The sequence below is a fragment of the Lonchura striata genome, chromosome 20, assembly GCF_050655825.1.
Source record: "Lonchura striata isolate lonStrDom1 chromosome 20, ASM5065582v1, whole genome shotgun sequence".
Taxonomy (NCBI): Eukaryota; Metazoa; Chordata; class Aves; order Passeriformes; family Estrildidae; genus Lonchura; species Lonchura striata.
In genome coordinates this window covers 13,906,547-13,978,257 of record NC_140722.1, presented here as the reverse complement: position 1 = coordinate 13,978,257, position 71,711 = coordinate 13,906,547, and the positions used below count along the sequence as shown (strand labels likewise).

The 71,711-nt window shown below is 44.8% G+C and overlaps 2 protein-coding genes across 3 annotated transcripts in view; one reads left to right on the top strand and one right to left on the bottom strand.

Annotated features, from left to right (window-relative positions):
- The window catches only part of TSHZ2 (teashirt zinc finger homeobox 2), a 218,767-nt gene extending 200,103 nt beyond the window's left edge, over nt 1-18,664 (top strand). The window contains exon 3 of the mRNA XM_085558306.1: nt 9,706-18,664. The gene's annotated coding sequence lies outside the window, so the exon portion shown is untranslated. The remainder of the gene's footprint in view (nt 1-9,705) is intronic.
- A 10,317-nt stretch (nt 18,665-28,981) lies between these two features.
- ZNF217 (zinc finger protein 217) lies at nt 28,982-55,138 on the bottom strand. Of its 2 annotated transcripts, none has more exons than XM_021534039.4 (6): nt 55,008-55,138; nt 39,412-41,218; nt 37,250-37,375; nt 34,845-36,425; nt 31,551-31,674; nt 28,982-31,056 (listed from the first exon to the last, which is right to left on the bottom strand). In XM_021534039.4, exons 2-5 carry the CDS (start codon nt 40,808-40,810, stop codon nt 31,565-31,567), a joined length of 3,216 nt encoding a protein of 1,071 aa, XP_021389714.3. In that variant the 5' UTR covers nt 40,811-41,218; nt 55,008-55,138; the 3' UTR covers nt 28,982-31,056; nt 31,551-31,564. The 2 variants fall into 2 exon arrangements, with proteins under 2 accessions (XP_021389714.3, XP_031362391.3); XM_031506531.3 differs by lacking the exon at nt 55,008-55,138 and adding an exon at nt 54,431-54,617.
- Nucleotides 55,139-71,711: the final 16,573 nt, after the last annotated feature.

The window sequence follows — 71,711 nt, the reverse complement described above, 5'->3', positions numbered from 1 at the left end:
AAATAGAGGGTGTGAAAGCTTCTGTTCATGGGAATATTTCTAGGAACAATTTCTGAAAGTATTAATTTGCGCCTGTCTGGCAACTATCTTGAAAGCTGTTTGTAGTTTTGGAAATTATTCAGCCAGGGAGCAGTAGAAATGACACATTATATCGTTGATTAATGTAGTAAAAAGCAAATTACTGAAGGGGGAATAATCAAAGCCATAGTTGCAGCAAATAGTTCCCTTATCTGATTTCTCTCAGGTTAGCCCAAAGTTTTAGGTACTTCCCACAATCAGACCCAAAAGATAAAGAAAGAAATTAAAGGAGAACTATTTGTAAAACAAGGGAAGAAATTGAAGGGGTTTTTTTCTTTTTTGTGAAAAAATTCTGCATATTTGTTATAGTCCCTTAAGTAACTTCCCATTTTTTTCAGTTTTTAGGGTTTTTTTGTACAAAACTCCCTGTTCCCCTAAAACACTACTGACACCATCCATAAACCCATCAGCTTTTCCGCCCTCTCCCTAAACTGCTGAGGAAAAAGTTGTGACTACAGAAAAAATTCCATGCAGTGAAGGTCAGAGAAGGCAGAGAACTGCCTGGACACAGAGCTGAATCCATGGAATCCTGGAATGAGTTTGGTTGGAAAAGCCCCCTCAGAGCTTGGAGTCCAACCATTCCCTGTCCCTGCCAAGGCCTCCATGTCCCCAAGTGCCACAAGCACACAGTTGTTAAATCCCTGCAGGGATGTGGATTGCAGCCCTGCCAGAGCTGAGCAGCCCTTTGGGGAGGAAATTTTTCCTAATATCCAACCTAAACCTCCCCTGGCGCCACCTGAGGCCGTTTCTCCTTGTCCCTTCCCCAATTCCTGACCCATCCAAGCTCAGGATTTGCCATCCCTGAGCTCGCTGGGGGCACAGGGGCTGTAGGAATGTTGTCCCAGCTCCCAGATATCCTTTTTTTTTGAAGTGAATCCCTGTTTCCCACAGATTTGATGGACCCCTGGCTGCAGGGAACATCCCAGTCTCATCCCATTGGAGCCACTCAGCCTCTGAGGTCACCAGGTTTCCACTCCCCCTGGTCCAAGGAGGGCCAGCAGGACCAGGATCAGCCTCTTTTTCCCCTGTAGGAGCCATCCTAAGGGCAAACAGGCTCTGGATGTGTTTGCTAGAACCTTCTTCTCCAGAAAATAAATGTATTGGCATTTAGGTTTTTTTATAGACACACACTCACGTATATATATTTAAAACCCCAGCTTTGCAAACTTATGTTGGTGCAGCGGCCCATGACACTGAATACAAGCTGCTGTGCAAAGCAATTGCCAAGTGTTTACATAAACACATAAATAAGACAAATAAATTCATTTTCATTATTCATATTTTCTGTTCTTTCTTCTCCTTTTTATTTATGCCTCAGACAATGGCTCCTGTAAATATTCTGATTAAAAAAACACCTGCAGTGGACGGAAAGATGATCAAAAAGCCCTGATAGAGAGCAATTCATGTTTCTTCTTTACAATCACTAACGAATCTTAACTTGAACCATGTTATGTTCCCATGTGAGTGATAAGCAATGATTTATTATGAAGTGTCAGGAAATCAGAATGCCATACAGTGAGACATGAGCTAGTGGAAAATGTGTTCCCTGTTTCCCAGCCTCATTACTCAAAGATGCAGTGTCCCTTTCTCCAAGTCTAATTTACCTGGCTTTCCAAGGCAGGAAATTTCCTTTCTGAGAGCAAAGGAAATGGCTCCAGGAGGGAAATACCTGATCCAGGCGGTGCCTGCACCTTCCAGCACGGCCAAACACCACCGAGTGACCCCGGGAGAGGGAACTGGTCATGCAGGGCTCTCGCTGTATCAAACACTTCCAGCCCTAATGATGCTTTCCAGCCCAAAAGCAATCGCTCAGGATTACAGCATCCTTCGCCTCATCAGCGCTGTCAGCGCCCGAAGAGGAAATAAAACAGGCGGCGCTGAGGAGACAAACGGATAAGTTTTCTTTATGTCTTAGAGTTTCGTCTACTCTCTAATGATTCCCTTCTCCCCATGATCCTAATTCAAGTAACTGGCATGTGATATATTCTGTAGACAAATCAGCAGCAGAAGAGCATGTGCAGCTCTGGCACCGCCGAGCCCGTGATTTACTCGCGGCTCGCGCCCGTTGGCGGTTCAAGGTGGGAATTTGTGCTTGAGGAGCTTCCTCACAAAGAAAGGAGAAAGCAGCAGATCCCACACTCACTCACAGCAGCAGCCTCCCCTCCGACACACTGATGCTCTCTTCAAAAAGGAACCCAAACAGGCAGAGTGGTAAAAATTAAATATATTTCTGGATGTCTCTTTAAAGGCCCCAGCCCTGGAAGCATTTGGGCTCAGTCAGGTGTGGATGGAGGAAGGTGCATTTATTTCCCCAGGGAAAAGCAGGGGTGAGTGGGGTTCTGTTCTGCAGCAGCAGATGTGGAAGTGGGAGCCTTCCCAAGGAGGTTTAGCTTGGACGGTCTGGGCACAACGCAGATCCATCAGAGGCACTGACACCTGAAATAATGAGCAATATTTTGTTGGAAAGACAAAGCCTTTATTTTAAAAATATTTTCAAATAATATTTAAATAATATTTCTTAAATATTTAAAATATTTTTTAAATAATCTTATTACCCAAAAGCACGGATTTACAGCAGATTGGTCAGAAAAGCTACCAATGGTAGCATTTTCTATTTCAAAACATGATCCCCTCTACTGTGATAAAATGGGAGAGAATACCAACAAGTTAAACTGAACAGGATAAACTTAAGAACAAGGAATTTATGTCCTGCAAATTCTTTCACATGAAAAAAAAAAAGAATCTCTTATCTAGGCATGTTACAACTAGTTCAGTCTGTCTTAAGGCAATGGTAGCTGTTGTTTTTCCTTGCAGAAAACGTGGAAATCATCAGAAAAAAATTAACCAGAACTCATCCTTGTCTGAAAGGCTGAGAGACTCACGAATCTCAAAAATCTTTTTTTTTTCCCTCTATAGAAATGCTTTATAGAGAATCTTTGTGAAGTACAAACCAGAGAGTGGCTGTCTCCCAGCACTGACAATGTCTGCTGTTCCAGACGAGACGGTGTGTGATGTACCATCCTGAAATATTGTCAGCAAGCCTGCAAATATGAAGGCATTTTCATGGCAAGGCAGGGATGAAAGGGAAGAGCTTTGGGTTTGCTTTTTTGTTTTGCTTTGTTTCTTAGTCCTAATAAAATCTACCAGTGTGCTCTTAACTTCTCCCCTCCCGTTTTGTTCCGAGGAGAAAGGGAACATCACTCTCCTCTGAGTGTTCTGGAGAGAGGAGGAGGTAAAAAATTCCCTGCTGGAGGGGTTTGCTGCAGCCAGGACGAGGTTTGTGTGATATTTAAGTAACTCAGAGTGCAGAGACAAATCAGCATCTCCCCACTGTCAAGTGGCCTTTGCTGCCTGACAGTGAATTGAGATATTTCAGTGTTGTAGCTCAGAGGTGGGGTCGAGGAAAAACCCACCCACAGCAGCCTCTGGTTTGGTGATCTAGAAATTCTCTTTGGGGTTTAAAAAACGTGGGGTTTAATCTCAGGAGGAATTACACTCCAAGGAGAACAGGGAGGCAATTGTGGATTACGCAACAGTTGAGTGAACTCTTACAGATAATTCAGCCTTTTTAAGCACCCAAATGAATTGAGGGATGCACCTTTGGGAGACCCACGAGTTCCTCCTGACCTCCATCCCTGTGCACCGGGGTCTGGAACACCCTGCCCTTGTCCAGATGGTTGGTCCATAATTGCTTTGTTTTCTGTGCTGTAAATTCACGTTTTGCAAGGTGTGTTCCAAAAGCTGTTTCTCGGCTGGGATCCTTACAGGTGGCACTTTAAAATGTAGCAAGCACCCAATCCTACAGAACCTGCTTGTCACAGAAAATGGCACAGTTTGCATGTGACCTGTAATGACAGTTGCTAGTTGAAAAGAAACCAGAAATTCAGCTTTATCTTCCACACTTTGGTTGCAGCTGCCATCAACTAAATCTCTCTCCAAGGGCAGATGGTGCCCTGTACAATGAACAATTTAATCTTTAGGAAACTTTGCCAAAAAATCCACTTTTTTTTTCCCCCCTCCAAGAATAGGCTGTCAATAACAAGTGCTCCCAAATACATTGTGATTTGATGGCTATACTTTATTTATAGGAAGAAATAGAATTTAAACGTTCCCTGTAATTTTTTTTCTCTTTCCAAGTCTGTGATTCTTCCAGACACCCCTGTACTGGGGTGCAGGAGCAAGTGGGGGGCCCAGGTGGATGTCAGCCCTCTGTGTCACCTCGAGGCTCGTACTGGGGTGAGATCCTGGCCTCTCTCCACACAAGTGGCACAAATCCTGCTGTTTCCAGCAGCCCAGCATCCCATCGGGTCTCTCTGGAGCCACGGTTTTGTGTCTGACACCCCCAGCTTCTCTGGGCCACCTGTGGCAGCACCTCCCCACCCTCACAGGGAAGAATATTTTCCCAATATCCAATGTAAACCTCCTCTCTGTCAGTTGGAAGCCGTTTCCCCTTGTCCTGCCACTCCAGGCCTTTGGAAATTGTCTCTTCCCATCTTTCTGCTTGGCTCCCATCAGTGCTGAGCTCCTTGTCCCTCCTGCACCATTGCTGCCTCAGCTCCCTGCAAAGCTCCAAACAAAAGCATCATCCCAGGCAAGGTCTGTAAATTCTTCCAGCTGGTGTTGGAGCACTTAACCCTGAGTTCAGGCAGACACAGCCCAGAAACAGCGGAGTCAGAGCCCACCTTTCCTTCCTCTTGCCCCCCACTCTCCCAAGCTCAGATCAGAAACGTTTTCCACACTTCCCTCTCCGTGTGGCTGAGGGTGAATATACAAAGATTGGTGGCTTCTGCAGGGACATGAGTGGCTCAGGGACCTGCTGGTGACATTGGTGGGCTGTGGGGCCCTTCGGTGTGCAGGACATGAGGGATTGTCCCTGCTGGCATCACCTGGAGCCTCTGCCTGCCTTTGGGTGGGTGCTGCACCCCCAGCAAGGTGAGAACTGAAAGATTTGGTTTTCTTGAGGGTTATCCCTACCTCTCCCAAAATGTTTTCCCATCCCATTAGAGTGTGTTTGCTGAAGCAAATATGTTCTGTTTATTTATTTAATGTGCTGTTAAATGACCTTCTGGAAAGCTATTCCTGCCACGAGGCTTTAAAATGGATGGGCAGGCAGAACTCCAGGGAGCATGCTCCTCCCAATCAGGATGAATCATTCCAGTAGTTAGTGTTTAGATTGATATAATTTTAGTTATAATTATGGGTAACGAGAAGGCGTTTAGAGCCCGTAACATTGTAATTCATGGTGAGAGGAGTCCTAAATGAAATAAAATATATCCAGATTTGCTGTTTCCCCCTTTCTAGGTACTGTGCACGTGGCATGGTTCTTTAAGGAACAGATTTTGTGCTGCTGCAAAAATCTAGCAAAAGTAGGTCAAAAATGACATCTAGAGATAACATGTTTGGTAACCACAAAGGGCCTGTCTGTGTCTTTCTATGTGGCCTTTAAAGAGTCCTGCAATTTCTTGTGATAGGTACAGCTGCAGCCTGGAAAAGTTCTGATCCATAGGCTCCCATGGACTGTGGTGGGGGGAATCACAGAGGAGTATTGTCATTTTTGTTATCCCATTGCATAAATAGGAGCTGGTAAAATGATATTAGCAAAGATCTGGAAGTACAAGAGACAACATTAAAAATGCATGAAGCTGCTGTCATCTGCCTGGCTCTGGAGTCTCATCCCACCTCAGCCTGGGCCACTGAAGAGGTGGCAGAACCCAAAAATGAAATGGTGATAGCAATCCCCAAGAAAAGGACTTCAGATTCTGGTAGGACCTCACAGCACCTTCCAGGATCTGAGGGGCCCTGCAGGGAAGGGCTCTTCAAAAGGAACTGGAGTGACAGGACAAGGCAGAATGGCTTCAAACTGAAAGGGGGGACATTTAGGTGAGATGTCAGGAAGAAATCCCTCCCTGTGAGGGAGGTGAGGCCCTGGCACAGGTGCCCAGAGCAGCTGTGGCTGTTCTGGACCCCTGGCAGTGCCCAAGGCCAGGCTGGATGGGGTTTGCACACCCTGAGTCCGTAAAAGGGTGGAACAAGGTGAGATTTAAGGTCCCTCCGACCCAAACTGTTGCTGTCGAGGCAGGATGGGAATGAATAGACTTGACTCAGAAGGCTGTGAGAGTAAAACTCCGATTTATTCAAAATACACTGCTCTTTTATACAGAGCTTTGTGAGGACCAACTCCATTGGTCCTGAAGTGAAAACAACCCACAGCATTGGTGCAAAGTGCTTGATGCACAGTGATAGAACTTACCTATAAACAATGTGAACAACAAGAGAGATAAAGAATTATTTACATCCTTCTCCAGCTCTTTCCCAGACTTTTTTGCCTGGCTAGAAACTGTTTTTTTCTTTGACTAAATCTGAGATCCACACCAAACCATTCTGGGATTCCATGACTTGAGAGCCACCCCATGACGGGCACGCCAGAGGCTGTGTCACCCCGTTGGTGTGGGGAGAAGGGGACACTGGGGACAGCAGAGGAGCGCTGGGTGCGGGGGGCGAGGTGGGTGCTGCTGTGTGAGCCCAGCCCAGGTGAGCCCAGCTGAGCCCAGCCCGGCTGAGCCCAGCCCGGCTGAGCCCAGCCCGGGTGAGCCCAGCCCAGCGCCGCTGTCACCGCCGGGGCCTGGCGTGCCACGAGCTGCTGGCACACTCTTGGCACTGTCTGGGGTGCAGACGTGTGTGAGAGCTCCCCTTTCCGAGCTTTCACAGCTGTGTTTTCCTGGCAGCGCTGGGACGAGGAGAGGGAAGCTGTGCCATGGACAAGGAGAGGGAAGGAGGCTGCTAGGAGGGATGCTGAGGCCTGACACATCCACGTTAAAATAGATACGGCTTTTTACATCTGTTGATGGCTCGATAATTAGTGTTAAATAAAAGCAAAGCTTCAGTATCTGCAACTGATATTTCACATATGCTGTACAAGACACCAGTATAATGAACACCCTCAGCCATGTTTTCAGAACATGATTTAAATGATGGAGTTTTCTTTATGGCACAGGGTGAGCTACATTTCAGCAAATGCCCGGGAAGCACCAGACTCTGCCCATCACGTGTTGTTGGAATGTGCAGGCTGCTCTGCCCTGACTGCAGGTGACAAGCTCTCCACAAACTCCCTGAATCTCTTACAGACTTGATAATGAAATACATAAACTCTGACCCTTATTGATCAGGGCTCACACTAATTAATTTCCCAAAGTCCTGTCCCAGCCTGCAGTGGTATCAATTAAAAAAAAAAAAACCTCAACAAAACCCACAAGGATGGAGACTTCAGTTGGCCAAAGGACCTTAGGGGTGAACTACTTATCCCATGGAAATCAATGCCAAGTCCCAATTGATTTGACTTGTGCACAGATGTTACCATTAGTCAAGTACATGGACACTGAGCCTCAAAAGTTTTTTTGTTGCCAGAAGAGTTTCTCATGGACCTTCCCTGTCACCAATTGCCTCTGAAGTGTCTGCCCAGGGCTGACAGTGATCTCCGTGCTGTTCTGTCATGGGGAAGTGACCAGGGATATTGCTATGCTGGTTCAGAAGTCTCAGGGCCTTCCTCACAATGGCACAAAAAGAAAAAGAGGAAGGAGTCTGGATTTTCGTTTTTCCAATCCAAGCTTTTATAAATATTTCCCACTGGCAGGGAACCAGTGCTCTGCAGTAACTCCAAGATTCCTTCCCACATTTAGCACTTTCAGTGACGCTAATTTGGCTTAATTATCCTAATGATGTTCTGCAGGCAGGGTTGACCTAGTGAAGAGTCACCACTCCTGCTCTCAGCCGGGTCACCACAGCCCCTCACCACATCCATGGTGGTTGTGTCCCACCTCGGTGAGGGAGGCAAGAGCTGCAGGGCCTGGTATGATCCAAGGCAGGACTCAGCTGGGATGTCACAGGAGTTTTCCATCCTGGAAACCTCTTGGAAGGGTAAAGCCCAGTGCCTCTTCCAAGCCCAGTCTCCCCTGGATCGTTTGCAGAGGTGATCCCACAGTGAGAGTTTGGCTGCAGCATTTGCTGTGTGTCAGCTCCAGGCCCTGCAATAGCAAAGCTTCTGGATTTCTTCAAGATTTGAGCAGGGTGCAAACTGGCACAGCTCTGCCCTTTTGCAGTGAAAAATAATAGCTTTGCAAAGTGAGAATTGCTCTGGAGCGTTACCTCTGAAATCTAAAGGCAACATCTTAAAGTGTCAACATGGATTGCTTTTAATATCTTCTAAGTGGGAATAATGATCCAAGGTATTCACCACAATTTCAAACTGACTTCCATGCATCCTCACTTGCCAAAAGTCTCTACATTCAGCTGCCAAGACCTCCTGTTCCCTTCCAACAGTTTCTCCACAGCAGGTCTGGGTTTCCAATGCAAAACTCAGCATCGCTGTGAAAACTGAAAAGGTGAAGATATTGTAAACCAAACCAAATTATAAACTAACTAGCATGAAGTCAATGGACTTTTTTGTTTTCATATGGAATTTTTTGAAAAGCTGAGTTTATTTTACTTTAAATAAAGCTGCTACTGAATTTCCAGTTGATTTAGCCAGAACACAGAGAACACACTGCAGGATTTGAGTTGTGTTTGCTGAAATATCCATAGCCTTGAACAGATAATATATTTTTCAGTAACATATTTCTCTGCCCACTGCAGCTCTTTTTTTCCTCTGTGTTCTCTCCAGATTGACTTTCACTCTACTTATTGCCTGCCTCATTTCTCACCCTATTTTTCCAGTTGGTTTTTTTCCTACTGCTTTCCTCAGTATATTTCTCCCAGGTTATAAGCAAAGCAGAACCCAACTTTGGGCTGAACTTTTAAACCCACATCTTGAAATTAAATAAAACAAGCCCCTTCTCTCTCAGTGTAGCAGTAGCTTCACAACTTGAGTCACTTAGCACTTTTAGCAGCTGCAGGATGGAAGAGGTCCATTGGAAGATGGCTTTTAATGCTGGGGAGGTGCTACAAGAAATAGGAATAACACAGGAATGTGGAGTAACAGACACTCTGTGGGTACCGAGATGTCCAGCTCTCCATGAGGATTTTAGAGCATGTCCTTGCCTGGCTGCAGGAAGGAACTCCAAGTTTAAGGAATGTGGGGGATGATGCGCCTCCCCTCTCATCCCCCCAAATTACTAGGCTAGCCCAGATCTACAAAGCCTTGAGGGAAAGCCAATCGGGAGATGGGCAAAGATACAAAAGAGGCTCCAACTCCCCAGTGTGGTTGTCCAAGTTTGTTTAATCCATGAGATGAGGGGGAAAAGAGAGCGAACAGGAAGGGACATGGCCTTATCCAGGCTCTGGACAGGCAGGGCTTTCTCCACCAACCCCACCAGAGCAGGAAGGAGGGGACCACACTTATCTGATGCCAGTCACAGGGGTCTCTGGGAATGGGGAAGCATAGCCCGAGCACGCTGTAACACGGGGAGAAGCAGAGGAAGGGGCTCAGTGACCAGGCAGAGCCTCAGCACCCGCTGGAGCTCACCCACCGGTCCCACATGGCTGTGGAGCCGCGCTCCAGCCCTGGCTCGTCGAGAGCCTGTGGGTGCCCAGATGAAGCAGAGCTCAGCTGCAGGCGTGCCGTGGCTGGCAGTGCCTGTGCTGCTGTGGGCACACCGTGTAACCGTGGCTGTGTTGTTGTTGTTGTGCTTGCAGGACCTTTGCCTTAGCCCAGCTCGCCCGCCCAGCTCCGCGCCCGGCCCCGCTCGCCACCGCGGCCCTGACATTGAACTCACAGCAACCCGGACCGAGGAGGCTGCCAAAAAACTCCTGCTATCCTTCTTCATCCTCACTAACAATTTGGTAATGAAGTATTGATTTCCACTCCCCTGCTTATGGACGATATTAGATTTTCATTGATAAACTGCACTGGGGCTGTCTGGTCTCCACTGTCCCTTTTTGCTGTCACTAAAACAAAGTGCCACTGAAGTAAGATAATGACTGAGAACATTGATGTACTTATTTCGTCAATTTGTAACACTTGACAGGAAAAAAAAATTCTTCATAGTTTAATGTCCAAGTGTGCTACACAAGATGCAGTCACATTGGAAGCTTTACTTTTCATGGTAATGTCCATTTCCTATTTATAACCCCTTTGGGATAGTTTGTCTAAAGGAAATGTTTCTATTCTGTGCAGCTATTACTGTTGCACCTGGGTTGCCCAATCCAGTCATTGCACTAGGGATCAATACATCACAGTAAGTACAAGAATTATTAAGTTAAAACAGATTCTGAGCCAAAAAACCTCTGAACAATGTTAATCTTCTGTGCAAGTTGTTCAAATAGTTATGCTTAACCATGTTGCTGCCAAAGATTTGTTTGAAATGGATTATTTTCAGTTTGTTTTATTCCTCAGATATATATATATATTTAAATCTCCATTACGGTTTATGACGAGACATATGGGATGGAGGGATTTTTAAACAAAAATACTATTGTTAGATTATTGAACATTATATAAATATAGATATATCTATATATAAATATCACTATATAAATATCTATATATAGATATAAAAGAATAAAAGTAGAATTCCTTTCTCAGTTAGGCGAGTGTAAAGCTGAAACTCTGGTGTAGTCAACAGAGTGGCTTTGCATTTGTGCCACCAAAACTGGGATCAGAATCTGGTGTCTGAGCATTGTCTGGCCCGACCAGCACCGCTGGCCGAGCCTTCAAACCCACCCCGACCTGGGAGAAGGGGGCTACAAAAATGGCAATTTCAAATTTGCGCTTGTAACTTTTTTCATTAAAACTTCGAGGGCCCAATTTTAATTTGTGGAATATTCACGTTAATAATGAGATCTAATTAAGACATCCATTAAAAGCCCGTTAAAGTTAATTTAACGTAAAAATTCCAATAGAACTGTATTAGATTTTCTCCATTAAATTAACGTTATGGATTTTTAACGGATGTCTTAATTATACATTATTATTAACGGGAATACTGTATTACACAGATTAAAATCGGGTCCCAAGTCAACTCCCAGAATCTTCCAGGATATGCCAATGTCACGAGTCCCACTGTTCCTAGTGCACTGCTTGGAAATCCAGGCGCAGCCCTGCCTGCTCTCGCTCAGAGAAAACAACCTCCAGCAGACAAATCCATCTCTGCATTTAACGATGAACTTCCCCTAGTCTCCAAGGAAAAATAAGTCTGGATCAAGTTGTAAATCGCTATTCCGTGGCAAATGAAATATTCAAAGTATGCGAGGCACAAGTGGAGAAGAGGCTCTTTCTCAAATCAGAAAGGGCTTTGGAGTGTCTTTTCCTGTTGTTTTGTTCGCGGTGTTCAAGGATATAATTGAAGTGCAGCAGTCACAAAATCAGACTAAATACATTCCCTGCATTCCCTGTGGCCTGTGCAGAAGGGCCTGTTTTGGCACTGCTTGGGAAATTTTGACATGATCCCTAAACTCAACATGGAGGAGAAAAAAAGGCCCTTCTTATTTACCTCCTAGGGAAAGTGTTGCCCTTATGCCACATATAATCGCAAATTGCTTTTTTTATGGCATGCATAACCTAGATGGGAAAAAATATGGCGCTTGAGGGAAGGAGGGAAAAAGTAAATGAAGTTCCAGGAATGTCATTCTGAAGTAATGAGGCATGGACAGAAAATATACCCCTCACATCATCGGATTGAGATGGCAGTCGAAATAGCTTCATTGAAGTGTCAGCACTCATCCATCAATCAATCATCCACAAGGAAAAATAGCGACAGTACAACGGGGCGGCTTTTATGGGATTTACTCATGGGCATAGGGAATAGCAGCTCAAATGTAGTTCTGACATGAAAAGCAAGGTGCTGATATTATTTTTTATGATGGGAGGATCATAAAGTGAATTGAGAACAGTGAGGTCTGTCTTTGCTTAACCTATTCAACTGGAAATGAACGGAGCTCAACTGGAAACGAGCAGAGCCTTCAGATGGGTTAAGATTGAAGCCTGCACCGTGCTGAGCACTGGCCATCGACAACAAAATTCTATTAAAGCAAAATCAATGCATTAGCATCGAGCTCCTCAGAAGCTGTTAAATTGCACAGCCTAGGCTGGAGTTATGAAGTTGCTCAAGGTGGGATCTGTGGTGCTGACCCAAAGGCCACGAGCACCACAGAAAATCACCTGGGGGAGGAGCTGCACGTGTGGCTCCTTTCCCTGAGCTTTTGGGCGCAGGGAGAAAATCCTGGGCTGCTCGCAGCATCTGGCAGGTGAAGCTCCCAGTCCTGATGCTCTCAGGGCCGGGAGTTTGGCTGGTTTTTTAATGGGATTCTCCATGCAGCAAGGCCAAGCTGTAGGAATTCCTGCACGGGGAGCTCTCGGGAGCTTCTTCCCACAAAAAGGAGGACTGGGGTCCCCAGCCAGCCCGCAGCACCCAGAGCTGGGGCTCTTTGGAGCAGCAGCTACTCAATTTTGGCAGGAAACCTTTATGGTGCCCCCAGGGTGACCATAGGGCTCACGGCCCCACCCAGGACCCCGGAGCTGCAAAAGTTTGGGGAGATTTTGGAAAGGCCAAACCCCCTGAGGGAGGTCAGGTTTTGCTCAGGAGTCTTCACTGTGTGGGAGCAGCTACTCTGTTTAAAAATCTGGCCACAAACCTTTATCACACGGTGCTAAAGCTTGATCATTTTGCCTGCATCGCTGTCCTCGGGGGACGTTTTAGGTACACTTTTGAATCAAGTGATTTTGGTTGTTTTTTTTTTACAATACGATATAAAAAAATGTACATCTCTCCTCTCTTTTCTCTCTATGAAACTGGATGAGTTGATAGTTTTTCTGTCATATAAATCAGGTAGCACAAAAAATCATTGCATCTTTTCTCTGTCATTGCTACTCAATATCTATCGTTCTGACTTTTATTCTTATTGGAGATCATCAAAACATTAATTAAAAGCCTGGTGATCAAAAAGCAGAATATTTATGATTCACGCCCTTGCTTATTAACAAGTGGCATATTGATACACCACATATCCAAGCTGTTTATGCTCTTGCACTGAAATAAAGCAGGAAGAGTTGTTACCCTTACACACTACTTTGAAAGATTTATTCAGAAACCACAGCTCCCTTCCTGCCACCATCCATGTCAAAATAAGCCATATCACCTGAAAAAAAATGTTCTATTTTAAAACAGGGAGATGTAATTAGCATCCCTTTGGGGGCTAACATATAAGAATTTCAGTGGATCAGACTCAGGTGTTTTATCCAGGTTTTTGTTACTTAAGCTGAGAGGGAGAAGGACACTTAACTTTAAAAATGGCTGTCATATGTACAATAATAATTGTTGGGTTTAAAGAATATCTTTGAGAATCTGCTAACAAACCTGCCCAGTAATTACTTGTCAATGCAAGTTATTATGGGTTTTATTACCTACTTATAAAAGTATTTACAAGACTGACCTCCCTAGCTTTTTTAGAGATCAGGGAGGATATAAAAAGTCATTTTAAAAATCAATAATTATATATTAGCACGATAGGGGGTGAAGCCTTCCAAGCCAGTTTTACAGGCTGTTGAGTCAACTCTCATGCATTCAAATAGCAGGATTGTTTCCCTAATTTTTGCCTTCTTTTTCTTTCCTTAATCATGTTTTGATAAAGTGCCATATTTATCGATTTCTTCAAACCCACAGTTCAGCTCCTAAACCAGAAGGGGACATTCCCACTGGGAAGCACCCGTGCAGGATTTGCATGGAAAACTAGCTGCCCTGGTGACCAGGAAAAAGGAATATTGGGGGTTTGGGTGGGAGCTGCTGAGGGGACACTGCCTCTCTGCTGGTTCCCCACGGCTCACCCCAGACACTCCGGGTCTTGCTGGGGGTGCTCTTTTGGGATCAAACCTGTTAAGGACACAAGGGAATGAGGAAGGCAGCCTGATTTTTGGCAGAGATTGAAGAGGTGGCTCTGTCCCCTCTCCCTCTCCATATTCCACCGTCACTCCGGGGCTGGCAGAGGGGGATCTCCATCACACAGGGCTTTTGTCCTCACCAACAGATATACGATGCAATTTATATTTAAAATTCTCTCTATAAAGACAGTATTGATCACAGATTCCAGATCAATATGTTGCAATTACAGCAGGCTTTAAGGGCCATCTGTCCCCAGGCAGGAGCACAAATAGAGCCACTTCCATAGGCTGTCAGCAGGTGCTACTGGTGTGTGCCCATCTTCTCCCAGCACAGCCTGACGTGTCATTTCTGCTCCTAGGAAGTTGGGTTAGGAATTATGGAGCTGTAACTCCTGGGTATTGACCACCCCAGAGCCCCCCAGACCAGCAGGGCCAGCGACACTGGGGTTTTCCTCACCTGGGTTTTCTGCTGCCCATCACAATTTGTCCCACAGGTCACAACTTTTCTTGTCCTCAGCTGGAAATGGTCAGCAAGAAGTTCCTGAATTTCACTAGAACTAAGAACATTTCCCTGATGGTGCTGAAAAGTTTCAGTAGGACACTGTGGGTGCAAACAGAGCCTTTTTTATGTCACAGAATCATTTAGGTTGGGAAAGATCTCCAAGATCATTGAGCCTTTGACCATTTGGGTCAGTTTGGACCACAGCAAGTGTAATATTTTTAAACATAACAAAAGAATAAAGGGCATGCATCTAAAGGCAGATTTCAATGGTATTTCATCAATAATGTCTTCATTTGTCAGCAGCTGAACTCAGGATCAGCCTGTTGGTTGATGGCCCTGGGTGAGCCACTGGGTGGTTATTCCAGAAATGCTTCCTGGGATTTCTTTTTTCCTTCATTATTTCCTGCAGTGGAAAACACACAAAATTTAGAATTCTTATCCTTCAGTTGTCTTTTGAAGGAAAGGGAAAGAATAAAATAATAGAAATAATGGGTTTGCAGTGCTACTGGAAGATGACTCACCTTTGCAGCCCACACGTCCCTGTAACCACCTCCCTCCTGTTTCAGTCCAATGGCTGAAAAGCAGAGGCCAGATTCTGAATGCATTTATTCCTGTGTAAATCCAGAGAGCCCCTTTCAAATCCAGCAGGTTTACCCTCTGTCTACCCAGCTCCAAATGCCATCCTTGTGGTCCCAACATCAGGTTCTGAATGTATTTAGGTATTTTTGAAAACAAGTCCAGGAAACTTCAGTCCCTAGCTCCAGGCAAATTAAATCTCCTGCACTTGAGAAGTTTTTAGTTTTGTCAGGGAGGTGATTGCAAAACTTTGGTATCGATGTGACTATGCTTGTAAAAATAACACCAGTTGTATCAATATAAAGCACTTTATACTGGTACAGCTCCTTTTGCTCTGCTGGACCACTTTTATACCAGTGCAAGCACTTGCATCCCATTATCCTTCAGTCTAGTGGTGGATTTTTTGCTCTTATTCTGCCAGAAGAGATGTGAGGAGTAGATGAAGTTTCAGACAACACTTATTTCTTGTACCAAAATGTTTGCACAGTATTTTCTTGGAGAGTAATTTTAAAAGTGAACTCGTTGTACCACTGGACTTAACTGCAGAGTAATAAACTTCCAGTTCATCATCCCTCTCAGCTCATGAAATGTCTTTAGTTCTTTGTAAAAAGCCCTGCTTGAGACAACAGATTAAACACTAATCCTGGCGGATCGCACAGCTCCACTTCAGTTCACACCATCGAGCTGAGCAAACTTTTTTTTTTTTGCTTTCCTTTTTTGATCTAAGTAAAGGCAACAAATTCTTTCATTAGATTCCTTAGATGAGATAGCAGGGGGGAAAACGATCAGTATTTCGTGAAGAAAATGAAAACAACATCTTGCAAAAGTGCAGCCACATTAAAGGCAGGGAATGCTGTCCCCATCCCCACACATCCTCCTGCCCAGAAACGTGGGCAGTATTTTCACTGAGAAGCGGGTCCAGGGAACATTTAGGAACGGCATGCCTGTGTGTAGCCAGGAGGATGTGCAGGTGCACACAGCCTGCAGCGCCCAGCAGCCGGGGCACGGCCGGGTGGGTTTGTGCATCCCTCCAGGAGAGGCGGCGCTCCGGGGCCGGGCAGCAGCTGGGCACTGCTGGCAGCAGCAACCTGCAGGACGAGCAGGGCACGAGCTCGGCTCTGCTGCTGGCATGTGCAATACAGGTGGCAAAAGCTGACGAGCTCGACACTTCTCATTTGGCTCAGGGTTCTTCTCTGTCCCACGTCTCTGGTACAACGCGCCCTTTTGTCCTGTGCTCAGGCACCTCTTCTTAATCCTTTGTTGGTCTTTTACTCTGCGTGTTTGTTTTGGGTTTTGTTGCCTGGAACAGGAGGGACCCAGCCCCATTTCAGTCCCGGAGCACAGCTGGCCACACTGGTGAATTTGGATGGGTTTGCTCTGCCCCAGCGCTGCTGCTTCGTCTGTTTGTTGCTGGCAGCATCCTCAGGTTACACCTGTGACCCGTGCTGCTAGGATCCTGTTTTGAAAACAAGAAGGAAAATAAAGAATCAAAAGCTCATTTTGTTTAAAAAAAAAAAATTAAAAAATGTATATATTCCAAATGACAAAAAAAAAAGGCAAGATTAAACCCCTTTTTTATATGAACAACGCAGACTCCCTGGCGAGAGGCCTCGTGGTGACTTTCCCTGGCGAATGTCTCGGTGCTCCTGCACTCATTTTGGAACCAGTGCATGCTGTATAGAACATATTGCCTGTAACTTAGAGAGGAGGGGGCCAAGCTGCTCCTCCTCGGACACTGCAGCTTGTTTGGATGAAAAGTTGCGCCTTTGATGCATTTTTATACTGTACATATTTGTATATATTAACTATATTGCCATGGTATGAACACAGATTTTGTTATATTTGCTTGTTTCGGTTTCCTACAAAAAAAAGAAAAAAAAAAGGTCCATAATGGGGGATATTTTTTTTTTTCCCATAGAAAATACGCTTGTAATTTTTGTTTGTTTGTTTTCTTGGTCATCATCTTTGAATGGCTCAAAAAGGAATTAGAGAGGAGTTTTTGGAGGAACTCGGAGAAGCAAGTCTGTGTTTGCATGAGACCTGCCCAATTGCTGGCTAGAAAGGGGGGCGGGGGGAAGAGGGGAAATCTAAGTCAAGTTTTGCTTTTAAAGCATGCTTAGTCCCATGGGAAACTCATACATGTACAATTATTCTCTTTGTATTTTATCTAATAGTGCCTGAATTATTTTTTTTTAATGTCTTCTTGGAGGAACAATTCATAATTGTCAAAATTTGAAACATTAGCTTAATTTTGTTTTCATGACCTCTCATTTCTTCTCCTTATTTATTTTGTTGCTGTTTATAATGGGCCCCAAGGCCATCTCTGACATTGCAGTGTTCTTCTTCCACATTAAGGATGTTTTTAAAATTACCGAGATTATTGAGCCAACAGGCTGCTTTAATCAAAACCATGTTTCACTTGGTCTGGATGATTATGGATGGTCCTGGCATGGAAAAAGCCCTTTCTGCTGGGAGGACCATACCATCTAGTGGCCCCAGAGCTTCATCACACACACAGGCAGCTCCCAATATTCGCTTTCTCCAAGCCTGCCTGGCAATTTGGCTTCCAATTATTTGCTTATTATAACTAACTTCAACTAAACAAATTGATAATGTTAATGGTTTCCCCCCCCCCGCCCTCGGCTGATTGCTAAATAAATTCGTATAATTTATACTAGAGGAGATTATTGCTTTTATTGTTTTGGGTTCCCCCACACCAATTATTAACAATCAGGACTATGTATCTCATTAAATTTAAATCAGGTCAAACCTATTTATCTAAGGCCTTTTCTGATTTACAGGAAGATGACTGCATTCCAGAGCATTTAAGATGTATTTCTGTGTATGATTTTGTAGCATTGAAATCTATTAACGGTGATTTTTTTGTTCTGTATTTTCACCATTGTATAAAAAAAATCCCTCAACTTTCCCCACCAAAAACATTACTTTTTACACCCAGGGATTTTTTTTTTTTTAAATAAAATCACTGCAGTTTTAGAACTGTAATTAAAGCCCTGAATAATAGATCACACATCTTTATCTGTTGTGTTTAAAAGGGGGAAAAAAAAATAGCCCAAACTGTTCACATAATCCTGAATGCCTCATTTCCATAAAAAAGCTTTCTATACATATATTATTTACATTTTTAAACATGGTAATTCTTCCCTTTGTGGCATAAAATGTCTTTTTTCCACTGCAGCTACTGGGAAGCGACTGCTCACATCTGAAATGTTATCGTAATTTGCATCAGGAAACCCAACTGCAGACATTAAGGACTTGGGTGTGTTCAATTCTGATTTTGCTGGAGGCTGTCCCTCATTTTAATGCTGCGCTCATTGAGCCACCTTTCTGAAATCTGCCTGATACGGCTCACCACAGACACGCTCCACAACGTCATTAGCTTTGCAAATGGCTTCATTTCACTCCATGCAGACTTCGGGGTTTTTTTGGTTGTTTTTTTTTTTTTTTTTGGCCAATTGTAAAATGGAAATTTGAAAAGGGGGAGAAAAAGAAAAAAAAGAAAAAAAAGAAAAAAAAAACCAGATGCACTTAAAACATGAAAATAATTATTTATATGATAAAAATATATTTAGATTTTCAAAGCACAAGACTGAACAGAAGTGCTCTTTTTATGCTTTCTGAAGATGTTACTGTTAAAAGTCTTTCTACATCAGGCTTAATAAATCTGTAATGACATTTGATGGATTGATTTTTGTGTGGGTTTTTCTTTTCTTTCGTTCCTTTTTTTTTTTTTTTTTTTTTTTGCCTTGCTTTCTGTGCAGAGAGAGAAAAAGACTGACCCGGAGAGGCTGTGGGAGTGAAAAAAACCACAGGAATGTGCCTGTTTCAGTAAAACTCACGCAGGATTTCTACATTTTCCCTTTAATAATAATAATTTAAAGTAAGAAAAAGAAGGGGGGAAAAGCAACATGATCAACCTGTGCTGGTTTCTCCCAGTTTTTCCCTCTCCCTTCTCTGGCTGTGGGGTTATTTATGGGGTGGGGGACACACCCATCCCATAAATGCTGAATAAATCCCGTGGTGCTCCGATCCTGCAACACCTACCTCTTCCCTTCTTTTGTTTTTTAAGTGATTAAAAAAAAAGAAAGAAAAAAAAAAAAGGAATATATTGCACACATTTCAAGAAACCCCTCTAGGGTAAAATAAAAAATATATATAGATGGCTAAAATAACAAATGAATCATAAAACTTGGAGGTGGAAAAGGACTATTAGATCATCCCATTTATCTTGCTGACTGCCAGTCCAGGTTGGCTCCGTCCCCTGGGCTTTGTCTCGCCTCCCTGGCCGAGCTCCAGCCCTGGGACCTCTGCCCCGGCCCCGGAGAGCCCAGGGGCTCGGGAATGTGGGATGGGGAATGTGGGAATGTGGGATGGGGAATGTGGGAATGTGGGATGGGGAATGTGGGATGGGGAATGTGGGATGGGGAATGTTGGATAGGGAATGTGGGATGGGGAATGTGGGAATGTGGGATGGGGAATGTGGGATAGGGAATGTTGGATCGGGAGGGGTCGGATCCTGCCGGGAGGGAGGCTCAGCTCCGACCCCAAAGATTTCAGTGCCCCACAGAGCCGGAATTTGCTGGGCCTATGGCCCCCTGGGATGTGGGGCTGGGATTGGGATCCTCAGGGATCAGTAGGGATTCACTGGGATCAGGAGAGATCCACAGGGATCCACTGAAATCCACAGGGGTCAGCACAGATCCCCAGGGATCCACTGAGATCCACATGGATCATATATCCCCTGGGATCCACTGGGATCCACATGGATCCACTGCATTCCCCAGGGATCCACTGAGATCCCCAAGGATCCCCAGGGATCAGCAGAAATCCCCAGGGATCCCCAGGGATCCCCGTCCCCCCCGTGCTGCCCCCAGCACAGCATTCCCAAATCCTGGAGAGCCCAAAGCAGCTGGAGGCAGCTCCCAGCAGCCTGAAGGGACGGCTCTGATTTATTCCAAGGGTTTGAACTCGCTCCTCTCACTTTTTTGTTGTTGTTTTTTAATTATTGGTGATTCACTCCAGCAGAAGAACAAACAAACAAACAAACAATCAAACAAATAAAAGCAACCCTTCAGCTCCTCAGATGGATGTTTTGGCTACAGGGCAGTTTTGAAAGCTGGTTCAGTTGGGTTTTTTTTGCTTTCTTTTTTTTTTTTTTCGCTGCTCCTCAAAACTGTCTCGATTTAATAAAAGTTAAATGTTTTCATAGGAAAATCAGGCTGGGTGGTTTGTGATTCTTTTATGTACAACACGAATATTACATTATTCAACAATTGAGGAATACATTTAATTCTGCCTACCTTTGCTGAGTGTTTTACAGCTGCAGTGGTCTGGCAGAGGGGGCTGAGGAGGGCAGCAGGGCTCGGGGGACAGCGGCGGGCACGGGGCTGGCACGGGGCAGAGCCTGGCACCAGGGAGGGGACACAGCTCAGGGACATGAGGTGACACCGTCCTGAGACCAGGAACGGGAGGGAGAGACAGCAGAGAGGGCATCCCACCAATCCAATCTCCAAGCAGTGCCAGGAGGGGTGCCAGGCTCTTCCCAGTGGTGCCCGGGGCATGAGGAACGGGGATGGGGGATGAGGGATGGAACAGAGTGGGATGAGGAACAAGGAACATCAACCAAACCAAACAGGTTCCACCTCAACATCAGGACAAACTCTCTGTGGAGGGGAGCAGAGCTGGGAGCAGCTCCAGGGAGGGCTGGATCTCCCCCTGTGGAGACACCCCAAAGCCACCTGGATGAGTTCCTGTGTCACCTGCTGCAGGTGGGTGATGATCCCACCCCAATTCCATCCCAGTCCCACCCTGATCCCATCCTGATCCCATCCTATCCCCATCCCATCCCGTGGCTGTGTGACCACGGTTTGCTCTGCAGTCTGCAAGCACAGAAGAGCCCCTGGCGCTGGTGGCCCTGCACACACAGCCCCTGTCCCTGTCCTGTCCCTGTTGGAATCTGTGATATTTAAATGATCCCAAATTGTAGAAAGTCTCTGTCTGTCAGCCCCGCTGCCAAAGCAGAAGCCATAATTGGTCTGTGCTGGTTTCCAGGTTGTTTATTCTGTTGATCTCTCACATGTTCTGCTGCCCTGCCCAGCTCTGTCCTGCAGGGCAGCGTGTGGGGCTCTGCCCTCAGTGGGATGTGACAAACATTAAATACCAGAAACTCCCTGGGCTGCATTTACAAGAACGTGCCAATATCTGTCACCTACGTTGGACAGTGTGTCCCCAGCCTGAACCAACAGAAAAATGCCAACACCACAGTGAGACATGGAGGGCATGAAGAAGGAGAAAAAGGACAAGGCACACCCAATTTCCTCCAGCTTGTCCCCTTTGGACCCCTCATCTAGAATCCTAAAATTTGACTTTTGCACCTGTGCCACACTTAATTATTACTGATATCAAACACTCAGAGCTGGTAATTGATCCTGTGAGATTGAAAACTCTTTTCCATGGACAGAGATCACAGCCAGTGTCTCTGGGGGCTCTGTCCAGGGGGGTTCTGACCCCTGCCAGGGTCCCAGGGCAGCAGAGGGATGCTCTGGGTTCCCACATGTCCCCTCTGCAGTGGGGCTGCCCCTGGCCCAGCACATCTCCAGGTGAGCCTGGCTGAGCTTTCCTGGGAGCTGCAGCCCCACTCTCCACACCAGCACAGGGGCTCTGCCACCCGGGGAGGTCCTGAGGAATCTTCATTAGGAATATTTCTAGGAATTTCTGCCTGGGAAGGTGAATGTTTAGAGGAACAAACCCCTCAGCATCTGCTCCCAGCTCACAGGGACTGCCCAGCCCCGCTCAGAGGCAGCTCTGGAGCAATCCAAGCTGTTCCCTGGGCTCCAGACCTCAGGCTGCCCTCAGGGAAAGAGCAGCAACAAACATCACACGGAAAAAAAAAAAAAAATCCAAAATTCAGCATCAACATCAGGCTGCATCCAGTTTCTCCCTAGCACTGGGAAGATCTTTGTTCAGGGAAGGAGTCGAGCCCTGAGGATGATGATGGTGATGATGAAGGGGATTCTCCTGGGGTGCAGCACACACAGAGCACTGGGCTGGGACTCATCCCCCTCCATCCACAGATGCAGGGCTCTGTCCCAGCAGGGACAAACAGCCAGACAGAAACATCCCAAATTCACCTGCAGGGCCCTGCCTGCTCGTGTCCCCTGGCTCTGGTGATCTGCAGCACACCTGGCACCACAAATGAGTATAAAAAGGGATGTGCTGCTATAGGATTCCATCCTTTTGGGGATAAAAAGCTCTCGGGGTGTCCCCACCTCCCCATGGCCCATCACCCTTAACCCCTGTGCCCCTGAGCAGTTTTCACCAAGCTGTGCTGGAGCAAACACCTTCAAATCCTGCCTTTATTTTCTCTCAGTGCTCCAGACCACGCCAGGCCCATGGAGCCAAGTGCAGACCTTCCAATTTTGTAAAATTTGGGACTTTGGCAGAGTCTTCTGCAGCCTGAGTGGTAACCTGGGCTAACCAGCCACCTCCTACAAAATACCCCTGAAATGTGAATTCTCACTGGGTGCTCTGCAGTGAGCAGGCAGAGCAGGGTGCACCACTGGGGGTGGGCATTTCAGGTGGCACTGCACCAAGGAAGAATTAAATTTCATGAAAGACACATTTCCCAGAGAAATCCACCTTAAATTCATTTCTGTGCTTAGAAATGGGTGCCAGCTTTCCATTAATACTCAAATTTATAATGATGCAAGTACAGCTCCAGCTCCTTGCTTACCAGGCCACTTTCTGGCCTTCCACCAAAAAAGTGCTTTTTGCTGTCCAACTATCACTTATTTCTACTTTTAAAGCATTCACAACCAAATCCACTGAATCTGGATTTCTGAGTGTGCAGGCCAGGGGTGTGGGGCAGCTAAGGAGAGATTAAGGTGTCCTGAGACTGGGCTCTATAAACCCAGTGCCAAAAATCATTAACAAATCTTTAAAGAAAAAATAAAAATCCAAAGCATTTCGTGCACCAGTATATTCAATATTCCCCTTTAACTGACAAAAGCTGGACAGTGTAACAAGCGTTAAAGAATTTTGTTTGCTTGTTTTTTCCAAGCTAATAAAACACCAATAGCTCTGGCTAAACTCATCCAGAACATATTGAGGTTAAATTAACAAAAGGAGAAGCCCCTGAGCCCAGGCAAACAGCAATAATGCCTGGTTGGAGAAGGGGGAAATCACATTTTATATGAAAAGTCCATCTGTAAGCAATTGTGCTAATGCTTTAAAGATGATCAGCTCAGGCTTTTGGAGTCAAACAGGAAAACAACCCAAAATCTTATCAGGAAAGAGATTTTTCAACCTGAAAACAGATTCTGTCAAAATGTCAAAGGCCCAGATTTAGGTTCTGCCAAAAGAGACTTTAACAAGACCCACTCTGAGAGAAATGCTGAGTTCAAAATTACCTTTGAACCTGACGGAGCAGCTGGAGGGGGAGCAGAAATCCAGCCCCAAACCCAGCGCTGCAGGGAGCCTAAAGAATCTGAAATTAAAGAATGCCAAGTGTCATCCTCAGCCCCTCTGTGGACACACGGGGTGAAGCCAACGCCAGCACGGGGCAGGTGCTCCACAAAGGTGGAAAAACCCCAAAAACTGAGCCTGGAAATGTTCCCTGGCCAATCCTGAGCTGTCAGTGGGAGCAGGAGCCATCCCAGAGTAGGGAACATCCTGGGCTGCTGCTGGAAACCTGGGAGGTTTCAGGAGCTTCTGGTGGGAGAGAGCTGTAAAGAAACAGAAGGAAAAAAATATCAAGCTTGGTGAAGATGTATTTCAGCATTAATTATCATTTCACTCAGTTCTGATCTTCTCTTTTCCCAAACTATGCTCAACTTTGACATTAAAATTTCATTGGGTTTGCTCAGATCTACTTTATTTAGCAATGTTTAATTAGACTTTTGAGAACATACATATATGTATTAAAAATTCAGAACTACCCTAAACTGAAATAATATTTCATTACAAAATGTGATGTTTTAATTTTTTTTTTTTTTTTTGCTTTAAGTGCAAGCTCTTTCCAGATTTTCCAGAATTATCAGTAAACCAAGGAGCCTGTGGTTTCCTTGGCTTACGTGGGTAACTCAGGTCTGCCCGTTCACTCTTTCCCACTTGTGCCACTGAAGGGATGAAATCACAGCAAAATTCTTTGTAATTATTCAACAAGACAAAAAAAAAATCAGTAATTAGGTCATGACTTTCAGAGAGGATTATTGAAAACATTTCACATGAGCAAAGTGAGTTTTAAATGCCAGCGTGCCCCACAATTATTTATCCAGCTGAATTTCCTCATGCAGAAGGTTCTGTCCTGGTGAAGTGTCCTGTTACTCCATGGCACGTGAAAGCACGACATGAATTGTTATTGTAAAGGTAAAAAAGAGGAAGTTTTATTTCTGATTCTAACATTTATCTTTTTTTAAAGGTGATAGTGAATTGCAGGGTGCATGTGTTACCTCTCCAACAACACTGGTATATTATATACCATGTATATATATAATATATACAAATTATTAGTATATTACATTTCTTTGTCTCTATGAAGGAATGCAAAACAATAGGTTGTTTGTAGAAAGTTGCTGAAAAAGTTCTCTACAAGAATGTAAACTCAGAAGGTTTTAGAAAATCTCAACAATCAGGGCGACAGTGCCCCACGTTACAGCCACTTCATTCACTGGAGGCACAAATAATGTTTGCCAGCAGCTAAATGCGCTCGGTGGCAATGCACTTCAGGAAATTCCGCTGGGAAAGGAGGGAAAATGGGGGATAACCTCTCGGCTTTCAGCACGGACGGGTTTGCTGCTGCTCATCTCCGTGTCCCGGGAGCTGCCGGGGATGCCGCGATTCCCGTTACGGGGCGGCTCGGCGCCTGCTTCCTGCGGGGCTCGCTGCGTTCCTGGGCTGCTTTTCCGTTATTTCGGATTAACCGGGGAATTTACAGGGAGCGGGGCTTGGGACGCGCCGCGGCTCCGGCTGCGCTGCTTGGCCGACACCGCCACCTAATGCTGGGCACGGCTCCGGGAGTGCGGGGCCCGGCACGGGAGCGATGCTCCGGAGACCGGGAACGATGCTCCGGAGACCGGGAACGGGAACGATGCTCCGGAGACCGGGAACGATGCTCCGGAGACGGGGAACGGGAACGATGCTCCGGAGACCGGGAACGGGAGCGATGCTCCGGGACCTGGGAACGGGAATGATGCTCCGGAGACGGGGAACGGGAACGATGCTCCGGAGACCGGGAACGGGAGCGATGCTCCGGAGACCAGGAACGGGAGCGATGCTCCGGAGACCGGGAACGGGAACGATGCTCCGGAGACCGGGAACGGGAACGATGCTCCGGAGCCGGGAACGGGAACGATGCTCCAGGACCCGGGAACAGGAGCGATGCTCCAGAGACCGGGAATGGGAACGATGCTCCGGAGCCCGGGAACAGGAGCGATGCCCCAGAGACCGGGAACGGGAACGATGCTCCGGAGCCGGGAACGGGAACGATGCTCTGGAGACCAGGAACGGGAGCGATGCTCCGGAGCCCGGGAACGGGAACGATGCTCTGGAGACCGGGAACAGGAGCGATGCTCCGGAGCCGGGAACGGGAACGATGCTCTGGAGACCAGGAACGGGAACGATGCTCCGGGACCCGGCACGGGAATGATGCTCCAGAGACCGGGAACGGGAGCGATGCTCCGGGACCCGGCACGGGAATGATGCTCTGGAGACCGGGAACGGGAACGGGAACGATGCTCCGGGACCCGGGAACGGGAACGATGCTCCGGAGCCAGGAACAATGCTCCAGAGACCGGGAACGATGTTCCCAGAGCCCTGGCACGGTGTTCCCAGAGCCCTGGCACGGGAATGATGCTCCAGAGCCCGGGAACGGTGTTCCAGAGCCCTGGCACGGGAATGATGCTCCAGAGCCGTGTCCTGGCATCAGGAATGATGTTCCAGAGCCCTGGCACAGGAATGCTGCTCCGGAGCCCAGGAACAGTGTTCCCAGAGCCCTGGCACAGGAATGATGCTCCAGAGCCCCAGCATGGCATCGGGAATGCTGCTCCAGAGTCCTGGCACGGTGTTCCCAGAGCCTTGGCACAGGGAATGGTGTTCCTGGAGCCCCGGCATGGCACTGGGAACAGTGTTCCCATAGCCCTGGCATCAGAATGCTGCTCCCGAGCCCTGGCACCAGGAAGGGTGTCCCCAAAGCCCTGGTATGGGAATGCTGCTCTAGATCCCTGTCCTGGCATCGGGAATGGTGTTCCCAGAGCCCTGGCACGGGGAATGCTGCCCCAAAGCCCTGCTCTGGCACCGGGAATGGTGATCCCAGAGCCCTGGCATGGGAATGCTGCTCTCGGAGCCCTTCCCGGCCCTGGAGCAGCCGGTGCCCCTGGGATTCCCTCGGGATGCGGCACACACGGAGCGCGGGAGCCTCTCCGCATCCCCCGGAGGCTCAGGGACATTCGGGAGGCGTCAGAACAACCCAGGTGGGCTCCTGGAGGCTGCAGGGTGGAGTTCTGAGTGTGGGGAGAGGAATAAACGGAGGGGAAGCAAAGGGGGAAAACTTCAGGAGAAGGAATCCTATTCCCAAAATGCAGATTTCCTGTCCTGCAGAAAGGGCTGGAGTGGATTGGGGTGCTTTGATTTCACCCACACAGGAGGATAAAAAGCTGCTGGGACAGCCCGGACAGAACTGATCCCACAGCGAGGATGGTCTGGGAGGACACCTCACCTTCCCCTTCGGATCCTTCGGGAAGGAGAGCCTGGGGCAGCAGCTCATTCCTCCTCCGTGGAATTCTGCTCCAGCTGCTCCCCTCACTCCCGATTCTGGCCGCGTTTCACACACCTGACCCAATCCTGGACTCGCAACAAAGAACTCCAAAATAAAACTTATCACACACCTGACCCCCGTTCCAGATCCCACGTGGCAAAATGGGCATTCTTGCAATTAGCACGTGATTACCCAATCTGCATAATTACACGTGGTAATCATGCTGGAGCCCGTTCGGAACTGCCAGGTCTCATTTTCCCCAGTAATCCTGGATCACATGAGTATCTTCAGTAGGAACTACTACTTTAAGATGTTATGAATTAATATTAAAATGAAATTGAATTAAATGTACTGATTTTAATGTCATGAATGCTCTCATAACTATTTTTTTCCCCCGAGAACCATCTGCAATTTAGAGACTTGCTAATCCTAATTAAATGCACTTTTCTCAAGTGTGTGCAAATGAACAGAGAAATCTGCTCGGGAAAGCACTTGCATATTTTCCTCTTTCACAAAGGGGGGAGAAGAAACTGTTTGCTGGTTTAATATTAGCTCTTCCTCCTGAGTGAGAACAAGTTGCTTTCTTGAAATTTCAGGACACAGAGCAGCCAGAGATGGATCTAAAGAGGTAATTTGCTAAAAGCAAAGAGCCCTCAAACAAGTGCTGGTGATGCTGCTCTGAACATTCACGCTGGAGTTCAGCTGTTCATCGTTTTGGACAGTGCTTCAAACCCCAAATTCTGCTTGAGGCAGCAGAGCTTGGCACTCACAGGTACCAAGCACCCAGAAAATTCTGTTCTGGCTCTTACCTTCAGCACTTGCTCCTCAGTCAGCACTGGAGCTGCTCCTTGGTTTGAGTTTTGGTCATGAGCAGAGCTCAGACTTCAGCCCTGGCACGACCAGGACTGTGTGACTGATCTGAAATTCCTGGCATGACCAAATCTGTGTGCCTGATCTGAAAATCCTGGAGCAATCTGAAATTCCTGGCATGACCAGATCCCAGGGGCTGATCTGAAAATCCTGGCATGACCAGATTCCAGGGGCTGATCTGAAAATCCTGGCATGACCAAGTTTGTGTGGCTGATCTGAAAATCCTGGAATGACCAGATCTGTGTGGCTGATCTGAAAGTCCTGGAGCAATCTGAAAGTCCTGGCATGACCAGATCCCAGGGGCTGATATGAAAATCCTGGAATGACCAGGTCTGTGTGGCTGATCTGAAAATCCTGGAATGACCAGATCTGTGTGCCTGATCTGAAAGTCCTGGCATGACCAGATCCCAGGGGCTGATCTGAAATTCCTGGCATGACCAGATCCCAGGGGCTGATCTGAAAATCCTGGAATGACCAGGTCTGTGTGGCTGATCTGAAAATCCTGGAATGACCAGGTCTGTGTGGCTGATCTGAAAATCCTGGAATGACCAGGTCTGTGTGGCTGATCTGAAAGTCCTGGCATGGCCAGGCAGGGCTCACACCCACCCCTGGACACCCCGCTGTCCCCTCCAGCCGGTGCCCCCCAGCCCCTGTGACCACTCCAGTGGCACTGCAGCCCCACTGGTGCCCCACAGGCACAGGCAGGACTCACCACTGCATTTCTGCATCCTTCTGGCCAGCAGCTCCCACGTTTGGAAGGTTTCACCCTCCCCAGCAGTGCTGCTTTTGTGAAATCAAAAACCCAGCCCAGCCTGGACATGCAGGAGGTTGTACCCCCTCATTAGTGCCCCCTCAATTAGTGCCCCCAAATTGGGCTGGCTCACACTGGGGCTCTCCTCAGGTGAAATCCCTTTCTCCCAAGGATGAGTTGGACCAGATCCACCAGATCCCCCAGGTGCCTGCCAAGCTGATAATTTCAGTTTTGAGATGTGGTCAGACTTAGAAAATTTTGCAGAACATACGTGGTTTTAAAAAAACCTAATAATAATTTAATACCAATTACACAGTCTCACAATAAAAAATATAATTAAAATGCTCCTCTCAATGTTATTATCACAAAAAATGCATTTAATAACTCAGCTTCCTTTCTTGAAGGAAAATAACTGCAAGAGAAGAATGCAAAAGTTTCTTCCTTACTGCAAGACAGATTTTCTGGGGAGTGATTCATTATTTTCATGTAACTGAACGTGAATTTGGATTTGGTTATTGGCAGCTTCTCCCTCTCCCCCAGCAACGCGAGGATGGTGAAAGGTCAAGTGAACATGAAATTCCAGGCAACTCCTTTTAAGCCTTAAAAGCAAGACACAGAAACCAGTTTTGCAAAACACCAAGTCTATATTTACATCCACATGTAATAATATACTCAACTAAAGTGAAATACATCATAAATTAAATGAGTAATGTGTGCCTGCTGCTTGCCGACTTCCGGTTCCAACAATTAAAATAGAACAAAATGGAATGAAATAAATACATTTAAAAAAGAAAAAAAGGAAAAAAAAATCAACAATTTGTACCTCTACATATGCACTGTTATTTCCAAAGGAACATATAAAACCAGTAGTATCCCAATAGTTAATACTGATGGGCAAAGTGTGGTGATGCTGCCATGGAATGGAGTCTTCAGGTCCATTTCTCCATTCCAACCCTAAGAAAAAGCTTTGAGGGGAACTGTACCAGCATGAAGGGAGATTAAAAAACAAACAAGCCTTAGGTCTGTTTGCTGCAACACGTTAAAAAGCAGCCCTGCCCCGTGTGGCACAGGCAGAGCAGCTCCAGCCCTGCACCTCCGAGACAGAGAGATCACACACAAAAATAGATTAACCCTTTTCCAAGTGAATTCATCTTCAAAAAATAGGCTATAAAAGTGCAAAACTAGGAAAACAAAAATCTAGATTATGTACATATGGCTCAGCTTATGAACAGGAAAACAGGTCAATAGTGTACAATTTCCTGATACACAGCACTTCATTCCATTGCCAGTTTACAGAGACATAAAAACCAGTCCCATTTACAGGAACTAAGACAACTGGAACATCTCAAGTTGCATAATGAAAAAACAAGAGTTTCTAAGGTTTTCTTTTTGCTATTTTACATTTGCTGTAAGAGGGAAGAGAGAAAAACAAACAGTGCAAAATATTTAATTGTTTTGTTTTACTAAAATATATGGAAGTCAAAGCCAGGTACAGAAGGAATTAACTCTTAACTACAACTTCATGAGAAGAAACAAGGAAGGCAAGTTAAAATATGCAACAGTTCTGCTTTACTGGCTGGTAACTGGCCATCTTCCCTTTACAAAAATTAAACTGCATGTGCATTAGAAAAAACTCTTGTTGTCTTCACAAAAAAATAAAAGGAGATATTCTCCCATTTACAGGTTATTTCTCACTCATTTTAAACTCCCAGTAGATGCTAAAACTTGACATCAAGAAGCTTCCAAGCACAGTCAAGTAGGCTCCATCACAGCCACATCCCTTTTGAAGTCTGCAGAACCCAAATTCATATTTCAAGGCTCTTATTTGAGACTTTACAGCTTTGGACAAAGGTGCAAAGGCGTTTTTTTTTCCTTGAAATGTGACTGTGTGGAGCTTAGCACAGAACCAAACATTTGAAACATGGAGATTATTATTGTTTCTCAAGCAAGTCCCAGGGATTTTCTGTTTGGATGGTGGCAGAGGTGTTTTTAAGAGGCTTCTCTGAAGAACAGCAAAACCAATACCAAGAGAAGAATCCAGCCACATTTCAGGAAATCCAAAATGTCAAGTATTGCCTCATGCTTGGATTTAAAAGCATGCTGGAAAGAACCCCAGAGCAGCAGAGCCCTCCAGCACGTCCTGGTCCTCACCCAGCCAAGGCAGATCAATGTCAGCACCGTTGCTTTAATGTTCACAACATTTATAAACCGGACAGTTTCAGACAGTTTATTTGGAACTTTTAAAAAACTAACATAGTTCAACAGGAAAAAAAACAACAGATGAGAAACTTTCACTTTTATGAAAAAAGAGCATTACGCCAACAGGATTTTCAACTTCAATATTTACAGTTTACCTGAGGTGCAACGATATATATTCTTTCCAAGAGAAACTCTTCAGCAGCGCTCAAGTATGTAAAAATAGAACTCCTACCTAATATTTGGTCAATTAATTCTAATGAAAAATACTCAAAAGTCAAAGTCAAGATATACATTCTCCACACACCTTCATAACCCAACTGTTTCAACTACTTTTGTATGGCTATTTGGTACAAAATGTTAAAAGAACCAATATTATAAAACTGTAGTGTTTCTATATACAGTACAATCACAGCTTAGTTCAGTAGCTTTCACCTTCTTCTCTTCCTCAGGGGATGAACTGCAGGTATAACTCCATGGAATATGCACTTGTGTCCTTAGACCTGGAGGGGGAAAAAAGAGGAATAAATATTAAGTTTGTGGTATACAGCTCCAAAATAGTACAGCACAGTTCTTGTTGTAAGGAGTGTCTTTAGAACAAAGGGAATTCCTTCCACATCCTTCCTAAGAATTTATATTGCCATGGAAGTCGGGATTGCCAGCTTTTATCTGGCAAATAAAGTCTACTTCGGGAGATTTCTGCCCCAAGAAGAATCCCAGGCATGAAATCAAGTTAACAACACAACCAGACACATCTGTGCTTAGCAGGGGGACAGTAAGATTAGAAGAATCCCAAGAAATAAAAGTGTTTTAAAAGCTGTCAACTCGATGTCAGATAGCTCTGCTCCCAACATCTTCCCATAAAACCATGTGTGCTGGCACAGGTACTACAGCATTCCAGAAATATTCCTTAAGAATTTCCCTTACAGAAGAGGGAAATCAACTGAAGCACCCCATGCAAAGTTTAATCAGCAATAAGTTCAGAAGGTTTGTGTACCGTTCTTGGGTGATTCAGTTCTTCTTGTCACTGGGTCTGAAGGGTGTGTTCCCCACAAAGGGCTCGTAACTTCTCTTCTGCAGCAGGTTGCTGGGCAAGTGTTGGTAGGACACTGGTCTCTTTCCTGCAAAGAAAAGTCATTTAAGGGAGTTAGCATTATTTCCTGCTCCTCTCAGGTCCACCTCAGCATCCAGAACCCAAAATACCTTGAAAAATCATCTCACAGGCTTCAAGAATCTAGATATTCCTATTATAGCAAATTCAGCATCCAGAATAAATACAAGGAAAACGAAAAGATAATTTAACAACTTTGTGCTAAGTTTTGTTCAAGAGATGTCTTTGCTTAACTCACCCCACAGCAGATGCCCCACCTAAGAAAGTCTAAGTGCTGCATCCTTAATGCCTAATTCAGTTCCTGTATTTGTTTGAAAATTGAATTTTTCAATGGGTATTTGAGAGGGTAACCGGGGATACTTCATTGCTGCCATCAAGGATTACATAGAACTCGTGACACTTAAAATAAAAGAGTGTTAATACACATTTACTTGCAGACCTTTGTTAAGCAATTTTCAGTCTAGTATACAGGCAGTTTTGTGTTTATCTGAGACCATTAATTCACATTTATAGATGTGAAATCAATGCCTGTTCCATATTAAGCCTTACTAGCTTAGGCAAGCAGTCAAAAACACTTCATAAAATTAAGGCAAAAAGTCCAGAATCATTACTCCCCCAGGATCCAAAAAGCCCAACTGCCATCCATATTCCATGAAAGCTTCCAGTGCAGCATTGAAAAAACCCTCCAGATCTTTAATTAAATTAAAATGGCACAGCCAAATTAATGTTTCAACAGAATCCACGGAGCCATTGGAGTGTGTCACGAGCAATTGTCTTTAATTTGCAGCCTCTGCCAAATCAATCAGCCAACAGGTTATCCCTGATAACATGTTGCCATTGCAAAGGCAACTAATTTGAGAATAACACAAACTGAGTGGTTTCAGAATGTTTCTGTCTCTTCAGGGCAACACGGGATGGCAAAGCTTACAAGCAATAAGGGAAGGCATCATGCTTTAATCAAGTTTGCCAAGTGGAACATATTCTCCTGACAACTTGATCCAGCATTTAACATGCAACAGAACACGTTGGGGGCACCACGAGGATGTTGCCACAAGGCACACGGGCCCTTCCAAAGAGGTTTTGACATGGTGGTTTATAAAATCTGCAGGGCTCAAGAGGAAGAGAGGGCAGAAAGCTGCAGGTCTGCACCTGCACAGCTCTGCAGATGGTGTCACACAGCTGAAGTCTAGAGAAACTGTTGTGTTTCAGATTTTTAACGAAAAATAATAAGAATTTAAAGAAACTTTCATCTCTGCTCTCCAACCACAATAAAATTCTGACTGTTTTGGCTGTTACCCTGAACCCTTCTCAATGACTATCAAGGTGTGGGGCTGGGTACTTCGAAGCAAATTGGTTGAAAAATCAAGAAATTAACCTTACAAACCTACATCTTCTAGCCCAGGGCTTTTATGGAAGTTGCTACGATAACCCAGTAGAGGGGGGCTTGTTTCAGTTCTTTCCAACTGAGGTATAACAGCCATAAAAAGTTGCTTTTCTCGCCCGGAGCCAGCAGCTGGTAATGAACAATGAAATCCTCATTTCCATGACAACAATGCTGTCAAATTAGCTGCAGCCACAGTTGCGAGAGCTCTAAATAACAAAACCAGTGCAAAGTTCTTGACTGCAGGGCAGAGTCTCCAGGCTGGCACCAGGGAACAGGAAGCAAAGCCCAGCCCGGAGACTTCTCTGGCACAGGTGGAGCTTCCAAAGGAAGAAGCAGGTGGATTCCAGTGAAGTCACTGTTCAAAATAGAGCTGCTCCTGCAGCAGGCTGCCCCCTCCCCATCCCTGCACACACCCCCTGATCCCTCTCACAGCCCCAGCACAGCAACTCCTGAGCTCCTGGCACCCTGTGCAGGTGCCCACTGTGAATTTCTGACAGCAGCTCAGGGCACACAGCCAAAGCCCTGCACCAAAGCAGGAATGAACCCCATTTCCTCACCCCTCCAGTGACTCAGCCGTGGTGCTTTTCCTTCTCCACTCCCTGCCCACAACTGTGACACCTTCCCTCTCCTTTCCCTATAACCCACTAGGAAAGCCGGCATATTTATATAGAAATATACATTATTTACATGTGATGTATTTTTGAAGCCCACATCCTTAAAACAAGCAAACAAAAACCAGAACAGAGTGAGCAAATACTTATTTTTTGCCTCATAACTAAATGCGGATTCGGTATTTGCAGTTTGCTCTGACCTGAGGGAACACACCCCTGCTTGTTACCATCCCAGACTGCTTCAGAGGAGCAACGTTACTGCTTCCAGAGAATGGGAGCATTCAGAGTTCAGGAACTTCACAGACTTTCAGACTACACAGCCCACACAGGCTATTCATTTTTATAATGGGATCTTCGTCTCAAAACTCAAAGTCCTGTATTTGTAGCTAAGTCCATGCTGAGCTCAGCTTCAAGTCATAAATACCACCTTCTACAAATAGTCAGACAACTGCTTAAATATCACCCAGCACCTTTTAATCTTGGCCGCCTGCTGACTTTTTGAAAATGTTGACCAAGGACAAAACATAAAAAGCATGTATTTTGTAGAAGTACCACAGTTCTCCCAAAGCATCACAAATCATTTATCTCTGCTAGGCCCAGCAGTTTCCACAGAGCATTGCTACACCATAATTAGAATAGCAGAAATCTGTTGTCTTGATTTAACAAAGTATTCTGTTCCTACTAGAAGTTAAACATTAAAAAAAAAAACTATTGAAGAGCAGAAGCCTAAAATTTGCATCAGTTTTATGATCTGCAATACATCCTTTTCTGCTCTTGAAGGGAACAATTGTCCATGGCAGCTTTTTTTTTTTGGTAAAAAGTTTTATTAGTATTCCAGATGGTCCAAGACTTCTGGCACATTAAGCACAAAGTCTCATTCCATATCCTGGATTAGTCAACATGTCTGGAGTAGTCTGATGAGTAAACAATACATGTTTGCCATCAGAAACCCATGGCAGAGGGGAAGGGGTAACCTGAGGAACTTAGACTTCTCTTTAAAATTCAGCCCTTCCACACCTAACTCCCCAAGCCAGGAATTTGTTGAACCTGGATTTTAAGTTTAAAATCCAAGCACTGACTGAACTTGGTGAAATGCTAAGTACAGGCATGTTTTCAGTGTTTCAAAGTGGGCACACACTCATTTACAGCCCTGTGCAGTGGTGTAGGGGGAAGGAGGGACTGTACCTTCTCCTGTCGAGCTGGTGACTTGGCCATTGCTAGATCCACAGGAACCATAAAGTGATCCAGAGCTGTATGGCTCGTAAGGTTTGATAGTCAATCCATTGGGAGGATCAACATCATCTGCACTGAGGAGCCCTTGTTTGGTTGGCAGAACAGAGGATGTGGGTTTGGTACGAGGGTATTCCTGAGGTAGCAGATTTGCATATCTGTTTGGAACACGAAATCTGCTCATTTCGTATCTCCTGTAATTAGCCAGCGGAGAGTCCAGGTGCTCCACAGCTACCACAGAGGGTTTCATCCGTTTGGAAGAGCTTTCTCCATAGTCTAGACTTGCATTGCTCCCAGATTTACTACAGAGATAGTCTCTCCCTCGCTGGCAAGCCCAGCCAGGTTCATTGAGATGCGACTCCAGAACCCCATTCATGCTGCTGCTGACCAGACCAGACTGAGTCACTGGGGCACCCAGAACTTTGATTTTATATTCAGATTTTTTTACTCTGTCCAGTACTGGAGAGATCCTGAAAGTGGAGTGCACTTCTTCTTGCTGAGGTTGTCTGTAGTTGTTTGCCTGAGCTCCAACGTTACTTTGCTGTTTATGAAACTTGAGGTTACTGGGGGCTGTACTGCTCGACTCGCTCACAGAGAAGAGAGGGGCTTTGTTCTGAGGAGGGGCACACTGCTTGGCTTTCCCTGTCTGCAGTGGTTTTGGTGGTGGATTTGTGGAAGCCTTGTTTTTGTTGGGATGGAGAGGCAGAGGAGGCACGTCCTTGCCCAGCAGGGCCGGGGGGCAGCCGGTGCGCCGGGCCTTGGCCAGCGCCTTGCTCCTGTAGCCGTTCTTGTTCACGGTGTCAGGGTTGTACTTGTGCATCAGCCTCTGGTGCATCATGAGGACCTCGGGGTAAAACGTCCTGTAGGTACAGAAGGGGCAGGTGCTGGGGGCCAGCAGGCCTCTGCTTGCAATCACTGAACATTCCTGGGAACTCTTGCTGGATAAGTCCAAAGGCTGCTCGTGACAGTCCACGATAAGTCTGCGTTTGTAGTTCTCAGTGCATTCTTGCATATTGTTCACATTTTTCCCACCAATAAAAGCACAGATATACTGCACATCGTCTTCCTCTGATGCCACAGAAGCCTTTCTCTCTCTTTTAGGCTGAGCCTCCTTGGTTTCCTTCTCAGCCTTTAGTTTCTCTGGGTAAGGAGCAGGCACGTTCTCAGGTACTTGATTCAAACTGCTACAAACAGAACCTTTGTTCGATTCCCTGGAATTGTTCTTTACTTTTAAAAAGATTGTGCTGCCTATTGCATTGCTCAAGGACAGAACTTCCTTTTGCTGCTTGGCAGGTGGGCAGCTCTCAGCATCTTTGGCACCATCAAAAAGCCTCTTTAGATTTTTGGTTTCTGGAGCAGCATCAGCAGCCAGTGACAGCGCTGTCTCCTGACCCCGCAGGGAACCTTTGCTGTCACCCTTCCCATCAGCTGCACTGTCACCATGCCTGTCCTTGTGGTGTCTCTCTAAATGATACCTCAGGGAAGTTTTCTGGGCTGCTGCATACTCACAGAATTCACATTTGTACGGCTTTTCACCTGCAACACAGATTTATCAGTAAATCAGCCTGAGATTTGAAGTCTTGATCACAAACGCAAGGCAACACTGTGGACTCTAAAACACTGATTTTTCTCTCCCCTTCCACATGCTCCTAAATCCCAAACTCACGTAAAACATTTAAGCAACGGTATCTTAATTCTTTTCCTCACTAGAGTGCCATCTTCTGGCTGTGCTGGGATGATTCCACACGCTGGCTATGGATGGAGATGGGAGCTGACAACGTGTTTGGCAGAGATAAGCAAGGAGTGGAACTCTGGGGCAGGCCCAGCAAGCTGCAGCCCTTGCTCATCCATCCCACAAGTGTCCTGTTCCCAGCAGAAATGGGCAGCTCAGCTGGAAACAGAGCTGCCTCCCAAGAACACACAGGCAGCAGTAGGAAGGGTTTGTCTGACTGTGCAAAACAAGGAGCTGAGCTGAAAAAGAGACTCAGCTTTTCCTCCAGGTAGCAGCAGCTGGCAGACAACCAACTGCACACTTGAGAAACTGACTGGTTTTTAAATTAAAACCAAACCCCAAACTTTTGCTACACCTTTAAAGGTAGAACAAATTAAAACTTGAAAATATATGGTTTTAACAATACTTAATGCATTTAGCATTATTCAAAACCATTCATCCTTATGTAAATAATTCAAATAAATTTTAATGGCAATTATTTAATTTTGTTTAGAATTAGAGGAAATTTTGTTCTTAACATCAGCAGTTTTGAAGGCATTTTCTGTTTTTCTAAAGTAAAATCAAACTTCTATCCAAGTGGATTCAGGTGATTTCCCTCCCCTCCCCAAAAGGTGTAGCCCACATTTACCTGTATGAGTTCTGAGATGAATATTGAGGTAATAATTGGAGCGAAAATACTTTCCACAGTAGCTGCATTCTCTGGAGGTTCCAAGGGTTTTAACTTTTGTTCTTTCCAAACTGTCTTCGTTTTTATCTTCGGAAGAAAATACAGGCATATTATGAAGAGCAAATCCAAGTTTGCAGTCTTGTTCAAAACAGTAACTTTTTCAATTATAAACAAAATTCTGAAATGCTGTTAAATTTTACACTCTGCAAGTAACTTTTGCTGTGTTTTGCTGCACCCTGAGTAACAAGAGCACAAGATGTTAAAGAGATTTCTGTCCCCAACACTGTGGTTGGTGACAGTGACCAAGGAGCCCAGAGAACAAACAAGATTTCAAACAAGATTCAAAGAAGAAAAAAGTGACCTACAGAACTCTGATGGAGAATGGCCCATCTCAAATACTCACGCAGGTTCTAAGTGTATTATTTTATTAATGGGGATGTTTGAGTTAGTGCAAGTGGGATGATTCAAACTAAAAACGTGCTCTGTACACAACAGCCAAACACAGAGAGTTGGGGAAGGAAGGCAAATATACTTTTTCTTTTAAATTAACTCTAACAATGGTATTATTTATGTGCTAATCAATGGAATGTCTGTAGAGGGACACTCCTAAGATTCGATAAGGAGTATTTCACTGTATTAATACAGAGTGAGGAAGTGCCAGGGTGTCCCAGCGAGTGCCCCGGGTATTCCAGGAACGAATCCAGGGATGACCAAGCAGTTCCACTCCAGTGCAGAGGCAGGAGGTGCCACAGGAGGGCGGCAGGGACGGCGGAATGGCAGAGAATTCACCCGAACACCAGCAGCAGCCACAGCGCTGCAGCTCCCATTGAAAATCCACACAACTCCACTCACACCCAGGGCAAGGCTGACTGGAAAGCTCGGGAGGAAGGAGACCTTCAGCATGACTAAGAAGTCGGATATATAATAGACTTGAAAGAGTTCTTTGAGGTTCCTGCCTGCTGGAAGGTTTCTCTCCTGGAAATGCTGCGCATGGCTCAGCCCTGGTGAGTTAAACAAACAGCTCGTGTCTCCAGAGGTGTGACTCAGCAGCTCACACCAAAATCTGCCCTGCTTTAGGATAAAGCGCTGAGAAACAAAATAAGCAACTTCACATTAGGTAATCGTTTCATTCCTTTGTTCCTGCAGGCAAAATAAAGGGCTGCACATTACCAGAAATGGCAAAGTCAGGCCTGTGTGGGTGCCAGGACATTCTGTACGCCGTGTCTTGCCCTGAGATTATGCAAGTGTCTGTTCTTTAAAGCCGGCTGGGAGCATGTCACACACAGAACCACAGATTAGCTGGAGACTTTCTGCCAGGCCTTTTGTCCCCTGACATGCAATCTTTTTCAATTAAGGAATCATTCAGTATCACTTGCTTTTCTAAGACACTGTGACATGCAGAATTAATCCTGGGTAATGTACAGATGGAGTCTATCCACGCTGTCAGCAATCCTTCCAGGCACAGGAGTTAAATATACACCTCTCTTATATGTAGGTCCACATATTAACAGCCTGTGTCCTTACACAAAGTGATTCAAACATGCTGGTTCTGACATTTAGGCTTTCAAATTTACTGTTCAAAATAAACACTGAACTTGCAGTTAGACAGAAAAAAGTTTTAAATTATTCTTTACTTCTCAGAGCCTCAAAAACTGCTGGTGCTGAGCACTGAATATTTTTTGCCCTTACAAGATACAGGGGGGAATAAAGTGAAACTGCAATTATTTCTCATAAAATACTCTTTGTAAAAACCACGTGCTGGATGAGAAGGGATATGGAACACTCCAAAGCATCCAGTAAAGTTAGAGATAAGGGGTGATTAAACAGTGACTTTTTCCAATGGTTACACTCATTGCTATGAAATCTACTTCAAGTACTGCAGTGTTAAGAAACCCCAACACAACTTCAAAGACCTCAAAATGGCAGCATCCAAACCTTCCTTACCTTCTCAATTTTCTGTTCCCTTTCCCCCACCATAACATTCCCTGTCTAGTTTTTTAACATTTCCTATCACGCTCTGAAAAGATAACGGAAGAACACAACGCATTCCTTGGCTCCGAGGAATTCCTGAACAACTCTCAGTGACAGCCACTTCAAACTGAAGTGCTCCCAGTGCTACTCACCTAAATTAATTGTTTCTGGAAGCCCATCTTCAGAGCCATCCTCAGAGCCTCCCTCCATCCTCTCTGCTGCCCCGTTCTCCTCCAGGTTCCCAATGATGTCGGCACAGTAGGTCCTGGCAGCGGTGGAAGTCTCTCCATCACCCCGCCGGTCCCTCTTGTGCACTCTGGAGTGAAGGACCAGCTGGTGGTATGTCCTGAAGGCTTTCCCACACTCAGAGCAGTGGGTTGGCTTCTCTTTGTTCTGGGATGATTTAGAATCCATCTCCATAGAAGGCACTTCACCAGCGGGATGTTTCAGTTTGTCCTGGGTTAGGTTACCATTCCCTGTGAAACTGCTGTTTTTATTTACCTTTGACTTCCCTGTAGTTTCAGCCTGGCTACCTTTATTTGCATTCCAAATTTCACAGAGTTCTTCTTTATCTGAAGATGACTCATCGTTGTCTGTACTTCCTTCTTGCCCTGGCTCTTTAATCTGCCCGTGGCCAACTGCAATTTTACCTTTGGTAGCCAGCTGCCATGCTTGATACGTGGTGAAAGGATCCAGCTCAGCAATCCACTTCGCAAGCTTCTGCAGTTTGTCCTTTTCTGGAACCGAATTTGGTCTTAAGTTCAAGAATTGGAAAAATTCCTGGTTTTGAGATGTTTCTTCTGCATTGACTTCAGCAGTCACTTGGGGGCTTTCACCATTGGGAACTGATTCTTTGGTATGCACTTTACTGTGCTCAATTAGAGTCTCTTTATTGTGAAATAAGAAACCACAAACCATACAAATTTTGTAAGGTGACGTTACATTTTCAGTTACGTGCTCCTGCACCACCTCATTTATTGTTATGGGGCCTTCAGAACCTTGCTGATGCTTGTTTCTAGAACCAGGTTTTCCAGTGTGCGTTCTCATATGGTTTTTGAGGAACCAAGGCTCTTTAAATCTTCGCCCACAAACGTTACACCAATACGTGAAAGAATCTTTATGCTTTTTCATGTGCGCCTCAATGTCAAAAGCTTTATCAAACGTTTGCCCACAAACTTTGCAGCTCAGTTCCTCGCTGTCCTGCTCGTTGCTGGGTGAAGGGGAGCTGGTTCTTACCTGACACTTATCCAGAGGACTGAGATACTCTGCCTCCACCCTGAGCACGGCCGGCTCGCACAGCGTGGGCCTGTGCTGGGTTAACACGTGCTTCCCCAGCTCCTCGGGGTGCTTGAAAGTCTCGTCACAGAACATGCAGTCCAGGGGCATGCAGCCCTCGGCCTGCAGCAGGAACTTCTCCTGCAGGCTTTTGTAGGAGATGGTGTTTGTTCCTTTGATGGTCATGGAGGCATCGCTGGTCTCCATCTGGGCTCCCACGGCGCTGGCGATTCCCTCGGGTCCGTCCATGTATGCCAGGAGAGGCTGTGTGGGCATCTTTCCTCCCTTCTGCTCCCTTTTACATCTCTTAAAGGCAGCCTGCACTTCTCTGGGGGTGCTCCCTGATCACTGTAAGGACACTTGTAGAGTTCTCCAACATGTGCTCAAAAAGTCTGCTCAGCTGGAAAACCTCTGCCAGGAAAATGGTTTTTAATTTTTTTTTTTCTTCCACCGGCAGAAAATTGTTTCTTCTTCAGCTTTATGTGCTTTCACACATCCCAGCAAAAGTATCCAAAGATTCGCTCAGTGATGGGATGAGGTTTTTTTTTAGATTGTTTCTTCAGATTTTTCAAGTCTACAGATACAGTCAGTTGCACTTAGTTTTGTTGCACAAACTTTTCAAATAGTTGCATTGGATAAAATACACTCAAGGCCAAGTTCAGTGCCACAACAAAACTCCAGCACCTGGGAAAGAGAGAAAACAGTTAGACCTTTCAAAAGAGAAGCACTGTCTCCCAAATAATGAAAATATTAGGGCTGAGAACATCAAGTGCTGTAGAACAAAGCATATGTTTAAGAGCCAATGAGGGATAGGTGGAAGGCACCTGGGTCACTTTTCTACCTGCCACAGTTGAAATAGTTTGGTCTTGAGCATCCCTCTGTTTACAAGTGTTATTTATTTCTCTGCAAGCCTTTGTCTATCCTTTCTAAACCTGCACTTACCCAGTTACATAAAGCTGCTGAAACCATATTTCAGTGCACTCCTGAACTCCTAACAAGGCAGCAGCCCAAGTAACCTCTCCTTGAACCTGTAAAACCACAGCAGAACTTCACTTGTTTGTCCTCTAAAGGCTGTTAAGCAAAAGGCTTTTTTCTTTTTTTAAGACTAGATAGCTTGACATCAGCTTTTATAGTTCTGGTACACAGGGAGTGTCAGCACAAATCTTTGCATTAAGATCCATTCACTAATCCCACTACTCAAAGCTTTCCCTATTACCCACACATTTACAATGTCTGTGACAATTTTAGGCTGGTACAGTAAGAACATCTCAACATTTTGTATGAACTAATGATACTGTTTCTTGAACAGTATTTAAATCATCCAAGAGGCCAACTATTACATTTTAAAACTCAAATTATTCTACATTCAAAGTGGCACAAAACAAAAACTGATTTATTGCTTATACTCACAAAGGTTTAAGATTGCAAAAGATTGAAAAGGGGCATAATATACTTAATTACAACTCCAATTTAAATCTCTAAGTCTACTGAGTTACAATGCCTTCTAGCAGCAACTGATGGGCCACCGCTTTGGGCTGACAAATTATAGTTTTGTGGAGTTCAGGACTCTAGCTGATGAAATTTTTGGGTAAAGGAAAAGTCTAGCAAACTAATATAAGACTAATATAAACTGCAGAAGAATCATTCTGAGACATTTCCAAATAAAGTAATAACTAATGAAAAGAATTCACTCAAAATCTGACTCAAACTTTGGCAAATTATTTCCTAAGAGCCAGCTGGCCAGTGACCACATGACTTGAATTAATATACCCTAAAACATATTATGCTCTATAACTCTTAGAGCAGAAAACAGCACGGACACAATTGGGGTTTAAAATTCACCTCAATTTCCACCTCTGCCTTGCTTTTCTATGGAAAAAAATGAAGCATTTTGTTTTATTTGACCCAAAGAAAGGATAAGAACTCAACCACAGCCCTGCAATAGTTCAGGCTGTCAGCTTTCCACGATAAAGATGATTATCAGTAAATTCTCAGCTATTTCTGAGCTGGCTGGACAGAAAAAGTGGTCTTGAGCCATTAAATCTTAAACTATTTCAGCAGAAATCAGCCCAGGCAAGAGAAGCAGCTGAGGAAGGAAGCCTCAGCACACACTGGCAGGAGTCATGGATCCAACATCTCCAACCCTTCATCCACTTCCTGCAGCCTTGCCCTGAGAACACTCCTTGCTTTTAGTTTGAAAACTCAGCACCTCCTTTCCCATAATGCAGACCACAAGATCCTGGGGCCTAATGAACATGGGTAAAAATAGAAAATAAAATAGAAAATAAAACACTGCCACACCAGAATGCCAGTAACAGGAGGAAATTATTGTTGCCAAGCTCTTGTTTTTCATTTTTTTCTGTTTCTCCAAAGTTTAAAGGCTCTTCACTGCCCAGTCCTCTAACCCAAATTGATACAACCAGCACAATTCATATCAAGAATTTTCTAGGGTTTTTTTATCCCAAGTAGTTTCAGGCCTGGGCCAAAGACTTATCCCAAGTTAAACACAAATGCAGGATTTTGCAGAGTAAGGTGGAGTGTAAGAGGGAACAGATCACTGCTGATGGCGACAGAACCTGCATTTTCTGCAGCCAAAGTCTCTTTTCTAACTACGCCCTTTATCCCCATTTTCAGTTTCACCACTGCCATGATTAACACTTCCTCTCTGCAGAATGAATCAAAAATCTCCTGTATCAGGCAGGTTCACTTCAGTGTGGGGTGACACTTTTCTTCTACTGCAGCCTTTGCCTTTCTCCCTTCCCCACTCAGCTCACACCTTCCCTCTCTCCCTATAGGCAGGTGAAGGAGCCAGAACCAAAGTTTGAAGCTCAAGTATTCAAAAAAACTTTTTTCCTTCTGTAAAACATCAGGAGAAAACATATCAAAGGCTGCTGGTTGGCATGTTTTGTGCTTCATGTTTCAACTTGCCTTTTTGCTCTATTTCTACTGGAGTCTTTAAAGGTATTTTTTACCCATCATGCTACAGCAAAGCTAAGTGAGTATCTGCCTGAAAATAAGTTTCAAATTTCAAAAAAAAAAAAATCCAGGCAAGATTAAAAAAGTGGAACAAACTTAAGAGTTGAGTGCATTTGCTTTCAGAGCCATAGGGAAGTGCTCTGCAGGAAGAAGTGTAAAAATCCTGCTACAGAGAGGCCAGAGGCACTTCTGGGGCACGAAGGCAGATCCAAAGGGCAGTGCCTGAAGTCCCACACAGTGAACTGCTGGGATTCATCAGCCACTACTTCCTCGCTCATGTCTACAAGCCAATTAATGTTCATTATGCTCCCATTCTGTGGCACTACAACAAATACAAGATAGAGCAACAAGAATTAAGTCACTGGAGAAAGGAAACAGATGAGAAACAGCAAGATCCACCCTCAGTGCCCTTTGTAGCATTGTGGGGTGAGGTGAGGGAGAAGAGAGCTCCTAACATGGGCCTACCCAAACCAGCCTAGGATAAAACCAACACTGTGCCAGCCACAGCTCCAGGAAGTTTTAGAATTTAAGCAACAGGCAAAGATCACATCTAAGGGATGGCCCAGGCTGGTCACTGGTGGGTGAAAAAGCCACCTCAAGCAATCAGTAACATTTTCTCTGATAAGTCTTTGGAAACAGGGCTGCTCCAATCCCATCTCAGCTGCCTGGCAAACAAAACCTGTCCTCACAACCACACAGAGTGTACAACCAACACCAGAGTCATGAGAGGAGCTCAACAGGAGCTTGGGGCCAACTGTGGTGGCTATCAATAGGTTTGAAGCCCTTTGGAGACTTCATCAGAGCACTCTGCACCCTCCACCAAGCTGTGCTGGCTGCTCAGTGCTCTCACTGCTTTTATGGAAGTTCTGAACAGCCCTAAGAAGCAGCCACAGCTCACCCTCTAGGCTGCAGTGCAACCAGAGCAAGATATTCCTGTTTCAGGAATCTGAAATGCCTCTTTGCAGCTCTTGCTCTTGGATACACAGGAGAGAGCAGCTACAGACTGGGAAAAAAACTGCAGGTAGCATTTTAGAAGTGTGGATACAACTAGACAAGAATGATTTAAACTGAGAAGAAGAAAGAATACAAGCACTAGAGTCAGAAGGCGAGTTAGAAAGCTCTATTCTTATTCTGTATCTGGTGATTACACATTTCACTCTGATTAGATCCATGCCTTTTACAAGTAGGCAGGATTTTTATGTTCTCGCTGTTCAGACAAGCCAACACATGCCAGAACTACAACCCAAATATCCCCACCAGGATTTCATCCATTAGTAACAAACCTTTCTTCCCACTCAAGATAATATGCCTTGGATTTGAGGACCAAAAACGCTGATTAAATTACATTCCTGTCATTCAAAACCCTGTAGGCAGCAGGAAAACTGTCCAGAGTTGTCTCAATTCTGTTGCTTCCTTGGAAAAGTGGACAACCTGCAACACTGTGACTACAGCTGAGGGTCTGTGCAGCTCAACAAATAAAGTACAGTACCTGCATTTCTTGTGCTTTCTTTCACTTTCAGAAGACAAAAGGACACACCAGTATCAGAGACACTGAGTAAAGGAACAGAACAAAACAGGAAATCCTTCCTTCCAACAGCTGAAAAGCTACAAACTCGCCACAGATGAACTCAAGGTTGCAAATAAAAAATCACTTACCCCCTCACAAAGCAAGTCAAGAAAAGCCACTTGTGACTTCCCTGCCCATCTGCAAATGCCCCCTGTCCCTCCTGCCCTGCCCAGGGCCCACATCTTCCAGGGGCTGCTCCGGGGGGAGGCAGCAGGGCAGGAGGAACCCGGACTTCTCCTGGAGCCACCGACTCATCTCAGTGCCAGGCTGCCACCTACTGCACTTGGTGCAACTACAAACACATTGCAGCTGAGCAGAAAGAACAAAACTACTGGAAAAGCTTTAGCCTGAGCATTTAGCACACTCCAGCTCACAAGTGAGTCATCCCTGGCTGAGTATTTCAGCAGGTTCACGGCGATACCCATTGTATTTATAAACACCACAAAACACCCATAAAGATTCCACTGGACAGATGAGAACATCTTGTTTTCATTGCACTTGCCACACAACCGAAGAACTACACCACAACCCTGCTGCATATAAATGGATTATTAAAACAGAGAAAAGTTTAATTAAGTGCCTGTAGAGAAATTTAATTTATTTTTATTAAATTACACAACCCAAGACAACATATTACATAGTCTTGAAGATTTCTTTGGGAAATGACCTATCAGGAGTAATTTTATTGCATTTCTACTTCCTGCATTTCAAAATTTCCATGAATATGTAACTCTAGACACACCTTTCAGAGAATAGTACAGTCTAACCATTGAATTTCCCATTTTAAACACATTACAGAGGCACTGGGAATAAAAGCTGCATGGCAAGTCTCAGGATAAACAACTATTCTTTGCTAATTCTGTGCTGCAAAACTATTGTTAAACTGTTAAAAGCAACCTGGAACAATTACAGAAGTTAAAGTAGTTGCTGCAACACTTTCTGAAAAAGAGAAGTGAGAAAACTTGAAGAGTTACAGCCAAATCCAGGCCACTGACGTTACTTTTCTTCTCTGGCAGATAAAAACTCAGACACAACTACCTCAACAAGCCCAGATTCTCAAATTCAAGGCCAGCAGCAAAATTATCACTGCTTAGCTGACCAGCTTCTCCCAGCTGCTGCAAATCAACCACTTTAATTTTTACTGGGTCTATTGGACTTCAGAAACTCACATGCAACTCTCATTTCCACTTAAAAAAACCCTACAGTTTTCCTCATGTTTCAAGAAGTTTCAGGATATTAAGAGTCATTTTACATGAACTGTTCTTTCCTCTTGGTGTGTTCATGCCCCAGAACAGATTGCTGATAAACAGATTTTACACTGCTGGTTGCTTATTGGAAATTACAAGTTTAACACCTTTTTTATTTCCAATTTCAAAGATTTACTGTAGTTGTTCCAGTCCTACCTACGGACCACAGATAAAACAGACCAGTTAACATCACTTTTAACAACACCTCACTGGGACCACAAATAAAAACTACCTTATGTATGTTATCTATTTTATCTGGGCACAGCTGTGTTCAGGTGTAATACTGATCACAGGCAGAGCAGCTCATGCATAAATAAATACACCTTCAAATCCTCAAATAAAACCTGAGCTGAGGCTGAACTTATTTAGGACTTTTTTTAATATGCACATACAGCATCGCATACAGCTAAGGCAGCTGCACCACACCTACAAAGTTAAGCACAAACAGCACCCTGAAATAGTTCCTAACAATATTTAGGAGCTGCAGATTTTGGGATGCCCCTCCAGTGTTCTGGCTTGAAGGTAAGGCAGCTGCACCACACCTACAAAGTTAAGCACAAATAGCACCCTGAAATAGTTCCTAACAATATTTAGGAGCTGCAGATTTTGGGATGCCCCTCCAGTTTTCTGGCTGAGTGTGGTGTCTGCACAAGCCACCAGTGACCCCAGCTCTGTGCTGGAGCAGTTCTGGTGTACCCTGGCATCCCTGAGCTCCCACACTTATAAAGTGAAGCCAAGTGTCATGGTGAGGTTCTCACTCACCAACTGTCCCAAAAGGTGAGATTTCCAAAGTGCATGGTGTGAAATCTGGGGTCTGGCCCTGCAGGTAGCAGGGGTCTGGCCCTGACCTCTGCAGGTAGCAGGGGTCTGTGGCACCACGGGACTTCCTCTGTGCACTTCAGCAGAACCGTGTGTGTCACACCAGGGCAGGAGGGGCTTTCCTCCAGCAGGCTCAAACAGATTTAGTCCCTAATTTTAGGGAAGATGCTGCAGTATTTGCTCCACAGACCATGCCCTTATTTCTCAAAGAATACAAGTGCCCACTGCCCATGACTCCAGTGACAGAAAGTTATTTAAGTCAGGCCAGATAAAACCTGACTTTGCAGAGTAGCACAGAAGCCAAGAATTATTCCTCATTACTGGGCATTCTGCTGCTTTCTAGGGAAGGAAAGAGCTACTACCATTGAACAGAAGATCATTTCACACAGCTTCCCAGAGTATTCTGTGTTAGTGGAGGAGCACGTGAGTGATCCCAGTGATGCTTCTCGTCCACACCGAGCCTTTTATACCGACTGAGCAAGCACAAAACTGTTTTTTATACTTTGTTAACAGTTCAGCCTGATAAAGAACTAACACGAGCACTTGTAAAGGAAATGGAGATTCAGGGGGAGGAAGGGGAGGAAGAGAGTTGTTTGTTTCAGTTGCAGGAAAGATCAAAACGAAGATGTTCAGGTTGAAAAGAGAACATAAAAGATGACCCTAAACTGGAATTTCCACTCCCTCCATCTGCAAATTTAAGTCCCCCTCATTAGTCTTCATCCTTCAGGCTTGAAGATTTCAAAGTTATTCCTAAACTTAAAACTCTTTCATGGCATATCCTTTTTATCCCCTCTAAGACAGACGCTCAGTTATAGTTCCTTCTAACACCACCACAGGGATTTCCAACACAATGATCCTAAAACAATTCACAGAAACACAACCAGAACGTACACAGAATACATACAACCAGACATACACAGAATTCAAGACTGTTATTATCCAAGCATTTCTGCACACACACTTCAGAAAGATTTTGTGTTGAAAGCCCTTTTGCAGTCAGATAAAACAGACACACATGCGAGTCATTTTCCCTCTGAAGCCTCGCAAACAGGATTTTAATCACCAGTGGAAAATAACTCATAGTTAATAACGAACAATATTAGGAAAACTCCCTCCCCCATCTCAGACATCTATACTAATAAAAACAAAGGATATCCTCCTTCTCTAAAAAACCTTTTCCTGTGGAGTCCCTTCTTCTTGAAGCCTAGATGTCTACCAGGGGTTTGGCAGAGGATGGATGAGCTGAGTGTGTCTCCTCAGAGAACTGAATGCCTCTACTATCAAAAGATGTAATTAGGCCTTTTAAAGCAGGCAACGTATAAGCTTGCAGCATTCTACACATGTTTTTCCTCCACTGAGCAAGAGCAAATATAAAAGAGACTAATTCTTGGCATTAAAGGAGGAAGCACTACAAGTATTGACTTTTAAAGTTCAGAAGGACTGCTCAAACTGCCAGATTTTTTTCCTTTTTCCCTGATTAGGAGAGAATTTCTCAGGAGCCACAAAACCAAAGTGTCCTTTAGACAACAGAAGTGGCCAATACCTGTTGCAGAAGAGCTGAAAGATACAAGAATAACCCTATTTTAAATAAGTCTGGGATACATTTCACCACTGCTGGAGGATGATGCAACTTCATTAAATCAAGAAGTTACATGCACTTAAACTGGCAATGACCCCTTACCTTACAAAACAGTTTATTGTTCTCTCCACAGCAGGTAAAGGCTCTTGGTGGAATGAGTGATACATTTTTATTGTTGAGTCAGTCTCACCTTACACAGACTGCCTCGTATGTTTAGTCTTGGTTTTCATTTAAAAGAAGGTATTTTCAGAGACCTTAAAAGCAAATTTGACTTTTTTACTTCTTGGCAGAGGGATGCAAGGTCTCTCCAACAGCCACAACTACAAAGAAGTGGTAAATTCAGTTTACCAAATGAAGACTTAATTCCTTATTACTCAAGAGCCAGGAGTTCCTCTGAAGCAATTACATGCAAGTTGCATCCCTTTGGGCAGCATAGGTGAAATAACAGGAAAAGAGATTATTTTACTACTCCTGAATTTGAGAGAAGTGGTCACTGCCAAGGAGTTCCCTTTGTTAAGACCATTAATGTGCCCTAGTGCTCTGACCTGACTTCCAGTTTGAATCCAACTCTCACCCAGCACAGCTCAAACTGCTGCCCCTTGGAAGGAACAGAGCAGTATCTGATCCCTGTCCTCTGCACTTGGAAGTTGTCACTCTCAAACGTAACCACAATCAGGAGCTTGCAAAAAGTAATCTTGAAAGATGGAAGAAGGTAGAGAGTCCAGGGAAAAGACATTTACTTGGAGTTCAGTCATCCTCTGAAGTAGCATCTGAAGGTACTAAAATAGAAAAGTGATAGAAACAGACACTTCCAAAGCTGTCTCCTTTCTCCCATGCAGGTGGGAGAAGTCCCAGAGACTGATGGAGACTTTTTAACTCCCCAGCCTTACATCACCCCTCAGCAGTGGGCTGCAGGGACGTGTGTGTGATGTACCCAACAGCCTGGGCTGCACAGGGCCAAGTGGCCTGTGAAGCAGGGACCACACCTGCAAGAAACAGAGCTAACAGGCAATTTCAGTTCTACCAGCATAAGAAAAAAAAAGTTAGAAACAAACAGGAAAGGTGAACAGAAATTGAGCCTTCTCTGGGCCAGGTTTACATCCATTCTCCCTACATCAGTCCTTGGTGTAAATCCGAGCTAATCTAATTTGCTTTTTCCTGGGTACCAAAGGAGAGAGGCTGAGAGAAGCCCCAGGGTTTCACCCACCCAGTTCTCTGCTCTCACAATAAAGTGTAGGCACAACACAAAGGCCTCAGTTTCCCTGATGCAGCTCAATCAGAGCAAACTGCACTCCCTTTATTACAGTGAGAAATGCAAGTGTACCTATTGCACATAAACAAACTCAGACTTTGACACTTTTAGTTACATAAAATCTGCAGCACAGAGAAAAGCACCCTCCAGTCAATAATTCACTTCTGCTTGGATGGTTTTCGGCTCCAGTCTTGAAGTCACCCTGATCTACGCAGATTTCCCTGCATATTCTACCCACATTTCCTCTTGTACTTTCTTTTGAAATCCTCAAGGCAGCCTGATAAGCAATTCCATCTCATTGTGTTTCCAAACACATATGTCACCTATATTTTTAATTTCAAACTCATTTTTCCCAGCATGTACACTGCTCTACTTTGAAACTGCAAAGTCTGCTCTTATCATGCTGCTTGAAAAAAAAAAAAAAAAATAAGGAGGAAGAATCAAGAGTGCTAGATTTATGATAAGCTATAAACTATGCTCTGACCAAAGTCATATGATTGTAACAGTAGAAGTTTTTATATATTTTTCCCATTGACATACACCCACGTTTGGCATAAACAAGCTTCATCAGCAACAAAAGGAGACTATTTGGCAATTTCACTGAAGAAAAAAAAAACAAGCTGATTTCTAACAGCAAATTATTTAGAGAAAGAAACTTTCTGTTTGAAAGCACATAAAAACCTAGGTAAGTTTAGGCTGAAAAAGGCTTTTTTAATCCTAAAATACAACATGTGTTGAGAATCTCACATAGTTTGGTCATATCCTTTTCCTTACTTTTGTATTCAGTTGCAAATCTCTTGTGGAATGAGTCACATCTCTCTCAAAGCACGCATACAGTAGTCAGCAGAATCCCCTCAGTGCATTCATACACCAGGAAGAAAAACTTTTTTTTTTTTTTCCCCTAAAGTCACCTTAGAAAGGTTGGGGGGGCTGATCAGAAATGCCCCCAAGTCGGTTAAAAGCTGAAAGAATTTGCAAATAACGCCGGTATGAGATGTGGGAAGGCTCTGAGTGGGGCTGGAAACGCAGAGTGTCCCCAGTGAGAGCTGAGCTGGCACATGGCAGCCCTGCTGCAACCCAAAGGCTCCGTCCTGCTATATTTAAAGACAATACCTCAACAGCGAAGTATTACAACATTTAAAGTGAGATAAATAAGCATAAGACACAGGCAAATATCCTTGGTTATTTAATCATCCTGAAAGCAGCGTGGAAGTGTGAGGCTGAGTTCAAAGGTCAAACTCTTCTTTCAGCTTCTTGCAAAGAAAAGAAAGCTCAGCCCATTTTACCTTGGGGAAAGGGGGGCTGCTCTTTCCATATGCCAGCATTTCATAACACAGGAAAGAGGGAGTGTATTTACATATACACTAGATGGAATCTTTTCCTAGGATAATGCGTTCCAAATCAAGATTCAGGTTAGAAAGAGCTGGGACAACAGAAAGTCCCAAAGAACAAAGGGAAGTTAAAATTTACTTAACGTTTCCCCAGAGCTTCTTAATTGCAAACGCTCAGATTTTCTTGTAACTAAAAGTTTACTGTAATCACTGGTTTGAAAGTCTAAGTGAAAGCCACAGTTCCCTTTTAAAATAATTTCCCTCTGATTGCAGTAATAACTTAGCACTTTGTATAAAATATGGTATTAATCTATCAGCATAGCTCTAAAGGAAAATACAGTGGCAAGAGGAGATATTTCTGAAGGTTAAAATAAGTGCTCAAAAAGGAATTTTTGGAGTGTGATCTAATGAAAGGGGGAAACCAGAATCAAGTAGCCTTTTGTGTAAGACAGTCTGATAAAAAGGTGCTAAAGTTTATTTTCTTCCTCTCTTTTCTAGCCCCTACCCTAAACCTTGCTCTTCCCACCCCTCCACCAAAACAAAGCAAAATCAAAAAACATTATTCACTTAAAGAGGAGAAGAAAGAAATCCTCTAATGCAAAGCCTGGAAGCCATTCTCTAAAGACTACTTAATATGAAACTTTGTTTACAAGACACCAATATAGCCTCCTTACCACACTCAAAAACAGAAAACATCCACTTATTTAAAGAAATGCTTTTTCTATTTTGATCAACAAGGACGTCGGTATTCATTTTAATTTTAAATTCGGCCCCAGCAGTGCCATATGAATGTTTTAAACTCATCTATGATATGCACTGTTTGAGAATGTTTAAACAAAGGAAGTAGGAAAAGCCTTAAAATACACAGCAAAACTTAATGGCTTCAATTTTTAAATACAGCCTGATTGCAGCATGGCAAAATTATTCTCTTATGCTCACAGTCAGCCTTCAGAAAGAATAAGTGCAGTCAGTGGAGTAATTTGTCCCACTGGAAATTCTGTATTAAACATCTACCTAAAATAAACAAGGCTTCGCAGCAAGAATCGTCAGTTGCCATTAAGGACACACCTTAAAGTTCTTACCACACAGTAACTAAACAAGTACAAACTAGTGGGGACTGTTTGCTACTTTTGTCTTAAAAGTTAATGAGATCAATTCACTGCTCAGTATCAGATCCTCAGATCATTTTCTGCAAAATGCAGCAGACAAACAACCCCCAAAACACCAACATCCAGGCTCTGAGTGGCTGATGTGTTATCAGCAAGCCTGAGCTTCACGCAAAGGCGAATAGAAATATTCACATTTAAACCTGACACCAGTAATAGTAAAAGGTAAAACGCTGAACTGCTCAGAATCTGGAGCGCTGGTACTGGAAGGCAGCTGTTGTTCCCCTGCCTTTTCTTTTGTTGTGCTTAATCTCATGTCAAGTCATTCAACCAACTCCAAAGCGATGAAGACATAATTGAACAACCTTAACTAAAAACTGATCTATAGTTCCTCAACTGCCATATATGCTGTTTAAAGATTAAAAAAGGCTAACTTATGAAAAAGAATCCACAGAATTTAAATCAGCAACTCTGGTGCATGCAGAAGAGTTGCTTGGCTGAAGGCCAAGCCAATCAATAATCACTGTAATAACCATGGTTCTAAAGTTATTTGTTTTTCATATTCACCACCCTGAAAAACTTAAAAGGCAAAACTTGAAAACTCAGATGTTGATTTCAGGAAAGAGCCTAGAGATCGAAAATCCAAGTATTCTGCTCAGCACGACGAGATTGCTCATTAAAAAAAACACGTTGCAGAACGATCAGTGATCACAAAGCCACATTCCTGCTACAGATCTTAAAATATTGACTCAGTTACAGAACTAGTAAAGGGGAAGAAAAAAAAAACCCTCCTCCACCCTCGCTCTCTTCCCTCCCCCTCTGCAAAAGAATGCAGTTTATCCTACTTATTTGCAACTGTCCTGTTCTATTATCCAAGGAAAGGCTGAAAGCTCAGTGTGGACATCCCAAATTAAAGTGTTAGTCGTATTCCCAAACCTCCAGTTAATAAGAGCTCCTAAGAGCAATAAAACATGGCGTTAAAGCATTTGCAAGCCATTGTCATAGCCCTGTGCTCTGCTACCTTTGCAGCCCCAGAACCAGCCCCCACCAAGCATGGAAGCGTTGGTCAGCAAGTCAATGCCTGCTATTCAACTTGTAGTTAGGCGTTTTATTTCTGTGTCTTCCAGATCATATCACGCCTGCATTTCACGGCCTAATAAAATGTGAAGAATGATATGCTCCCTTCTCTCCCCCCCTCCCTGCATCTGAAACTGCGTTATTTCCCCTCTCCTCTTTTTCACACATTCTTACAAAAACTTCCCTTTTCACATACTTCTATAAGAAAATATTTCACTGCAGCTATACTTCAGTTCCTATTTCTATTTTCGATTTTCACTAGATTCTTCTTTCTCTGCCTCCCCCTCAAACCCACTGGTAGAAACTGATGTAGTTTTAAAGCTCTCAAGGTCATTTCAAAAATGAAAAAAAAAATGCTATCTCGAAAAAAAAAACCTTTAAACACAGAACCCTCCTAAACTAAACCCTTTTCACATTCAAACGCCTTTCATCAGCAGATCAATAACCCAACAGAAAGATTTTTGTTCCCCACCACTTCAAAACTATTACACTTCAATTCAAATACTTACTGGGAGTCACACAGCACATTTTATGGGATGGCTCATTAGAGAACATACAGACCTTACTTTGGGTGCAGGTTTTCTGTGTGGGAGACAAACAAACAAAAAAAGCTTCACACCCCAAAACAGAAAGTCCAGGGGGCATCACGGAACAGGAATGAAATCCAATCTCTGGATATTCTAGAATTTTATTGTCCTCGCCTGGCAACCTCTTTTGTTGCTTAAGAAGTCAGTTGAGGCTTATTTATTTATTTTCTAAACTTCCTATTCGCCTTTAAAAAAAAAAAAAAAAAAAGAAAGAAACACGATGCTGAAGAAATGCTCGGGAGGGCTTTGCTCTTTGAAAGACAAAGGTAAATGGAACAAAAACTGGCAAAACGGATCAATAAACTTTTCATTAACAACTCCCCCCCCCCCGCACTCCGCCCCATGAGCCACTTACTACAAATCCTTCTTCCAGGAACATCTTTGACTCACAAAGCAATAGCCTGCTGCCGCTGCGCACCCCCACCCCCTGCAGACCGGCGCCTCGGGGGGACCCAGCGACCCCCAGGTGCGGGGGGCGGCAGGGAGGGGGCGGCGGAGCGGGGCCAGCGCCGGCTCCGGGCGGGAGGGAGCTGGGGAAGGGCGGCGGGGCCCCGCCCGCCCCGCGCCGGGCAGGGGCGGCGGGACGAGCCGCTACCTGCGGCCGCGCACACCTGGCCCTTCCTCCGCCCGCCTCACCCCTGCCCTTCCTCCTCCTCCTCCTCCTCCTCCTCCTGCCGTGCCCCGCGGCCCCGGGACAGCGCGGGGATGGGGGGGGCTCCCCGCTTCCAACCGGCGAGCCCTCCAGACATCGCGGCGGCGGCGCCCCCCTGCAACCGGCCCCTCACGGCAGAGGCCGCCCGAGGGAGCGGGCTGCGCCGGCCGCCGCAGGTGCCCCCCGGCGGGGCGAGGGGGGGCGGGGAAGGTGAGGAGGAGGAGGATGGAGGAGGAAGGGGCCCGCAGCCCCCGGCAGGTGCCCCCCAGCCCTGCCTCACCTGAGAGAGGCGCCGCGGGGCAGCGGCCGCGGCGCGCTCGGGGCACTGTTTGTAAACGGCTCCGCGGCAGCTGTTGCTCGGGCAGCCCCGGGACACGCCCCTCCTCAGCGGGACACGCCCCTCCTCAGCGGGACACGCCCCTCCCTCAGCGGGACACGCCCCTCCTCAGCGGGACACGCCCCTCCTCAATGGGACACGCCCCTCCCTCAGCGGGACACGCCCCTCCCTCAGCGGGACACGCCCCTCCTCAGCGGGCCACGCCCCTCCTCAATGGGCCATGCCCCTCAGGGGGCCATGCCCTCCTCAGCGTGCCGCGCCCCTCCCTCAGCGGGCCATGCCCCTCAGCGGGCCATGCCCTCCTCAGCGGGCCATGCCCTCCTCAGCGGGCCATGCCCCTCCTCAATGGGCCATGCCCCTCAGCGGGACACGCCCCTCAGCGGGACATGCCCCTCCTCAGCGGGCCATGCCCCTCCTCAGCGGGCCATGCCCCTCCTCAGCGGGCCACGCCCCCGCCGCCTTTCAATCAACGCCGGCCACGCCCCGTGGCCACGCCCCGTCCCCTCAGGCGGTCCGAGGCGCGATGGACGCGACCCCAAACGCGAGCCGCAGAGCCGGCGTCACCCACGCAGGGCCGTGATCATACAAACACACCTCAGACGCATCCATCTGTGGCATCCTTGCGGATGGGATGACCGCGACCCTTTCTGTCGCGTTGCTTGAGCCCCCTGTGATCCCGAGGGGCTTGGCACGCATCAGGGCTGCCCAAGGAGGACGGGGACAGAATGCACAGATTTACTGTGGACATTGCCTCGAAAGAGTTCATCTATTTTTCATTTTTCTCCAATACCCACCTGCTCTATCTTCTCCAGAGGGATGGGCACTACGGAGAACTCAGTGCGGCAGACAAAGATGTAAAATGCATTTCCGAGTGTCCCACTTGGCAGTGAGGAGGTTTTTAGGAGTTAAATGCAATCTGTAATGCTGTTAGCAAAGTGCTTAATCTCCGCTAGACTCTGAGGTTAGCACCTCCCTCAAGTAAATGGGATAAGAAGGAGGTGTTTCCATGTGGTCTCTGCTTTTTCCCCCAAAGACACACTGCTAAAGTCACTTCAGTTTGCATCACTACATTTACATCGCACCCAGGGGCTTCTTTCCTTCAATACAAAAATCACCCTGCCTCAATGGAGGGCATTTCTAAAATAATTGCAGCTAAAATAATGTATTTTTGTTGTTTGGGTTTTTTTATATATGTTTTTTTAAAAGCTCTTCTCAAAATGCTCTCCCCCAGTCTAAAATGAGCAACTCTACCAAGGCTGAAATTTAGGTCGCTTATGTGGCAAATAAATACAAACCATTTCAGAATGTGTAATATGTACAAGGTAATATACTTACCAGGTAATTCTGGAAGGTGAAATATCTTTATTGGCAAATTTCAATGTTGCCTCATGCTGACTTGAAGCAGATTTATCTTCACTAAGTGGTCAAACCTGATAAGGTCAAAATTTTAAAATACAGATGTTAAAGTCCTGCCAAATTAAGGCCAAAATTTTAAAATACTAATGTTTAAGTCCTGCCCCTTCAAATGCTGATATGGGTTGATGGAGGCTCATGAATTTCTTTAAGTTTAAAAATCTCTGTGTGAACCATGAGGAAAAGGGATTTACCTGGTGCTCCTTCACAGATTTCCAGGTGTTAGATCCCGGCCTTCCCACTGCCCTGGACAGAGGAGAGATTATTGCACAATCCCCGCGAGTTTAATGGAATTTTTTTGCAGGAGGATGTATCGGTGTTTATCCGTGTATGCAAAATATTCCTTTGTCTTGCAAGAGCTCTGCATTTCTTCGGAACTCGCTGCACACCACCTTGCACTATGTGACCAAACCTGATCCCACACACACTCCCAAGTCAGAAGCACGGGAGCAGTTTAAGTATTGATTATCTCCAAATGGCAGCGAGGCCAGAACAAAGCAGAATTTTGCTGGAAATGGGTGTGGGAGTGACCAGGTTTTGCTACCCCAAGTGACTCTTAACAGCCTGTTAAAAATGTATTCTTTTTGTTACGCTCTGATGTTAGCATTTTGAAAGCCCTTGTATTGAAGAGTTAAAAACAAATTCAAGGCACACAAACTAATAAAAATATTAAGTTTGTATTTTTGCTCTTAACTCAGTGTCCTGAAAGACTCCCTGAGTCAGGTGCTGTGGTATGTATTGTTCTCATGACACACCAAAACACATTATTTTCCCCCTCCATCTTTAATTTTTTAAAAAATGTTACTTTTCCATGTGAAATCTACTGATCCCCTTGATCACAAGGGCTGCTCCCTTGAGCCAGGGCTCTGGATAACTGTAAACATGACTTAGGAAAAACAGGAGCCGCGTGCTTTTTATCCACTGAGATATGGAACCTCTGTGGAAAACATAAGAAAAGTAAAAAGACTGCTTCAGGAAAAAAGGAGAGGCTCAGAATATCTTAAAACTTCTCTTCTTTTGCTCAAAATGCATCATATACTATCCCATTACAGGAGTGCAATGAAAACATCCAATTTATTTTCACAGATTAGCTACGGTGACCTCTGTGATTTATGCTCATGGCACTGGAATTGTTTGATATGAGGCAAGGGCCAACTTGGAAAAATAAAACCTAGATTTTCTTCTCCCTCTGTTTTGCCCCATGTTGAGGACATTTGATGCCTTTCTGGAGAGTTGATATTTTATGTTTGAGGCAAAAGCTTCTACCCCAAATGCCCAGACAGACCTGTGTTTACTGCTCTGCACTATATGTTACCCCACAGCCTTGCAATATTAAACCTAGCCCCAAACTAGACTTTAAAACCAGGCAGCACGCCCAAAATTGTGATAATCTCCTCCAGAACAACAGAAAGAAATAAAACAACACTGCTGAAAGCTGACAAGTTTCATTGCAGTCCCCAAACTCCTAAGGTACTTAAATGTCTGAGTCCTTTTAAATTACATTATGTACAATTACATTATGCAAAAATCCAGGCTGGAAGTTTTGTGATCTGGCTCAAGTCCTGCTCTTCTCAGAGCAGACAGAGGGAAACCCTCGCTGTCAGCGAGAATGAAAGCAGAGCTGAGCAGGCAGCAGGAAGCCTTCCCCTAAATTTAAAATCTTTTGAAGGTTGCTGGGGTGTTTGTGTCAAACAACTGACCTGAGCAGCAAAACGCCTGGGCTGCCCCTGGCAGCAGATCAGCCAAGTTTCATTCTTCTGCACAGGGACTCTCTCATTTTACATTCATATTTAGGCAGCTATTAAATCTGGCCTGTCGTGTGATTAAAGCACAAATGGGATTCAGGGGAGCTGGGCTCAGTCCCAGCTCTGCCACAGACTTCTCCTGAGTGATCTTGGGCAAGTCTTCTCCCAGGGTTCCCAAAATTTGGCCGTTTTGGGGGGGGTTTTAAGCCCCTGCTCTAGTAGTGAAGTCATTACATTAAATTCTGTTTGCTGGCATGAATAGATAAATAAAGTAAATACACGGTGGTTTAGGCTTTTAAGGAGATAAGCTTGCCACCACAATCAGAGTGTGACCGAATGGCTCGAGAAGTCCTTTTTAGAGCTGTTTGTTCTGTTGGGCCACGAGCTGGAATATAAAACTCGACACCCTCCATTTCTGCACAACAACATCTATTTGCAAAATCGGGATCATGTTGCTCCTTCGCTTACAAAATAAATCGTTTGTGCAACGAGTGCAAGGCCAGAAAATGGAACGGCTTACGAGAAGCGTTGTCGGCGTTTCGTGGCTGGGTTTGCTGCTGCGTTTCTCTGCGCAGATCGCCTCTTCCAGCGCGGACCCCGCGCCGGGACCGCGCACTCGGGGCGGCTGCGGCCGCGCGTGTTGACAGGAGCGCTCGGCTCCCGTTCGGCTGCCCCGGGGCTGCCCGGGGCACGGTGAGCCGCCAGGTGACAAACCGGGACCTGCGACATCGCACGGGGCACGGGGGATGAGCAGCGAGCGCCCCAGGAACGCGCCCGTCCCTGTCCCCGTCCCCGTCCCATCCCTGTCCCCGTCCCTGTTCCCTGTCCCATCCCTGTCCCCGTCCCTGTTCCCTGTCCCATCCCTGTCCCATCCCTGTCCCTGTCCCTGTCCCTGTCCCGTCCCTGTCCCATCCCTGTCCCATCCCTGTTCCCTGTCCCATCCCTGTCCCCGTCCCTTTCCCATCCCCGTCCCTGTCCCTGTCCCATCCCTGTCCCATCCCTGTCCCATCCCTGTCCCATCCCTGTCCCTGTCCCCGTCCCCGTCCCCGTCCCATCCCTGTCCCTGTCCCATCCCTGCCCCTGTCCCTGTCCCTGTCCCATCCCTGTCCCATCCCTGTCCCTGTCCCTGTCCCTGTCCCCATCCCATCCCTGTCCCTGTCCCTGTCCCTGTCCCATCCCTGTCCCTGTCCCATCCCTATCCCTGTCCCTGTCCCATCTCTGTCCCCGTCCCTGTCCCTGTCCCCGTCCCTGTCCCATCCCTGTCCCTGTCCCTGTCCCCATCCCATCCCTGTCCCCGTCCCTGTCCCATCCCTGTCCCTGTCCCATCCCTGTCCCTGTCCCCGTCCCCAGCCCCGGCGAGCCCCAGCCTCCCCCGGCAGCGCCGGCTCTGCCCCTCCATCCCCAGCTGCCCATTCTCTAAGGACACCCTCCGTGGAATTTGGGCGCTGCTTGGAGGTGTTTTGGTGCCCCGCTGAAATGTGCTGCCTGAGCAGCGCGTTGAGCGTAGCAGAGTTTGTTTTTGTACTGATAGAGGAGTCGCAGGGGGGTTCCGTCCCTGTTTTATACATCCTGTCTGTGTAAACTCATAGATTTCAAATCCTGCGGGGCACATTGACAGTCCAGCTATGAAAGATTTTCTGTTTGACCTTGATTTTGTTTTGTTTTCGTCACATATGAACTTTAACAGACTTCGAGCATGACGTCTTTTCTTTTTCCTTATCACAGCGCACTAGAGTAGGAAAATACAAGTAAACAGAAGCTTCTTCAACAGCACACTTTTTTTCAAAGAAAACATCTCACTTTTTTCCTCCTTTTACTCAACCTGCAGTTCTGTTCCTGTACTTTGTTCTGCAAATGGATCATTTTCAAAATGACAGCACAGCACCATGTGAATGTTCTCTTTTCTTGTAACTCGTGGGGTGAAAGATCTCCGGGAGCCTCCTGGTATTTATTCAAGCCCAGGGTTGTTGTCTTATAGGCTCTATCACAACAGCAGTAACAGAAACATTATTGCTCAGTGATAGAGAATAAAGATTTGCATGGAGAAATAAAATCTTTTCTGAGATGTGGCTGGAAGAGAGAGAAGAGCTCTTCAGCACGCAGCCCTTCTTCTGAAAGGGCTGGAAACAGAAATGAGCTTCACATGCATCTGTGCAGGGCACTGAGGGAAGAGAAATGCATTGGTGAAACACAAATTCTATGAAAAAGGCTGCTCAGGAAGATAAACAGTCCTGGATGATGAAGTCTCTGCCTAGAATGGCTCAGTTATCAGCACCAGGCCTTAAACTTTTGTTGTAACTTTCCAAATTGTCCTTCCCATTATCACATGGCTTTACTCTGAATATCAAAAGTTAGATTTAGAGACTGGCTGTTAATCCTCTCCCTTCCTTGATTATTTTGAGTGTCCAGCCTTCTCACTCTCAATTTATAAACTGCTTCTTTCTATGGCTTGGATATGGCAAAATAAAAGCACATTCATTCATGCTAATTAGCACCTGACACCATTCTTCAATTAAAAACAAGTCTAATATTAAAAGCCCAACCCTGTGCTGACTACTCACATACAGAGGTATGTGTGCACTGAACTGGTTCTAAAATGGAAACCTAAATGTATTGTTTGGATAGGATGACATGCTTAAATTCTCTATTTGTTAATATAATTTTCCTCACTCCATTAGAGAGCTCAGTGCAAGCCTGTTAAAAAATAAGTTGAAAAACTTTGTTTTACAGACTTGTGAACTCTGTAATGTGTTGGATTCTTGGTGTAGATAAAGCAGAATTTTACAGCCATTTTCCAGTTCTGACACTTGTATGTGTAATTCAAATGTCACCTTTTTTCCACTTCTCCTTTTTGGGGCCATTTTCTATTCTGCCTTCAGTTATAGAAGTTTTTCTCTTCTTTGTCTTGATCTTAAATCAAAATTTCAAGCACACCAACAGCATTTGTTACAGGGTCTGTCATCAAAATAATGGAAGTAGATTCTAATAATGGAAATGGAGTCTCACAAAATGTTTCCTAACTGAGGAAAGCATTTCTAGATTAATTCATTTACTTCCTATGGCATATTCCAAGTGTATTCAGAGACCAAAACTGCCGTTCAGGGTGGCAGTTACTGCTCCTTGTAATTGTGATGTGGAGGCAGATCCTTAAGAACTTCTCATGGGCAAAGAAACAAAATCATCTGCCTTGAGATGTCAGAGAGACTGAGGCATCCCTGCACATTAATTCAGAGTTATGGAAGTGTTCATTTTGTAAAAGTTTTACTGTCAGATTGCCCAGACTCTGTCAGGTGTAACCCCTCACAAAAACGTGGCCATTTTTGAGCCATACTTTTACAAAATTATTTATCTCAGAGTGTGTCCTCACTGGGCTACAGTTCTACTACGGCATTTAATTCCCCAAATTATAAAGAAGAGAGAAAAGGATACAAAAAGTGGCTTTGTGATTCTTTCCACTACTTTCACACTGTTAAAAATGATAATTATCTCTCATAAACTGAAGATGCTGATAACATTAATAATGGATGGTGGGATTCTTGTTCATGTGTTTATTAATTTATAAACACCACAGAGCCTCAGAATGAAAGGTGTTCTATAAATAGAAAGCTAATATTGATCAATCCTGACATGGAATTACCATTCTTGGAGAGCCTCAACAGTTTGGTTTTTTTTTTCCTTCATCCTAATCTGCTTCCAAAAAGAATTCCCCGAGTCTGGGCCTTTGTCATCATCATTTGTTTCTTCCTATTGTACTCGCAGCAGCACTTCCTCCTTGTATCAGAAATGCAGGAAGAAAAACCTGAGGCTTCGGGGTTCTGAATGCAGCAGAGCGGGTATGGCACAAAATGTGCATTTGAAAGGTGCTAAAAGAGAGCAGGAATTGTTTCCAGCCAGGAATTAGCATGACAGTGGAGCGGGGTCTGCCAGAGCTCCCTGCTTTCCAGTGCCAGTTAATGGACAGAGCTGCCTCGTGTTCTCACTCACAGGGGATTGAGAATGACTCTTCTGCACCAGAAGAAAATATCATTTACATCCAAACACATCCTCCTTTTCCCTTTCACCACTGACAAGTAACCCGACCCCTGTCCTTGCGTCTCTTGTGTTTGAGTTACATTTTCTGCTTCCCTCTTCTTGCAAAAATAAGGTTTTACAACTGCAGGAGGCTGCTGGGGCACACAGGTGAGGAACATTTGCCATCTCTGGGCTGGGAGGGGAACAAAAACCCCCACGGTTCCCAGATCTAAGAAGCTTTCAAGGAACTTTCAGTACTGAGCCCAAAGTGCAGCCTCTCTGTACCACTTGTGCCAAAACTTCCCAAACAATTCCACCCGGGAAATTTGGTCAATACGATGCCAACGTCACACAGAGCAACTCCTGAGAGGCAGAAAGCACCAGCAAAAGCAGCCAGGTTCTAATTCATGTATGAAATGCTGAGCTCCTGCTTCCCCTTTGGGCCTTCCCTCCCAGTCCTGGTGCTGCTGGGATGCAGGAGGATGAGGATGATGAGGATGAGGATGAGGATGAGGATGAGGATGAGGATGATGAGGATGAGGATGGGAAGGCTGGGGCTAGAGGAGAGCTTCAGCTAGTGCATATCAATATCACACTCCTGCCTTTAATGCAGCCACCATCATTTCCAGCAGCTGGAATTTCAGCCCAGCAATTTAGTGGCTTCGGGGGGAGTTTTGGAGTTTTGGCTCTGAAACCTCCTGTTCTGCTGGGGTGATGGGCACGGTGCTGCAGGGACACTGCAGCCCCCTGAAACCTGTCCCTCAGCAAGCCAGAGTTGCACTCACACGTGGAAATTCAAAATGTGACAGTGGTGCTTTGCACAGTGGAAGTATTGTGTATGGGGCTGCTTGGGTCAGGATATTATTCAAAGTAAAGAATCAGATTTTGCTTCATTTTTTGCCATTGTTACATTATTTCCTGTATGGCTATTTTTTTTCCTCCTCAAAAGAAATTAGCTCTTACATCATAATGAAGTTTCTGAGAGCATTTCTTTTTAAATTAACATAATGAATTTTTTGTCCAGTTGAAAAGTACATTTTCAAACAAGACAGTAACACACCCAACTAAGGACACTCTAAGCTTAAACTACTGACAGGAGACAAAGAGGAAGGTGATTTGTTCTATGCAAGCAAAAGCAGAAATTAAACAATCAAACATGAAATAACAAATGTAAACCACTGTCAGTTTGTCCATCTGAGATGGTGTCACTGCAGGTTAAATAGGAGAAAAAATTAATACGGAGTTTTTAAATAGGACAGTGTTCTCCTAGAATGATAGGATAGTCTAGTTTTATCATAATGAAATTTCTGTAACAATGTGGGCAAAGACAGCTAGTTCCTGTGGTTAGGAAAGCAGAATATTTGGGATAGACTACAGACACAGGCAGTGGGGAGCTGTGAGATTGTCACCTCCCTCGCAGGTCTCCCACAACAGCTTTTGGTGCTGACAAAATCCTTGCCCAACAGATGCAACCATGGCTTTATCAAGGACTTCTGGTGCCACTCCAACCCCTGTGCATGAAAAAGCCCTTCCTGCTGCACACTTCCTGCTGCTGCCCTGCCCAGGCACTTTGCTCAGGGCTTGTACCTCTGTCAGGCTGAGAGGTGAATTAAAGCCCTTAACGAGTCCAGAAAATGTGTAACCTGCTAGTGCTAGGTGATGGTGGGTGTGATTGTTTCATATAGAAAAGTTCCATAATGATGCTGGTGTAGAGTCCAATACGTGGATTTTCAAGAGAAATTAGGAACTCAAGGAGTACTGCAAATGGCTGCTTTGAATATGTAATTATTCTAATTTGGGTATGTAAATTATCTAATTGTACATGGAAGCAGCTAATTGAGCAAATTTGAATTTGCTTTTACCTGTGCAGACACTCAGGAGAGATGGAACAAGCTTGCTAGGAGTACGTGCCCTGTGTATTTTTATGGCAGCCTGATTTATCTCCTGCTGTGGATCCCCCACAGAACTGCCTCTGGATCCCATACAGAACTGCCTCTGGATCCCATACAGAATTGCCTCTGGATCCCATACAGAACTGCCTCTGGATCCCATACAGAACTGCCTCTGGATTCCATACAGAACTGCCTCTGGATTCCATACAGAGCTGCCTCTGGATCCCATACAGAACTGCCTCTGGATCCCATACAGAACTGCCTCTGGATCCCATACAGAACTGCCTCTGGATTCCATACAGAACTGCCTCTGGATCCCATACAGAACTGCCTCTGGATCCCATACAGAACTGCCTCTGGATCCCATACAGAACTGCCTCTGGAGGGAGGAGATCCCACAGTTTCAGTGCCCCAGACCATGCCAACATGCTGAGCCTCCCTTCCCTTCCCTTCCCTTCCCTTCCCTTCCCTTCCCTTCCCTTCCCTTCCCTTCCCTTCCCTTCCCTTCCCTTCCCTTCCCTTCCCTTCCCTTCCCTTCCCTTCCCTTCCCTTCCCTTCCCTTCCCTTCCCTTCCCTTCCCTTCCCTTCCCTTCCCTTCCCTTCCCTTCCCTTCCCTTCCCTTCCCTTCCCTTCCCTTCCCTTCCCTGCAGTTTTTATCCCGTGCCCAAAGGCAGAGGGAGGAGAGGAAGGGCAGGATGTGCTTTTGCCTTCATCAGGGGGATTTGTTTTTCTCCCTGGAAGTTGCAGCCAGTGTGGAGAGGAGGGCTGGGGAATATCTCCCAGAAATCTCGCCAGCATCCTCCTCCCCTCCCGGATTCCCATCCCATAGCAACATGCTGACAAATCAAGAGCTGCCATCCTATATCCAGCGCTCCAGCTGTCAGCCTGGAGCAGTGCTTCTCCTTGCTGGAGCACAGCCTTCCCTTTGTTTCAGCTTCGGAAATAAAATCGTAAATTTGTAAAATAAAGGGGGAAGAATCCTCTTCTGAGGTAATAAAATCATTAATCCTTTTTACAGGTTCATAACTGCATTAACTGCTTTGAACAAGGAGGCACGCAGTGAATGTTAATGGATTTGTAGTAACAGCACACCTCGTATTTAATATAATAACCAGTTACATAAAGTCAGCAGGCTCACTAAACTCACCTGCACTTAATTTTATAAATATTTTCATTGATTTAAATTACTCTCAGTAGGAAACATTTGTCACCTGAACAGCCTTTGTTTCTACTTGGCCATTTTTCATGGGAGGAAAAAGACTTTTTTGAAGATAGCTCTGAATATTCCCATTTTTGATGCTGGCTCAGAGAGGGTGGAGCACTGCACTAATGTCCTTGATTTTCATATCTGACACAGGAATGGGTCTGAGGCAATGTGAGTTTGTGGGGCTTTTAAAAACCATGTTTTGTAGGAGTGAGTGTCTTACAGAGGCCGGGGCTGCAGAGGTAGCACGAGTTCAGAGTTCCTAATTTAATTAGAAGTCAGAGATGGCCACGGGAACAAGAGAATTGATGTGCTCACACCTCCACAAACAGAGCAAGGCATCACCACACCCACTGCAGAGAGGGACAAGGTGCTTGGAAAGGCACAGGATTTTCCCCCAGACACAAGTGTGGGACACAGCCACTGAAGCCAGGGAATAAAACCTTTAAAGAGCACCATACAATGGCCACGTGACAAATGAGCCAAATCCATGGATCTGGCAGTAATTAGCCCAAGGAGAGGGAGAATGGGAAGATGCAAAACCCTGGGATTAGGGTTTTGCTGCTCCAAGCTTGGGTGTTTGCACACACCTCCCTTTTTATTCACCAAAACGGAGAAAGTAATTTTTTGTCCTTTCTTTCCTCATTCAAGAGAGATCCAAGGGCTGGATTTGCCCCTCGGCTGGGATTTCTGGCTACAGGAGCAGCACAATTTGGATTTCTGTGCAGTGATGTTGGGTGAATTTCCATACACCCCGAATTCCCTGATCTGTGAATGGATGTGGAGATCTTGTGCCACTTTCTGGGAAATGTTGGATGCATTTTGAGCACGGGGTGCAGGGTTGGTTGCACACCTGCAGCAGGTCTGGTGCAGCCCAGGTTCACTGTGGGTTTTGTTCCCTGGGCCATCCCACAGCACGTGTGCCTGAGTTTCTGTCCAGGGAGTCCCAGAGAGAAATCCATCAGCCCCAGATTCCTCCTCACAGCCCAGGAGGGGCTGAGTGGATTTGGGAGGTGCTGGCTGGCAGGAATGTCTTGACTCATGGCTTTGGAGACAGCACCTGCCACCCCAATGGCAAATCCCACAGGGAAATAGCAGAAATTCCCATTAACCACTCCATTTCTCCCCCCATCCATGGTCCTGCTTTCTTCAGACTGAACACACCCAAACCCCTGCACCCAGGAAACCCCAGCCAGGCTCTTTTCCTTGGGAAAGGCTGCACAGGGCTGCTGAGGGCACAGTTTGGGATGGCACTCAGATGCAGACAACCTAAATCCAGATTTTTCATCAAAATGAAACAACAGAATCCTAATGCCATGAAATATTAAACTCTTATCAGGGATTCCCCTCATTGTTGGCAAGCCAAAGGTGCTCAAGGAAATTCCATTATTTAAAAAAAAATCCTAGAACTGTTGCTTAAGTTTGTAGGAGCTGCTCATTTACAATACAATAAAAATTGTCTGTAGCATTCCCAAAATCTGCTCTGAGGATGTGTCTTGGACTGAAATATTTGTTAATACAAGACTTCAGCCAGTCTGCACATGAAATAAATCCAAATGAAAACGTAACCCAAGTATTATTAATACAACATCATGCAAAGCAATAGGAAATTGTAAGTGCAGAAAAAGCAAGAAATCACTCAGGAAGATTTCTGTTGTTTCAAGACTGAAGTTGAAATGAATCCCTAGAATCTTAAACTCTCTCTTGTCAATAGATAAGGGGTAAGCAGCACTAAAGCAGGTGTTAAAAGCAGTCACAGGAATTAAGGGCAGTTCACCCCAGGATCTGAGAAAAATTCAGATTTATTTTGTATTCCTCTGGCTAACTTGGGCTCACAATTTTCTTTCCCTGTATCTTTTAATTTGCTGAATGATTCGAGAGACTCCAACGCACCTATGTTTAATTAGCTTTATAAATCAAAGGTGACAATTCTTTAGTAACCTGTATCATTTCCCAGCATGGCAAGCTAGAAAAACCCTGACAAACTTATTTATTGACCTGTTGTGCTTTGCAAGGACAGCCAATGTTGTATTGATCCAGCCATCCCAAATCCTGTAGCAGGGCAGTAACATCCCAGAGTCTCCACATCATCACTATTCCCTGCTCTCCCTACAGGAGTGATGTCCCCCACCCTGAAAATGCAAATGTTCCCATCCCCTCCTCTGCTTTGGGGAATTATTGTTAGGAATTAAAGGAGAGCAGAGCAGGAACCTTCACATTTTCTTGGTTTGTCTGTTCCATCAGCAGTGCTCATTTGGAACTTTGCAACTTTTTTTATAATTTTTGTTTGTTTTTTATTTTTTAAATATTTTATATAATTTTATAATGTAAAATAAAAAAATAAAACCCAAATTATTTCCTCGCTGAGCTCGCCCACCCCAGCACTGCCTAAATTCCCTTGGTATCACCCAGGAACCCACAACCCCTCATGGGAAAACCTCCACTGAAACCACTGGGCTTGACTTCACATTCCCTCTGCAACACGTGGATTTAAGGCATATTTCAAAAACCTGAAAAGTCTTTGGGAGAGCAGCATTTCCTTTGGTAGCTCATGGCAAAATGAAACAAATAAATGAAGACTTCAGCATTTGACCTGCTGGGATCCCTCACTTGACAATCACTCATGAGTCAGGGTGACAAGGTCACGTTCCTTATTCTTTACTCATTTAACCGTTTGATAATTATAAGTAGCAATGGAAAGCAAGCAATCCTCACAGTTAATAATCTTCCCAGACCCCAGGGTACAGGGCTGGAAAATGGAGGGAACAATAGGGAAAAGTTAAAAATTATTTCCATTATCTATTACCATCAGGTAAAGGGGAAAAAAACATATATTTGGAAATACATTTTCATTTACATTTCTAGCAAAACCCACCCTGAACATATCAGCCAGCTAAAAAAATAGGGAACACACTGAAAATAGTTTGGAATATTATTATGAACTAGCTGATGTTCTCATTTCCCCATGTGCATTTTTATGCAAATGCTCTTAGTTTCACCACCTCCAACCATCCTGAATTCCCACTGAACCGTGACAGAGCTGAAGATCTTCATCAGCACACGATTTTATTACATATATACACAATTATTTGAGATATTAAAGCACCCAACCAGGGGGTTTGGGTGCCAATGACAAAGGCCACTTTCAGAAGCCACTTTCTCTCCCCAAGACCACATTTGAGTGCGTGACCAACGTGAAGCATTCCCTAAGTGTGGGCTCCACCAGGGATGCATTCCTGAATCCAAATCAATCTCTCCCAAATAGCTGCAGGTGAAAATTCTTCATCCGTGCTTGCTGTGCACGCAGGGGAAAATGCCTGGTCATACAAGCACAGGCCTGTGCTGCCGTTTATTTCAGGCCAAAAATGGAAGTATTTTGGGTTTTTTAATGTGTTCTGCAGTTTCAAAGCTGCCTCTGGAAAAGCTGGATGTTTTTCCTGACTGTTATATGGGTTGGATATGTAATGCTCATAGAAGCCAGCAATTAAAAAAAATAAAATAAAAAAACAACAACAACAAAACCAAACCACCATTTCAAAACTAAATGTAATATTTGTATTTTAGACTGATATTTTTTTCTAGGCCATTTCCTGAAGCCCGTCTCAGAGTAATATGTAAATTTTCAAAAAGAAGAATGTTTGGATAACCCCACGGTTCAAAAACAAGCAAAGCGAGGCGAGATCCACGCTGGGCACCCACAGATGGATAATATTTTGTTTTTCTTTGTGAACGTCTTTTGTCTTGAAGCTGGTGTGAAAATCTAGACGAGGGCCCCACATGATTGATCACCACAAGCATCAGAAGGAAATGATTCACCACAACACCGTAACTGAAACTGCTTCGACACCTGATTGCAAACTTCACACTGGGGGACTAATTAACTGCTGTACCTGCTCGGGATTGCAGGAGCTCAGGACTGCAGAATTCCAGCTGTGAACACCCACTGCTCTGCCAGAAAGGTCCGTGCCACTCAGAACTGAATAAAGAGGTTGAAAACACAGATTTTTAAAAAAATTATAATATTAAATTATAATACCATTAAGGTGTTGTTTAAAAAAAAATAAAAAGTGTAACCTCAATATCTACCTAATGTTAAATGTACTGCAGAATTCCAGCTGTGAATACCCACTGCTCTGCCAGAAAGGTTCCTGCCACTCAGAACTGAATAAAGAGGTTGAAAACACAGATTTTTAAAAAATTATAATATTAAATTATAATACCATTAAAGTGTTGTTTAAAAAAAAATAAAAAGTGTAACCTCAATATCTACCTAATGTTAAATGTACTGCAGAATTCCAGCTGTGAATACCCACTGCTCTGCCAGAAAAGTTCCTGCCACTCAGAACTGAATAAAGAGGTTGAAAACACAGATTTTTAAAAAATTATTATATTCAATTATAATACCATTAAGGTGTTGTTTTTTTTTTTTAAAAAAAAAGTGTAACCTCAATATCTACCTCATGTTAAATGTACACAATTTCTTCTTTCTGTTTTCAGCTTTAGGGTTTTCCTGCTTCTGTCATGAGCTTCATTTCAGGTATGCTGTGAACATTTGTGAAGCATTTTCAATATTAGGAACATAAGGGTCATATTGTCTGAATTTAGATATAAACCAGTACATGAAATATCATCCAGCTCCTCGTGCATCGTGCTCAGAGCTCAGCCAAGGTCTCAGCAGATTTATCAGCAGAAAACAGCCTGCAAACAGAGTAATGAACTCCTTGCAAAACACTGAGAGAGTGATGAGAAAGAACAGAAGAATAGCTGGCTATGAGATTTTTTAGGGAAAACAAATCTATTAAATAATTGTTTTAACCTTACAATAGTGATGTGGCTGCAAATGAATCTACTAAAATATGGGGTTGATGACCAGTGTCTGGCAATGTGTTGTTGTTTTCCACTACATTTGACAAATAAAAGAATTCTTCCCTTTTGCTTCTTGTTTCCACCACTCAGTTTAAATTGAAACTATTTTTGAATACGCTTTCAAGCATTAAAAAAATAGAAGTCTCACAGTTTGGCAAGAGTGTGGAATGGTTTGGCAATAGCCAAGAGTCTCCTTTGTTCTCATTTTCTGAAGGCTTGTGAGTCCACCCTGATGAGATGAAGAAGTTGGTGAACTCTCCAGGAAAAGGAACATAAAACCCCACAAATGCAGTGTCACAGTGACATCAATTTGGGGCTATTAAAATATCCCAGCCTGCAGCAGCAAAGCTCCTGGAGCACCTGGGATAATTCCTTGCTCAGCCACGTTATTTTTCCTGCTAATCCTGTGTATGCTGAGAGCTCCATCACCTGGGGTTCTCTGAGGGAAGATTTGGGTATTTTTGGAGCTGCCCAGTGAAGGATCATGGCTGGAAATCCAGGTTTAAAATGGTGATCACTGCTCTGCCAGCCCCGCAGGATAAATGACAGTTTGCATTGCAAATTTGCCCTAAACTGCTGAAATCTGGGGATGTTTCCCAACAGGCATTTGGCTGCATATTTTCCATGTAAATGAGGCTTGGACTACACCAGGTTTTCTGTATTTTACCTTCTGAATCCACAGCCACCCCAGCTCAGCAGCAACTGCTCATTTCCTAGTGGGGAATTCATGTTACGTGTGTAGGCAGTTGGTAAGTTCATCTCTGTGTTCCCAATATTAATCAGGAATTTATTCCCTATTCCCAGTGCTTCCTCAAGATAAAAAAAGTGCACATCTGAGGTAGGACTCCTCCAGAGTGCTCTGGTCTCACAATTCTGGGTCACACTTCCCAGCTATCTGTAATCAGATATTAAATTTCTGCTTGAGTTAACGCTCATCCTCTGGGAAGAAAAGCTAAAAAAAAAAAATCTGATACTTATTAAAACATCTCAACCCTAAGAAATAAAGTTCTTCCTCTAAAAATAGAGCAAGGAGGAAATGCCTCCTAACACTGAACACTTTCAGCTTTGACCTGCAAACAGCAGCTCTGGAGAGGTGGGATCCTGGTTTTCCAGTTTCTCTCTAGCAAAGCTGGCCACACCAATCCAGGTCCAGCAATTCCTGCAGCCACTAAATTAAGAGAGCAATTCCATCAATAGGTGACGATTTTCAGTCAGGATTCCTCTGGGTTAGATTCCCATGCAGCTCTTTTTCCCCAGTAGGCTCTTGCTGCTATTGTTGGTAAATGTTACATGACTCAGATGAAATGAAAAAGAAAATCAATCAAACACAAAGCAAATAGCTTAGTAGTCAATAAAAGTAAGGGGAAAAAAATGCTTAAAATGCTTGGGCAAACATTTTCTGAAAAAAAAAATTATAATTTCTCAGGATATGTTTTTACTTTTTTTTAAATCTCCACTATTTTTAGTAGCTGTGCTTCTACTGAGAGACAAATTAGTGAAGATATCCACAAAATTA

Bases quoted from the DNA above. Each gene is read 5' to 3' on its own strand.
- ZNF217 (XM_021534039.4), bottom strand. From the start codon at position 40,810: ATGCCCACACAGCCTCTCCTGGCATACATGGACGGACCCGAGGGAATC. The intron at 37,376-39,411 runs GTGAGTAGCACT...TTTCTTCCGAAG, and splicing joins TCCAGAAACAATTAATTTAG to ATAAAAACGAAGACAGTTTG. The intron at 36,426-37,249 runs GTAAATGTGGGC...TCTGTGTTGCAG, and splicing joins TCATCTCAGAACTCATACAG to GTGAAAAGCCGTACAAATGT.